At 36.0% G+C, this 72089-nt stretch overlaps 4 protein-coding genes, 1 long non-coding RNA gene and 2 pseudogenes across 7 annotated transcripts; 4 read left to right on the top strand and 3 right to left on the bottom strand.

Annotated features, from left to right (window-relative positions):
- Positions 1-13520: 13520 nt before the first annotated feature.
- LOC114301587 (uncharacterized) lies at positions 13521-22118 on the bottom strand. 2 transcript variants are annotated; one of them, XM_028246535.2, is made up of 9 exons: positions 21079-22118; positions 18422-18607; positions 17400-17492; positions 16439-16621; positions 16244-16346; positions 15967-16152; positions 14456-15468; positions 13959-14341; positions 13521-13834 (listed from the first exon to the last, which is right to left on the bottom strand). In XM_028246535.2, exons 1-9 carry the CDS (start codon positions 21334-21336, stop codon positions 13777-13779), a joined length of 2463 nt encoding a protein of 820 aa, XP_028102336.2. In that variant the 5' UTR covers positions 21337-22118; the 3' UTR covers positions 13521-13776. The 2 variants fall into 2 exon arrangements, with proteins under 2 accessions (XP_028102336.2, XP_028102337.2); XM_028246536.2 differs by lacking the exon at positions 18422-18607 and having other exon boundaries at positions 21079-21814.
- A 6671-nt stretch (positions 22119-28789) lies between these two features.
- On the bottom strand, positions 28790-35648 carry LOC114301588 (small ribosomal subunit protein eS26x). The gene is made up of 5 exons (XM_082906055.1): positions 35414-35648; positions 35223-35315; positions 34202-34286; positions 33664-33794; positions 28790-29062 (listed from the first exon to the last, which is right to left on the bottom strand). The coding sequence occupies exons 1-5, from the start codon at positions 35567-35569 to the stop codon at positions 28997-28999; spliced, it is 531 nt and encodes a 176-aa protein (XP_082762181.1). The 5' UTR covers positions 35570-35648; the 3' UTR covers positions 28790-28996.
- LOC145807581 (uncharacterized) lies at positions 29057-32771 on the top strand. Its single transcript, XR_014350803.1, has 2 exons — positions 29057-31490; positions 32384-32771. It is a non-coding gene; the product is annotated as an uncharacterized LOC145807581 (long non-coding RNA).
- Positions 35649-38418: 2770 nt separating the features above from the next.
- LOC145807005 (U-box domain-containing protein 9 pseudogene) lies at positions 38419-40292 on the top strand (annotated as a pseudogene).
- Positions 40293-46793: 6501 nt separating this feature from the next.
- On the top strand, positions 46794-47790 carry LOC145807004 (U-box domain-containing protein 9 pseudogene; annotated as a pseudogene).
- Positions 47791-48871: 1081 nt separating this feature from the next.
- LOC114306842 (U-box domain-containing protein 9-like) lies at positions 48872-51442 on the top strand. Its single transcript, XM_082906052.1, has 2 exons — positions 48872-49324; positions 50274-51442. The coding sequence occupies exons 1-2, from the start codon at positions 48995-48997 to the stop codon at positions 51381-51383; spliced, it is 1440 nt and encodes a 479-aa protein (XP_082762178.1). The 5' UTR covers positions 48872-48994; the 3' UTR covers positions 51384-51442.
- A 338-nt stretch (positions 51443-51780) lies between these two features.
- Positions 51781-58599, bottom strand: LOC114301585 (UDP-xylose transporter 3). Of its 2 annotated transcripts, none has more exons than XM_082906053.1 (9): positions 58297-58599; positions 58039-58089; positions 57750-57934; positions 54928-55112; positions 54084-54151; positions 53130-53262; positions 52760-52921; positions 52374-52646; positions 51781-52241 (listed from the first exon to the last, which is right to left on the bottom strand). In XM_082906053.1, exons 3-9 carry the CDS (start codon positions 57868-57870, stop codon positions 52125-52127), a joined length of 1059 nt encoding a protein of 352 aa, XP_082762179.1. In that variant the 5' UTR covers positions 57871-57934; positions 58039-58089; positions 58297-58599; the 3' UTR covers positions 51781-52124. The 2 variants fall into 2 exon arrangements, with proteins under 2 accessions (XP_082762179.1, XP_082762180.1); XM_082906054.1 differs by lacking the exon at positions 58297-58599 and adding an exon at positions 58177-58294.
- Positions 58600-72089: the final 13490 nt, after the last annotated feature.

Below are 72089 nucleotides of genomic sequence, written 5' to 3'. Positions count from 1 at the left end.
CATTCTTTTTTCACCAAATTCAACCGTTAGATTTTGGATTTTATACTCATCTTTTTCCCTTCATGTTTACCAAATTTTAGTTTAATCAGAAACTATAAGCTATTTCATCTTTATAACTCTCCAAATTAATATAAAAATATGCAAGTGAATGGTTAACTTCACTCTTCATCTCTAATTGATTTGAAAATTTGCAATTATGATAGGCATAAAAGGAATATAAATACAACAATGTATTTCAACAATAAATAAATAAATAAATGAAGAAGAAGATAAAAGTCACAAGTTGTAGATAGTATAAAAGTAAAATTACAAAAATTATTAAGGTTTATTAAGCAGACTTCTCTTGACGTATTCACCAATTACAATCCTATGATATTTTTGGAATTAACATTATCCTTTTCTATTTTATTTGGCAATATACATGAAACTTCCATTTGGTAAATTGTTATTAAAATGAATAACAATATTAATGCAAAAATATATCCACTACTGACTATCACTGAATAATTTTTTTGTTTTTTTCCACATTCAACTAATAGGTAATTATCCAAAAAAAAAAAAAAAAAACTATGTATTGGTTTTATTTTTAAATTATAGGAGAGTGACATTAAAAGAAGCAAACAACTTCAATAAGGATATGATCAAGAAAATGAAGCCCACAAGTATTTTTAGAAAAGGAAGTGATCAAAATGGTTACAAAATGGTTAGATGAAGTGTATGTACATTATGAATAGAGATCCCAATTGCTTCCAAAAGCGACTTTTGTTTTGTTTGGTTCCAAAAACAATCAAACGAGTGAGGGCCCACATGTATGTATGGGTGTGACAAATTCTGTGTCACCAAATCAATTAACACGTGTATGGTTCGTTGGATGGTGGTGGGGACCACCATATGTGTGGGATAACAAAATCAATTAATTATTTTATAATAATAATTTTGCAGACGAAGGAGTGTAGGCTCTTTTTGAAGAAGTGTAGGTTCTGATGATTACTAGTTGACTATCATAAAAATAATTTTATCAGAAATCATTAGGTGTGCTGATTTAAGTTTGAGACCATTCCATGATTGTTTAGTCAAATAGTTTACTCAATTATAAGGAGTTGTTATGAATATAAACCTTTGACATAAAATTCAATAAATTTTATTTTTAAGTCTTTTATTTTATTGTTTGAATGGATTTAACAATGAATGAGATGTAATTCTTAATTAGTCTTTCTAGGTAGAATTAGATTATTATATTACCCGTTCGTTTGGAAATTAACTTCAGTAATTTTTTAATATTGTATAAAAAAAAGTAAAAATAATAGGTTAATTTTCGACTACTTTAGCCTTGTTCCTAAACATAGCCAAAACACATTGCATTTAAATCTCGCATTATTTTAGAGTTTTAGAATACTGTTAATTATTTAGAAGTACAACAGGTAAATAAAAATCCATAATATTTAAATTTCAGCCTTTTGTCTTTTCTTTTACAAAGCCATATAAATAATCAAGGTTGATTCCAAAGCATAATAATGTTAATTATTCTTGATCTCATCAATCAGATAAATAATGAGGGAGAATATATCAAAGTTGATTTTAAAAGCTTGGATCCCATTGTCAATTACTAGAGATAGATAGACCAACTCTGAGGGTCCATAGTTCTACCAAAAGACTACCGGCCCAAGTATTTTCCTGAATAAGCCCACAACCCAATAGCCCAACCCAAATTATGATGTGACCCACTCCCATTGGGGGCCTACATTCCCCAATGACGCTTCATCCACCTAGTCTTGGGAGTAGTCCAGCCCACTGTGACTTTTTTTTTTGGGAAACTTACCAGTAAGTCTCATATACAAAGTTCAAAACCTATCTAATCCCAAAATAAATTATTTGCACCAATTAGTCCTACATATTTTTAATTGTTACCAAAAAATCCTATATTTTTTTCAAAAAATCCTATATTTTTTTAAAATAATTTACAGACACTGTTACATCCCACTACTGTCGGACTTCCGTCAGATGGTCACTGGAGACTTGTAGGAATGTTCAATATCACCAGAAAGTCATTGGAGTATTGTCGGGAAGTCGCCGGGAGTTCGCCGGAGTGTTATGAACGTCAATGGAAATTGCCAAAATGTCCAGAACGTTCGCTGGATGTTAAGAACATCATTAAAGACTCACCGGAATGTCCAGAATATTAACAGGAAAAGAAGAAAAAAAAAATAAGGCCTGGTTTGGCATACAGAAAAAAATACAAAAAGTCAAAAAGTTACTAAAAAAATAAAAAAGTTATCTCTATTCATCAAAATATATATATATATATATATATATATATATATATAAACCCCTTTACACAGGCCAAGTGCAAGCCATCCGATCAGTATTGAAGTGATGGTACACAGGCTAAGTCACGTGGGTGCATAAAAAAATTTGCACATAATGGTGTTGTTCGGCCCGTGGAGGCTAATCATGGGTCCCGTTTTAATAATCTTAACCGTTCGATGTGTAGAACTCGTCGAGTACTATATGCCTATAAAAAATCACGTTGATCAGATATCAATAATTATATAAGCAAATCAGTTTTGAAAAAAAAAAAAATAGACGGTGAAGAAATTAACGGTTGACAAAAAACTAATCTGATTAGATAACTATCGATATTTGATCAACATGATTTTTTACAGCATATATAATACTCGACGAATTCTACACATTGAACTGTTTCGATTATTAAAACGGGACCTGTGGTGGGCCTCCACGGGCCGAACGGCACTATCCAGTCCGATCTCGGACTGTAGGCAATCTGCTCCAATACTTGTTTCCTCCCACCGTCTTGCTTCCTGGACAATCCAAGTCAGTAAGCAATTCGTTATAGTAGGGGTAAAATGGTAATGTTGCTATTTTATACAATATGTTAATGTGGGGATGTATTTTCTGAATACACCAACACGTGGCAAGGTGACGCCGACGTGTCAGCCGAGGTGCCACGTGTCCAGGTTGTGACGCCGAGGTGATCTCGGTAAGGCCGAGATTGTCTCCGAAGATATCGGAATCTGAGATAAATGGATAAAAGATAAGGGACAAGAGTCCTAGAGTAAAGAGGAGACTTAGCTAAGATAAGGACAAAACTCTTAGAGAGTTTATCTTTACCTCTTGAGAAATCCAAAGTAAGCACTGAATGGGAGTCCATAGAAGTCAAGCTTCTAGTGGGACTAGGATTGAGTAAACTATAAAAGAGAGGCACCCCTGTGGGTCTAAGGTACGCAGTTTTATGCTTTGAGTAGTGAGTTTAGCACTTGATTATCTTTGAGAGATATACTGACCTGATCGTCGGAGTGCCCCCAGGTGGAAGGGCCACTGCCGGAGCCTTTTCTATCTGTTACAGGTTTGCTGAAACTATTTATTCTGCCGGTGCTCTCCAGTTGATTACTAGGCAGGCAGTGTGATCAGAAAATCACTCACACAATTTGACGTCGTCTGTAGGAACTTAGAAGAATAGATGGCCAGTAACGGACAGAGGGAAAACATTGGGGGCGACACTCCTGCTGGGAGTGGTAGACCAATTGACCTTGACATTGAAGGAGACAACCACAATACAAAAACTCATGACCAGGGCCACAGAGAGAAAGACGTCGGCCAGGAGGGCGACGCTTCGAAGAGGACAGACCAAAGCAAGTATTATAACGAAGATAACCTTCAGGTATGGAGGGATAGGTGCCTACGGAGGGATGAGGAAGTAAAAGACTTGGCAAACAAGTTGGCAGACCTACAGTCAGTGGTCAGCTTCATGATGCAAAACAATGTCATGCAGCCATCATACCCGCTGCAGGATACGCCGATGCCAGCAACTAACACCCAGAAGGGAGGAAGAAGAACAATCCCCGAAGTCCCTCAGCACACCAGGAGCGGAAGGCACTCTCACCGACCTTCCAAGGAAAGCGGACGAGAGGAGCCGAGACGAGAAGAGTCCCGAAGAACGTATCACACGAAGGACCCAGAACCCAAAGAACATCGGCATGTTCAAGGGCAGGCGCTTTGCTTTGACACAACACATGGAGAGAGATCAAAACGAGCCCACCACGAGGCCGAAAGTAGTGTGCCGAAGAGATTGAAGTCCAGAGATAACCGAGCTCCAGGAAGGAGTAAAGAAGACTTGAGAGATTACCTCAAGAGGAAGCAACAGAATGCTGAAGCCGAGGTAACTTCCCTGGTTAAGCCGAGGACACCATTCTCAGTGGAACTGGACAAATTTCAAGCACCAAAGCGATTCAGTATGCTGAGGTTCCAAATATATGATGGTAAGCCAGATCCCAACTTCCACGTCAGGCTATACCTGAATTCGATGGCATTATATAGTGGGAACGAGCCGTTGCTCTGCAAAGTGTTCCCCTCGTCCTTTGGGAAAATTGCATCAGATTGGTTCCATAAACTACCGAAGGGAAGCGTAAAGACTTGGGAAGACCTGGCCGAGATGTTTGTGGCCAGGTTTGTGATGAACAAACTGCAGCCATTGAGGGTGGACGCATTGATGGCTCTGAAGATCAGCAAAGATGAAGACCTTAGGGCCTATGCGAAAAGGTACTATGAGGTGTTCAATCGAATACCAGAATGTAATCAAGAAGTAGCGGTCGTGTCATTCAAGAACGGCCTGAAAGACAATTGTCCACTACGGAAGTCTTTGGCAAAAACTTTGCCAAAAAGCATGGAAGAGCTCATGGCAAGAATTGAGAAATATGCCAGAGCCGAGGAGGACACATCAGGGAATAATGAGGTAAAGCAGGAAAAAAGGAACGGCGAGCCGAAGCGAAGCCGAGGTGACAACGGATTTAACAAATCAGAGATAGAATTGAGGGGTAAACAGACAGTGACGACTGTGTTCTGAATCCCAGTATACAAAGTCTTGGATCAAATCCGAAATCAACCTTATTTCAGAGCAACAGCAAAGGCCCCAGGGGAATACATGGGAAGGAACATTGGTAGGCGTTGTGCTTACCACAATGAAAAAGGGCACCCAACTCAGGGCTGCAGAGCCCTAAAAGCATACTTAGAGGACTTAGTAAGGCAAGGCCATCTGAGGGACCTCGTCGACGAAGCCAGGACAAGAGAAGAGCAGGCAAGATTGCCTCAAGCACCAGCGGCCCCGCCTCCCCCAGCACAGCAACCACAGGGAGGGGGACCTAGGGTGGTTAATGTAATTCACTCAAAAGTGAACGAAAGCGACATTCGGGGAGAAACCCAAAGAGGAAAACACCTGCAGCACGTGAACCAGGTCGGACATAAAAGACCTCGGCCTGAAGAGTGCCGAGAACCGATGATAGCCTTCACTGAAGCTGACCTAGAGATGGTCCAGCATCCGCATAATGATACCTTGGTAGTATCCCTCCAGGTTGGGGAGTGCCAAGTGAAACGCATCCTAATAGATCAAGGCAGCTCTGGTGACATCATGTACATTAGATGTTACAAGGAGCTAGGCCTTCACCCAGACGACATGGAACAATCAAATGGCCCGATGGTCGGCTTCAATGGAACGCCGACGTGGCCACTGGGCACAACAAGCTTGGAAGTACAAGCTGGCACTAAGAAGATCAGGACAGAATTCATGGTGATTGACACACCTTCACCATATAACATTATCTTGGGAAGACCATGGTTGCATGCAATGGGGGCCGTTCCCTCAACATTGCATCAACTACTGCGGTTCCCAACAAAGCATGGTATTGAAAAAGTCAGAGGAGATCAACTGCAGGCAAAAAGTTGCTTCATGGCAGCAATGAAGTCTACTTGCAGCATTCGAGAGCCAAAAGAGACAGAAATTGAAGATGAGGACGTGGAAGTACTAGAAGACGTCAACAAAGAACCAGCCAAGAAGAGCGAAGAGGCGCTAAAGAAAATCCTCGTCCAGGATGGAGACGAAGAACGCTTCTTTCTTCTCGGCTCGAGCTTAGCCGAAGAAGAGGAAAAAGAGTTGGAGACTTTTTTAAGAGCCAACATTGAGGTGTTTGCCTGGACTCCTTACGAAATGCCTGGCATTGACCTCGAGGTCACTTGCTATAGACTAAATGTCGACAGGTCGGCAAAACCTGTGATTCAACGAGCCAGAAGACCGACGTTGATGCACGTCGAAGCAGTAGAAGAAAAAGTGGACAGACTTCTGGAGTCTAGGGCCATCCGAGAAGTTCATTACCCGACATGGCTATCCAACACAGTAGTGGTAAAGAAGAAGAACGGTAAATGGCGGGTCTGCGTAGATTTTACAAGCCTGAACAAAACTTGTCCCAAAGACTGCTTTCCTCTACCCAAGATTGACCAGTTGGTAGACGCCACATCTGGACATGGAAGGATGAGCTTCCTGGACGCTTACAGAGGATACCACCAGATAGCCATGTACCCTCCAGACGAAGAGAAGACAGCGTTTATCACCCCGAAAGGACTGCATTGTTACAAGGTAATGCCTTTTGGGTTGAAAAACGCAGGAGCAACTTACCAAAGGCTGGTAACCAAAATGTTTAAACACCTGATTGGCCAAACAGTAGAAGTCTACATCGATGACATGGTCGTGAAGACCAAGGAGCCTAAGAGTCATCTTGCCGACCTAAAAGAGGTATTCAAGATCCTCAAAACATAACGGCTCCAACTCAACGCATCAAAGTGCGCATTTGGAGTTGGATCTGATAAATTTCTGGGGTACCTGGTAACAAGGAAGGGCATAGAGGCCAGCCCAGATCAGATCAAGGCCATCCTAGACCTACAGAGCCCAACATCGGCAAAACAGGTACAAATGCTTACTGGAAGGGCCGCAGCCCTAAACAGGTTCATAAGCCGAAGCTCAGACAAATGTAAACCCTTCTTCAACCTGGTGAAGAAGACCACAGACTTCCTATGGACTGATGAATGTGAGGCCGTTTTGGCCGACCTAAAGAAATATCTGACCACGGCTCCGGTCCTCTCGACACCTGAACCTGGAGAAGAGCTGTTTTTGTACTTAGCTGTGTCAGAACACGCAGTAAGTGCAGTGCTAATCCGAGAAGAACAAGGAGAACAAAAGGCTGTTTATTATGTAAGTAAAACCTTGGCCGACGCAAAAATAAGGTATCTACCACTAGAGAAATTAATGCTGGCCTTAGTAATGGCCTCAAAAAAATTGAACCATTACTTTCAGGCGCACAAGATTGTGGTGCTCACAGAGCACCCACTGAAGTCCCTGTTGCAACAAGGAGACTTAACAGGAAGAATCGCAAAATGGGTAGCTGCCTTGGGCCAGTATGACCTGGAGTTCAGGCCCAGAACAGCAATAAATGGCCAAGTTTTGGCCGACTTCGTGGCAGAATTCACGCCTGAAACCATCAAACATCGGGCTCCGTTGAGCCAGGATAAGTATTGCCCCAACAAGCAAGGAGAATCCTAGCCTAAGGCAAAAGAGCAAAGGAAGGAAAAACTCAAACCCTGCAGCATCTACATCGGCAACTCATTCAGACTGTTTGTCGATGGAAGTTCGAACCGACAAGAAGCGGGGGCAGGAGTACTGCTGATATGTCCAGATGGAGAAATAATAGAACAGTCCATCCGTTTGGGGTTCAAGGCCTCAAACAATGAAGCGGAATACGAAGCATTAATTGCAGGGCTAAAACTGGCAGCAGCAGCAGAAGTAGATGAGGTAATCGTTTTTTGTAATTCACAGCTTATTGTTTACCAGTCAACAGGAGAATTTGTAGCCAGAGACGAAAGGATGTCGGCATATGCAAAAGAGGTCATCAGATTGGCAGCCCTATTTCAGAACTGCCGACTACTCCAAGTTAGCCGAGATGACAACACCCACGCTGACGCATTGGCTAACCTGGCAAGTTCAATGTAGACTGGAAAAACAAGAACAATTATGATCGACTATATGTCGGGCCCGAACATAGAACCACAGAGCACAGAGTAGGAAGCAATGTGTGTGGACATGGGGCCAAGCTGGATGGATGCAGTTGTTGCATTTCTGAAAGAAGGAAAGCTGCCAGAAGATTGTAAGGAGGCACACAAAGTCAGATTGAAATCGGCAAGATTCAGTCTAACAGCATATGGACACCTCTACAGAAGGTCCTTCACTAGACCCCTTTTAAAGTGCGTACACCCTTTGCAAGTTGAAGATTTCCTATATGAAATTCATGAAGGAATTTGTGGAAGCCATGCTGGGGGCAGATCATTAGCCCACAGGGCCATTACCTAGGGGTATTGGTGACCCTACATGCAAAAGGATGCTGAAGCCTACGTGAAGAAGTGTGAACAATGCCAAAGGTTTACACATTTGATACATCAGCTAGCTGCTGACCTAAACCTAGTATCCAGCCCTTGGCCGTTTGCCCAATAGGGCATGGATCTTGTTGGGCAACTTCCCCAGGAAACTGGACAGAGAAAATACTTGCTGGTAGCAACAGATTACTTTACGAAGTGGATATAGGCAGAACCTCTTGCCAAAATCCGAGAGGGACATCAAAGTTATGATTCTTCTACTTCAGGCACAATTTGAGACTGGACCTCGGCCGATTCTTGGAGAACTACCTCGGCTGATTCCTGGAGAGCTACTTTGGCAGTCTTTTCCGCCTCGATTTCGGCGTCAATCTGTGCAAGGGTTTCATCAAGACTTTTTTCGGCTGGAGGAACGTCAGATGAGGCCTGTTCAGGAGTAGTTTCCTTGGCAACTGTATCACCATCATCATCTTGAGTCAGGTCCAAGACCTGCTCATTCAGAGAAGGAGACTTAGGCCCAACAGCCTCCTTGGATTTCCTTACTAAAGCCTCATCCTCACCTTCTTCCTCATCTTCAAACTCAGATTCAGATTCTTCTTCAACTTGACTTGGAGGTGGAGGAGGGGGAGGGAATGGGAGAGGAATAGCTTCGGCCTTGCGCAGAAGTGAATCTTCAGGAATATTGAGCTTTTTGGCCGGCGACATCCAACCAAGGGAAAAGCCCCTGTTGCATGCCTGCCTAACTTGTAATTTGTATTCCTCTGTAACATCGGCCATTCCTTGGGCATAGGCTTTTTCGTCGACCGCTTTGATTTCAGCATCTTTAGTGGCCAAGGCCTCCTGAAGTTCCTTTTCGGCTTGGGCCTTTTTGTCCTCGGCTTCTCTCTTCTCGGCCTCGGCAACCTTCTTGATGGCCTCAGCAGATTCGGCCTTTTCTTCGGCTAGGGTTTGGGCTTTGGTGGCAGCCTCAGCCTGGTCTTCCAATTTTTTCATTTTTGATTGAAGAGTTTTGTTCTCCTTTTTAAGGGCAGAAACCTTCTTCTTCATGTCGGCCAACATTGCCCTGTTTTCAAAAGCTTGCATAGAGAGAGAGAGTGGGCATGTTGAATGGCCTGAAAGAGCACAGGGCAAAAATTATTACAAAATTTTACAAAATAAAAGAGAAGACAAGTTTCCATGTAAAGACACTTACTTGGACAAAACGTTGGAGCATAAAGGCATAGTTCTCGTACTCACTCATCTTAGCATTCCGCTCAAGATCACCTGGGAGAAATAGGCCGGTACTGAGTGCTACGCCGACATTAATGTCATCAGCACTATCGCTGGCAAGAACAGGCTTATCTTCTAAAATAATTTCAGGCGTCCAGGGGACTTTTGGTATTCTGGACCCTGAGGTCGTCGCAGACGATGACCTCGGCTTCTTTGATTGTGTGGACTCCGATGGCTGTGTCTCAGCAGACCTTTTTTTGGGAACGGAAGCCGTCTTCTCACTCCCTGCCAATTGTGAAATTGTCAGGGTATCCTCAGCCTCAACTTCAGTGGCTTTAGCCTTTGGCTGGGCGTTCTTGGTTCGTTTCGACTTTGGTGGGGGCATGGTTTGCATCGGCTGAGCATCAACGTCAACAGGGAGATCGACAAGAAGGTCTTGAGCAACGGGCTTTGGGCGACCCATCTCAGCAGTTTTGACAAGTCTTCGCCGACGTTTTCGTTCTTGTATTGGGACCAAGTATGGGGCCGAAGTAGATGGTTGATTGGTTGGGTCAGATGTTGACTCTTGATCTGTTCGTGATGTAGAGGCGGTTTGAGTTGTGGCAGTAGGAGGAGAAAGGCTTTTCTTCTTTCTTTTGGGGACGTCGGGCAAAATCAATTTGTATGTAGGAATAAAGTTGAGAAGAAGAGGTGCTTTTCTTTTGTGAACTGGCAAGTCCAGGAGTTTTTTCAGGTCCTTACTGGGAACATAAGATTGGCGGAAGTTTTTCGCTGGCTTGCGAACGTCTGCAAGAAGAAACAGACATTAGAAACAGATAAAATATTGAAGACTTGAACAAAAACAACTAAGTATTGATACTGGGCTCTTACCCTTACCCTCTTTAACTGATCGGGAAAGAGGGTAGAGATGGGCGTCCTCGTCTGCGCCAAACTCCCAATTTCCCGAAGCAATAACATAATCATCTCTAGCCCCTTTGTTGGAGTCTGGGAAGTCGGTTACGATTTTGAATTCTGTAGACCTCAGCTTAAGATAATAAATTAAGTCTTTTTCTTTCAAGTTAAGGGCACACATGGTGTAAAAATACTGTATGTCGGCTAAGGTGATCCTAACGTTTTCCTGTTTAGCTAAGGCGATAATACCAAAAATCACTCGATAAGAGTTGATTGCCAGTTGCATGGGGTTCAACTTATAATAATGAAGAATCTCGCGAAGAAGGATATTGAGTGGGAGCCGGAGTCCGCACTCAGTAAAAGCTACAATGGGAAGGGGCATGGCGTTTTCTGTAGGCATGATGGAGTCGTCATCCCCAGCCAGTCTCAAGTGGACATCGGCAGGGATGGAGAACTCTTGCCTAAAGTACTCAAGTTTGGTCGGGGTATCTACCCTATATCTCCACATACCCATAACATCGGCTCCTATTAGAAGGGTTGAAATTCAGAAAGATGTTTCTTATTGGTGAGACCTCGGCAAACAGTGAAAATAGGTGCAGGTTTTAGTTTTTTCCTAAGTTATGGGTTCTACAAACAAATCCCAAACCTAAAGCTATGAAGATGAAGATCAAAGGTACAGATCTGGAAAAGATACAAAAAAACAGAAAACAAATACGAAGTTTCAGAGTCAAGAACAGAGATGGACTATCAAGAACATGAAGAATACAAAGGGTTGAAGGCCAGGAAACAGTAGCAAGACGTGCAAGAAACACTAAGAACAGTACATGTATTCAGGGCATAAGCAAAAAATAAAATCAACGCATTCAGATGTATGATCTACAAATTGATTACTTAAGAAAAGCAGTAGTAAACAAGAAATTCCAGGAAAGATCAAGAACTGGAATAGAAAGAAACAGATGCTTACTAGAAAAATGGAGGTCGGAAAGGAATTTGTCGACGTCCTACGACGGTTGCAAGAGCAGAAGACCGGTGGAAATCTCGCCGGAAGGGGTGAACGGAGAAGGATGCAGAGCTTTGGAAGCTTGAGCAATGGCAGATTTGAAAGAAAGAGTTTTAGAGAAAGAAAAAAGCAAGAGAACTCAGATGCAAAAGTGAAGAGACGAAAGAAAGGGGGAAAGATTTTGTCAAAAAAATGAAAACGGCGGCAAAAGCAATCAATAGACGGCGCATGTGAAGAAGAGATGACTTATGGGTACGTCACAGGCACGAGCCAGTAAGAAAGAAACGCGTGTCTAAAACGGTTGAATTGAAGTGCATGACAGCTCATGCGCATAAAAGGTTCCTTAAAAATCTTGATTTTTTAGGGAAAGCATGTCGGCCAGAAATGGATGATCTCGGGTATCAAACTTTAAGCCGATTTACTGGAAGAAAATACAGATATAGGTCCCATCTCCTCAGAATACCGAGGTAATAGAACCTAGAGGGTAGTTGTGGGGATGTATTTTCTAAATACACCAACACGTGGCAAAGTGACGCCGACGTATCAGCCGAGGTGCCACGTGTCCAGGTTATGACACCGAGGTGATCTCGGCAAGGCCGAGATTGTCTCCGAAGATATTGGAATCCGAGATAAATGGATAAAAGATAAGGGACAAGAGTCCTAGAGTAAAGATGAGACTTAGCTAAGATAAGGATAAAGCTCTTAGGGAGTTTATCTTTATCTCTTGAGAAATCCAACGTAAGCACTGAATGGGAGTCCATAGAAGTCAAGCTTCTAGTGGGACTAGGATTGAGTAAACTATAAAAGAGAGGCACCCCCGTGAGTTTAAGGTACGCAGTTTTATGCTTTGAGTAGTGAGTTTAGCACTTGATTATCTTTGAGAGATATACTGACTTGATCGTCGGAGTGTCCCCGGGTGGAAGAGCCACCACCGGAGCCTTTTCTATCTGTTACAGGTTTGCTAAAGCCATCTATTCTGCCGGTGCTCTCCAGCTGATTACTAGGTGGGCAGTGTGGTCAGAAAATCACTCACACAGTTAATATACATTTTTTTCATAAAAAGTCAAAAAGTTATCCCAAACAACCATTTTTTTATTCTACTTTTTAGACTGAAAATTCAAAAAGTACATTTATTTAGGACATCCCAAACAACCCTTAAATGGAGAAATTAGAGCGAAAAAACATAACAAAATGTGATAAATATTGATAAACTAAAAGGAAAAAAAAATGTAACGACAAAAAACAGCAATGGAAAAAAACATATGTTATTTTTCAATTTTTGTAGGGTTTAAACAAATAATTTTCAATATTGATCAAACTGAAAAACAAGCTTTGAAACTGTGAAATGTTACAGCTTCAAAGCAAAAATTTATTAAGTATTTATCTTTATTAATCAAACTGAAAAGCATGTAATGAAATTGTAAAATTTTAAAGTTTTAAAGAATATTATGAAATTATAAAATTTTGCAGTTTTAAATCATGATTCATTCTAGCACCTAAAACTATTGAAACTGCAAAATTTTACAGTTTTCACCGCCTATAACTAAAACTCGAAAATAACTTGTTCAGAATTTGAAAATTTTCTCCAAACAGAAAAGAGAAGTGTATAGCAGAGAAAATGTAAAAAAATTAAGAGATCGAAGGAGAGAGACAGAGATAAAAAGAGGATTGTACTCCGGCAATTATTTTTTGTTTAGATCTGGTCGGATCTGATGTAAATCTATATCAGATCTAAATAGATCTATTCATCTTCTTTGTCAAAAACATTTTTTTCGCCGTCGGTGAGAGTAAAGTAAAGAGTTGGCGGTCAGTGGTTGTCAGTGAATCTCAATAGATGGTAGTCATCGGTCGTTAATGACTATATATTAGAAAGAGAAAGAGAAGAAATAAGATGTAGTTGTCCGTCAACGATCGCCAAAAATCACAAAAAGCAAAAGAGACAGAGAAGAAGAAGAAGAAAAACGTTATAAAACTTTTGAGTAAAACAAAAGATTATGAATAGGCTATATGTTTTTCTAAAAAGACTTCTTGATAACTTACTCTTTTTTTAAAAAAAAAAAATATTCCCTCGTACCCAAGGCCCAAATACAATACAACGAAAATTAGTTATTCAAACTGTGACTCAATGTAGGTATACATCCAAACACAATATCCACAATTCTACATGCACGCCTTTCACACCAGAACACTACCTATAGTATATAACCCAATATTCAACATAACTAATCTTTTCAAATTTTGTATAAACTAGTAATTTTTCAACACTAGAAGAATGTACAGAGCCAATTTTTGTACATCACATCAACAACCACCAAAATTTTTTTAAAAAAAAAAAGAGAAGAAAAAAAGAAAAAAGCAAAAAGAGCATATTCCCTCTCTAAATATTTGGACTGGTAAGTTTGTTAGAATCTACAGCTATTTGCCTGCTCTTTCTTATATATGTATCGAAAATCCTTGCAAAGGCATATTCAGATGGCCAAAGGAGGGAAATCTTCATCCTTGAGGTGGTATGACTGCTTTGCAACCCTGAAAATCCAAAACCATATATACCGAGCTTTAGACAAACCAGTACGTAAGAAAGAGAAACTTCAACATCGTAATTCGTTCTCTACTTCCGTAAACAGATTCCAATGCAACAAATTTCCTCTACCTTTCTTGATTATTATCCAATACTGTTTTTGCGCTCTGCACTTTCATTGTCACTGGGCTTGGAGTGGAGCCCCAGCCTCGACAAGTGTCTGAAGCTGTCGGACCGCTTTCTTCCGGCATTTCTCCAAACGATCCAAATTCAAGTTTCTGAGATAAGATGGAGAAACCAGAAGAATTAGAGTCATCGTCCAGCTCAGAATGAGTAGATTGCTGGGACCGAGAATGTGGAAGCTCATGGCTGCCTCCCTCAAATGACTTTTTCTTCTCCAGCAGTGTTGGAGCTGAGCCATTGTTACGAGTGTGTCTCCATGACTGGCGTTGATTCCCCGATGCCTGGTTCCTTCCCCTTCCTTGTGAGGACCTCCCTCTGCATGAACAACCACTCTGCAAAATTCATGCGTAATGATCACTGATAATATGCAGCTGTAAATTAAAACTGTATTCATCTCAATATTATTTCAACACACAATATATGCCAAAGAAATTTGAAGGCAATACCGAATTGGGAAAGTATGTGCCAGTTCCTCGTGCTTGATGTTTTTCTTCTGAACCCAAAGAATTGGATAGTGGGGGATTGTTCATGGGGTTTTGCGAAAATCCCAAGACCGCACCAGTTGTGTTCGTTTGAGAATTCACGCTCCGCTTAAGTGGCATGGATCGACGAACAGTTTCCCATGGCTTTTTATTTTGCACCTGAGAATGGAATGTGGGCGGATTGGGATTGGGCAGTACAGGTGCGGATAAAGCATACCCATGGCAACACTGACCATATAGCAAACTCCTTATGTGACTGTCATAGTCCCCGCTAAGGTCTGACAAGGGATTCAATGTTTCGGTGCTTCCAGCAATATCAGCCAAATCTCTTTCCCTAAGATCAAGGGCCAAACCTTCTGATAGAAGCGCATATGGACTCAAGATTCCAGAACCACAACAGCTCACACCCTCATGATTATTAGTGCATGAACAGACTCCATAACCAGCCCCCAAATGGTTCTCCCTGTGTTCAATCCATGAATCAAAACCCATCCTCTCATCAGCAATGTTTGCCACCTTTTCTTCATACAACATCTTATTATGAGGTGCATAGTAATATAAACCAGAAAGAGAATTGTTTAAGTCGCAATTTGATGGTGAACAATCAGACAAGTCACTGGCGATTCTCAAACTTGAGTCTCCAGCTAAGTGAGATCCTAAAACACCAATCCCATCTGTTGGACAAGCCGCCTGTAAAGAATCATCTTTCATGGAGTATCTGTCTAGTTCATTATCTTCCACCTCTGGTATATTACTATCCAAATCAAGATTCAACGAGTTCAGTTGAATCTTTTCCTCAGAGAATGTTCTGGAATGAGATGACAAGGACAAATTGCCAGATTTACGTCCATGCCTCTCCAGTGTGTTTGAAAAGAACCACTTGATCTCATCTGCAGTTCTCTCTATTGGTAATAGAAGAATTCGACCAAGCTTGCGGGCCCCATATTTGAAAGCACTACGTATTCGATAGAAATTACCTACATGAACCAACATGTGCCATATTATCATGATGTAAGGAAGTTATACACATCCCAAAAGATAAAGGCACCTACAGATTATTCTTTTCTGAAAGTACTTCACAAATCAAGAAAAACAATTCATTTGCTTATTTTATCCCTTTTGAAGAGCAGGAAGTAAGACCCATGTCAAATTATTGCACAAAAAGAGTCTCTGAGTCTTCAACAGTCATTTGCCTTGACTAGATTAAGTTCCAAAATTGCTAAAAGCGTAAGATTAAGAACCTCCAAAACTAAAAGCATTGACTAGATAAAAATTAGAATAAAAAAAATTATCACCCTATCCATGTACTTAAAACCTTTCAGAGAACGACATTCATTATCAGTGATAACAACCTCCACAACAACTGGCTACAACAGTAATCTCAGGCTATAAATCTCTGTATAGCTGGATCATAATTTAAATAGACTGCCAGAGGCCCAATTTCAATAAAGTATAAGCAAGCAAATTCTCCCTACCTCTGTGGACACTGCGCCCAAGGTTGTTATTTTCTTTCAGCGGATCAATTATATTTAGATGCTTTTGTGGAAATGCTCGCAAATTTGTTTCAAGCCCCCTTGATGGAACTGAGAACATGTCCATACAGTTTCTAAGAAATTCTTCACTAAGCATCAAATCATCCCCCACATTTGCTGGCATCTCAACTGCATCCCCAGAAACAAAGAACTAGAATCATATGCCAAAAAAAAAAAAAGAGAATTACCTACTTCCCAGGCAGAAAGGGGTCTTGCTTACCAACTATATCAGGCAGTGAAGCTTTGCTAACTGGTCCTTTCAAGCTAATACAGTAGTTTTCCCAATCAAATTTGCTAAAATAGTCCAAAAATCTGTAGAGAACCTAAAAACATAAAAAGAAATATAGTAAGTGGAACTCAGTCATGCATTGTGTCTACCAATACAATGTCAGTTTGCACAGACAAGAGTAATTACCGCCAAAGGCCCATCTAATGATGCGTGAAAGAGATGGAAAATATATAAGACCAATGTTTCCAAAGCATACGTAGAAATTAAACCATGAGGGGCACCAAGAATACGACTTTCATAATAGCACCAAGCCTTTATCAGAATAATGCTACGTTTGAAGAGATGATCTTTGCCAACAAGGCGATCAACCTGCATGAGAGACAGAGAGAGAGAGGTGTCAAAATCCATTAATAAAATTTATAAATATATATATATATATATATAGAGAGAGAGAGAGAGAGAGAAAATGGTCAGCTGTTAACTTTTTTTCAGGATGCCAAGACTTAAAAAAAATATCTAAATCAAATTTGTAGCTAGACTCTGAAGCATTTATCTAATTCAATAATGAACATTAACTACAACATGATTGTATCAAGATTTTACTGTAGAAACAAGAAGGGGATGTAAAGACTTAATATAGAAGGCATGAGGAAGTAAACAAACACAAACTGTGAGCAGTTATGCTTGTTATGCACAATGGGAAAATGCAAAGAGATGTAATGCTGCAAATAAAGAACCAAAGACTTACACTACAGCAATTATGGAGAAACAACTACAACGGAAGAAGGACGGGCAGGAAGTAGGGGGGAGGATGTCCAGTATACATATACCAACACAGAAATATCAATTGGTTAAGCATTTTGTTACCATGGGCCCTTAGAAGCTTACAAATATTGTACATCCTGCATGAAAGTGCGTGTAATGAAGTGTATAATATTTTAAAATTTTCTTAACATATGCCCAAAGGGCACATGTTAACAAGACCCTTTGTTTAAATACAATGAAAACAAAACTAATTTATTTCTTATGCTACATAAAATAAATAAGACTATTTCTGGTGGGACATAACTGGAGTTGAAGTATGCAAATAAAGCAAGAAGCAAGACAGCATATATTTCAAACCCTAACAGGAAGTCTTAAATCGTACCTGCTCAAGGAAACATAGTGTACAAAGTCCTCCTAACTGATTGAAGGAGATATCTATTACAATATTCTGCACTAGGCATTTCACAAGTTTAACCTGCCATCAATGACACAAATATTTATAAATACAGAACTTCAAAGCTTGAAACAACTCAAAATAAATATAAAAAACAAAGACCAATTGTCATGTTGGATAAAGTATATGACTAGAGAAAGGTGTGATGTCATCCGTGCAAGTAGCAACTTTCCAAAAAAAAAAGTAAAAGACAAAAATTGATAAACATGTCGATCCACAAGCACATGTTGAGGAAAAAGTCAATTCTACCAGAGAATTGGAGCTAAAAAGGATATTTCTACTAGCCATATATTCCACTATTTGGAATTCTGCCATTACAAGCTCTCTCTTTTTTTTTGAAGCTGTTTTTAAAGTCTTTATTTCTGTCTATAACTAATTTTCAAGAAAAAGATTGGAAATCAAAACAAAGCTCAACAGAATAGAAGAGAATCAACACAGCTGTGTTATAGGAGAAGTCTGCCAGAAGTTTAGGGCATGTATGGAGGTTTGTTTGCCAACATATCACACGCAAAGACCAAGTAACGAGCATGCACAACATTGGGAAGAACCTACTGAAAACCAACAAATCATATGTTTAACCCAAGAAGGATAATTCCTAAAATCTAGAACGAGGGGGAAGATGCTGACTGGAAACCTAAATGAGAACAAAGTCGGTATGACCCTCTTACAGAAAGTTTACTCAAAGTGAAAGACTTGAGTATCAACGTGATTACATCCTACTTGTGTCATGAAAAGGGGAGATATGTCATCTTGAAGATGATACAAGTAAGATATACCAATACACCCAGGATAAGACAACAAGAAATATAAAAACAATTCGGGGAAAAAGTTGAAGATGTTGTATTGAGAATTGGCAGACATAATGTAACTTAACCCTTTATGTACAAGGAAAACATATTAAGCTCAGACAAACTTTACAATAAAGCATCAGCGTGAAAAAAAACAAAAACCTCAGCATCAATGAATTGTGTATCCTTCACTTCATACTCAGCATTCCCATTCTGCTCTTCTCCTTGCAGAACAGCAAGTACATCACGGGCCAAAGTCTCCTCAACAGTAGGACTGCTAAGGGCAGTCAAATCAATATCTCCATCAGGAAGGTAGGTCTTCAGTGGCACAGAGCCATAGGGGAAGACCTACAAAATTTGCATAAAGAATCAGTAATGCTCAACTTAAAGTAACTTCAATAAAATGGTGTACCAGTCCTCCCCACATGGCTTGCTCCTATAAAGATAATATACAACCCAACTGTATCAAAAATTCATACAATTGGAGATATGAATCGCAATTTTAATTTGAAGTGTGGAAGGATCCTTTGGCATTAGCAAGTAACAACATATCTCAGCTCATAAAGTGGAGATCTTCATGGTTTTCCACTTTAAGAGAAAATGAGTGTATGTGCCACAATCTTCTAAGCATAGGAACATTAATAACTGACAAACTCAGACTGCTGTTCATAAAGAAGAAACTCTACATTTAGAACACAACCACTGACACGTTTCAGCAAATTGAATGCTCAAGAAAACAGATGTAGAATGAGAGGAAAACAGATGTCTTAAGTCTAGGAAATAGAGCATAGGAGATGAGAGGAAAACAGATGTAGAATGCTCAAGAAACTGCCCAAATTGAAGCAAGTGGAGCCTTAATGAAACAATTGAAAGGAGATTTAGGAGAGTAAAAGGTGGTGGAAGAACAGAGACGAAAAAGTCTGACAAACGCCCAAGAGAGAAAAAAAGAGAGTAACTAAATACAAGGACTCCAAGATTTTGAAAACTTAGCTGAAGCAGGGCAAAAAGTCAGGAAATAAAAAACTCAAGTAATTGCACAAATTGATTCACATGCATTTCTTAAGCCTAGTAGCTAAATTATTAAAAATAAAAAATAAACAAATAAGTGGTGGAAAGAGGGAGTAGGGGTATAAATCCTAATCGAAATGAGAAGGATCTAAAATAACTTTAACGTGACTAGTATCTTTTGTCAACACATTAAAGAAACCACTCAAAGCTGCCTTTTTCTTTTCTTTTTTTTATTTTTATTTTTTTATATTTTAATTATAGATATTAGCTCCCTCAAATAGGTTCAAAGTGAAGAAACAATTCAAAGATCCTTTTACATCATCATTTACACATCATTTGCACTCTTCCATGTTGATTGTCCATATTTTGTAAATGGACTGCACACCCTTGGTTACTCTTCTCTCCTACAATACAGTACCTATCAAAAAACAAGGTGGTTTGCCAATCACAAATCATGATCTGATGGGGGTTAGGCTGATATAACATATGGGCTGATTTGATATAACAATTTCCAACACAACAATTTAGGTTCATACAAAAAAACAGATTACTCCCCATTACATATTTTTTTAATAAAAAATAGTGAATTACAATTGCCCCCACCAAGGGTTTTGACAAACAGAAATTCCCCTGGCAGTAAATTTGAAGGGAACCAAGTTAACTAAGAAAGTAAAATGATAAAAAAAATCCCGTGTCTCTTACATGCATAAAATAATAAAATAAAATAAAATAAAATTCTCCGTCTCAAGAATGATTAGAAAAACTAATGTATGTCAAAGATAATATTCCACATAACATTATTTAGGGTAAATTACAATGACCTCCGTTGATATTTCTAACAGATACATTTAACTACCTGATATTCTAGAAAATGCACACTCACCCCCAAAAACTTGTAGTCACATAACTAACAGCCCCTCTCATTAAGTGGTTGTTAGGGTTTGTGATAGTGAATTTCTACGGCTTTTTTTTCTTCTTCCTTCTTCCTACAAAAATGAGTAAGAAAAGGAAGAACTAAGAACTAATGAAAAATTGCGTGCCAAATATAATGACTGCAATAGAGGTGTACCAGAATTAGATCATAGGGCAGTAGCAAATGGTAGAAACACTTCCCCATAGGTTGAACAAAACCTTTCTTAACTAACTTTTCAATGCAATGTTTCGCATATATTCAGGACCAAATAGGCTACACTACACGATCAAAAGATGTCCACAATCACTTAATCCCTCAGGTTGTATTAAATTATTAGATTATATGTGGGTGACTCAACAATGCCAGATGCAACAAGTGTTAGATAGCCATGCCAATGCTAGCTTAACTGCCTTCAAATCATCTAAACATAAGAACTAACATGCTTCCTATGTGATCATTCAGAATGAATTCCTGATTTCACTTGGAAGCTGTAAGACAAACAATAAAATTTCCCCAAAATTGCCAACCCCTATAAAATTCTACTAATACTGCATGGAAATGAGTCATCAAATATATCCATAACAACAACAACATACCAACACAGCTTAAAAAAACTAAGGCAAAGAACAAAAGAACTGTTCACAGGACACACAGAAAAGCAGAGTGAAGCCTCTTCACTGGAAAATAACCATCCCTCAGAAATTGAATTGCTCTCACATGCATTTGAACAATAATTTCAGAGGGTTCCTCTAACTATTATGTTGAAGATTGTAAAAAAATAAAAAAATAAAAAAATAAATTATCAAAAAAAACTATTTACCCACAAAACAGAACCAACAGAGGATGACCCAAGTAACAAATTAACCAGACAAAACAAAAAGTGAGGCATTGAATTCACCTCAAATCCAAGAGAACATCTGATGAGTCTCTGAACATATTCAATTACATCTTTCCTCTTCTCCTCAGAGTCCAAAGTGGGGTGAATACAACATATGACTTGTTGGGTGGTTTGTTCAGCTATCGCCCAACTTTCCTCCCCAATTGACGATGGATCAGGGTTAGAAGCAGGCAATGGCGGCGAGAAGGACACCGAAAAAGAACGATCTTCCGTCAGGACACCGTTTGGCTGCTGAGAAAAAACTTGAAGATCGCCCATATCACCAAAAATATCCAAAACTGACTAAACCCAGAAGAAGAGGCCTTCAACGAGGGTTTCAGAGGTCACAAAGGGGGTTACCATCGTACGTGAATTCTAGAGAGAAGGGTTTAGAAGGGTTTAGAGAGAGAGAAACCGCAAATGGGTCGACGGAAAAGGGACCTGGTGTGAAAAGGGTTCGATGGGGAAAAGGTTTGAAGAGGCGCACGAAGATATATATATATATATATATATAGACAGAGAGAGAGAGAGAGAGAGAGAGAGAGAATGTATGTATGTATGTATCGATCTATAACGACCTGCCCTTATATGTATTAAGAAGGAAAAAGGAACGTAAAATTCGGGGGATTGAGACAAAAGCTAGCTGAGCTGAGCCTGAGAGGGCCGATTCGAAAGAGAATTGTCTGTTGTTTCATCCAAGCCTTTTTGCAGCATAACCAAAGGGAGTCAAGATTCCCTTCTTACACTTCCTCTTTACATCTTTACAGGGTTATAATTTGAATTGTATATATTTTAAAATTTATTTAATATATTATATCTTTAAAAAATTAAATTGATTCGATATCAAAAAAAAATATGTGTTCAGAAAATTATTTATTAAATTTTTTTAAAAAGTAATTTTTAATTTGATTTTCCTAAACATATGTTTTTTTATATCTAATCAATTTAATTTTTTATAAATATAATATACTAAATAAATCTTAAAATATGAACATTTTATATCATCAAAATTAAGTTTAAAAGTAGGCTCAATGGCCCTCCAAGCAAGAAATGATGTAAGGAGGGATCCTTGCTCAACCAAAACACCCTCTTCCCTCTGTCTCTCTCTGTGTATAGCGTCTGCAGAAGAGAAGAGAAGTGACGCGACGCAAAGGAAGCGAAAGAAAGGGAAAAGACAAATTAATTCAGATGAGCACATGGGTTTTCAGCCTTTTAGGGGCAGGAGGAGATGGCCCTATACGACGACGTATGGGTCGCCGACGGCCACGACGAGGGTAGTAGGCTGTTTAGCCTGATTAATTGTGACTTAAATTTGATAATTAAAAAGTAAAAATTTTAAATATTATTTTTTAATTTTTATATAATTAATTTATTAATTTGAATGATCTAAATAAATATATATAAATTTGTAAAAAAAAAAATTAATATAATTTAAATAAGTACACTTATATTTATCATGTCAAATAATCCTAATGGGCAAGTTTGATACCATTTAAATTATTTTGTGTAATTTTTACTTATAGGTATGAAATATAAATAACTTAAATAATTAAAAAAATTAATTATTTAAAAGTTAAAAAAAAGAAATAATTTTAATTTTTAATTTTTAATTATTAATTATTAATTTTTCATTTTTAATAATCTACACCAAAAATGATCAGTTTAGCACAATATCTTAAATTAAAATAAATTATAAATAACTTATTTAATTTACGCCAAACAATCCCACGTGAGTGTTCATGTCGTCCTTTGGTTACGGGATTAAGATTGGCCGCCCTCGGCTACATATCTTTCTTTGATTCTTATGAAAAGTCAAAACATTTTGCGAAAGAGTAAATCCAAATGTACTGCACAATTGCGTTCTTTCCTGCTTAACTTTAATGTTGTATTTGGTTCAAAAATTTAAAAAAAAAATTAATAAAATAAAAAATATATATAAAATTATATAAAATGTGAGTATATTTTATTTATATTTTATTTATATTTTTTTTAAAAAAAAATTCTTCTTAAATCTCTCAATCAAATATAGCGTAAAAAAAAAAATTATTAGTTGGTTCTAAAATACTACATGACAATATCACTCATCAATCTCCATTTATCATGCTTTTTATGTTTCTTAATCACTCAACAAAAATTTATAAATTCTTCCATTTCTATCAATCACAATACTATTAAAACGGCACGTAATGATATTTTAAAAGTAACCAATAACTTCTCGCTTAAAAGATCACCTAGTTCTGACTTGTCAAAAAAACTTCTCTCCGTCCCTTGAGTTTAAAGCTTGCTTTATTGTTTAAAAATATATATGTTTTTATTAAAAAATTATTAGTTAGTTCTGGAACCCCACATGACAATATCATACACAAATCATAATTTATTATACTTTCATATTCTTTAATCACTCAATAAAAATTTATAAATCTCACAATTTCAATCAATTATAATACCATTAAAACCCTGCATAACAATATCACTCAATAACTTATCAATATCACTCAATAATACCATTAAAACACTACAATTTCTATCAATATTTTCAAGACCAACCTATAACTTATCCCGTCAAAGAACACCTAGTCATGACTTGTCGAAAAAACTTCTCTCACTCCCTTGAGTTTAAAGCTTGCTTTATGGTTTAAAAATATATGTTTTTAAAAAATTAAAAAATTCAAGTAGTGATAAAATTTATATACGAATGTAATTATAACTTTTTTTTTTTTTGCAATGCATAATCCTATACGTTCAATAGTAAAGGTTTTAAAGAGTAAGTCTAATTTTATAGTAAAAGTTTTGAAGATTAAGACCTATTTTGAGAATTTATTTTTTTTATTTTTTTTACAAAAAAAAAAACATAAACCAATATAGAGAGTGAATTAACTTTTTATAGTAACTTTTTGATTTTTTTTTTTTGGACTAAAATATCAACTTTTCAAAATAAATTTAAGTCTAAAGACACCATTAATCATTTTTAAATGATCGTATATTTGATATACAGGTAAATTGCACTTTCATTCCTTGAGATTTGAATCTAATACATATCACTCTTGACGTTTGAGAAAGTACACGGAATGAAAATATTGAACTCATACATTCTCTCTTTTTTTACTTTACTTTACTTTACTTCTTCTTTTTTTTTTTTTTCCCCTTTACTTTACTTTTTTTTTCAATATAATTTCCTCTAATTTTCTCCTTTTATATAAGTAAAAAGTTTGTGAAATGAGACTATTAACTAGAGGAGTAGAAATGTAATTTTTAGAACGTTATAAATAAAATATAATTAAATCAAATCTCAAGAGATGTCAGTGTAATTTACCCTTCATATAAAAACTTTGACTTTTTGGTGGACCTCATCCCCCAAGTTGTAAATGTTGTGTGATTCTCATATTATTAAGTCATAGTGTGGACATTTGGGGATTAATGAAAAAATTAATTTTTGATTAGAAAAGTCAATAAACTACTAAATTGTTTGTCATCATCTACAAAAGAAAAATAAAAAAATATAAAAAATAAAAATAAAATATTACATAAATTTAATCACTTATGAAAAAAATCATTTTTTTTGATGACTTTCTAAACGTAATAATTTTTCTAACTCTTAAGAAAGTAAAAATGTGTCGAAAAGAAAGAAAGAAAAAATTCTTTAAGAATTCTGAAAACACATTGCAAAAAAAAAAAAAAAAAGTTATACAAATATATAACGTAAAAATATTTATATAAATATTTTTAACTTTTTTTAACAAAATTTCAAGGAAAAATTACAATTCACTCTACTTTTTAAAAAATAATCAGACACATAAAAAAATATATATTTTTAATTATTAATATTTATAAAATTTATCATAAATTTATAATTAATATTTATAAAATTTATAATTATTATTTTTTCTTTCTGTTGTAAATATTACTTAACAGAAATGATATATTCATTTAATTTGGGAACTCTAAAAGAGCATTAATGATGTGAAAAATCCAAAAAAAATAAAAAAATCGCATCACATTAGACGCACATGCCAATTAAAACTTTAGAGCTCTTAATTTAGAACTCCTAATCTTTTTATTTATCAAAAAATGTTATAGATCTCAAATAAATTACTAAATATTCTATCAAACCTTTCACATGAGTGTGAGACCACACACATGTGATTTGTGTAGGTGTCATTTCATATAAGAGGTTTAATAAAATATTTAATAATTCATTTGAGATTTCTAACATAACCTTTTTCTATCACTTTTAATTGATATTTCCCCATCTTTCAAAGCCACGAGTTGAAAACAACATTTAGCCTCCGTTTAGGAAGTGGGTTGGCTTTTTGACTTTTTGACTTTTTTGGCTATTTTAGCCTGGGCTAAAAAGTTTGATTTGGGAATGACTTTTTGACTTTTTTTTGTGAGAGAAGAGTGTAATGGTTATGGATTGGATGTGATGTTTTGTTTTTTATGGCTAAAATAGCCTATTTTATCTTTTGTGGCTAAAATAACCAAAAAAATCTGGAATAGCTCTTCCCAAACGGACCCTAAGAATGTCATTGAATAAGATAGGCATGTGCTGTGCAATGTTAGTAGGATAATACTATATGCATTTATTGATATATTAAGATCTTGTTTGGAAAGTCGACTATTTTAATTTTTGGCTATTTTAATTTTTGTCTATTTTAGTAGGTTAAATTTTGTGTTTTTGGAAGATGGTTAAATTTTTTTATAGTTAGATGCAAAGTTTGTGAGAAAAAAAATAAAATAATTATCGTTTAATGTGACATTGTCTTATTGACTATTTTGACTTGTTTTGTCATTTTGTGAATTTTAGCTTAAAAAACCTAAAATTCACTTGCCAAACAAGGCCTAAGTCTTCGTTTGGGAAGTGTGTTAGTTTTTTGGCTTTTTGGCTTTTTAACTTTTTTGGTTATTTTAGCCTAGGCTAAAAAGCTTGGTTTGGAAAGGATTTTTTGACTTTTTGATTTTTTTTATTTTTTTTGTGAGAGAAGAGTGTAATGATTATAGGTTGAATGTGATTTTTATTTGTTGTGACTAAAATAGCCTATTTTGTCTTTTGTGACTAAAATAGGCAAAAAAACTCTTGCCAAACGGAGCCAAATATATGATATGATATAATTTTAAAAATTTATAATTTATACGATAAATAAAATTATAATATTAAATTATTTATATTAATAAGTACATATAATACAGATTTTAGTAGTAGCGCAGCATGACAATCATTGACTTTGTACAACCAGATCATCTTGGATTTCAAGTCCACCACATCCACATCATCATATCTTGACATTTTCTACTGCTTACCCACATCTTTCATTATCAATAGCTTGCATATGTATATATTTTCTAGCGGTAATCATAAATTTATATAAGAATTTTTTTAAAAAAAATTAGTAATTAATATTTTTTTTATATATACATATTTTTAATTTGTATTTAAATTTAAGATCTAAATAAAACTTTAATTTTTGCTTATTACACATAACATTCCCTCTATGCTTCATTGGAACTTTTAATTGCTTTCTGGCTACATTAAATTATTTTGAGAAGATAGTTAATTTTTTAATTTTTTTAAATTTTTAGAAAAAATTGTAAAAAATGTTAGAAATAGTGTGACCAAAAATAATTTAAAAACTAAGAATGGACTTTTAACTCATTTCACAAAGCCTCTATTTGGCAAGTTGGTTTTCAGGCTTTTTTGGTTATTTTAGCCATAAAAAACAAAATAGGCTATTTTAGCCATAACAAACAAAACATCACATCCAACCTATAATCATTACATTCTTCTCTCACAAAAAAAGTCAAAAAAGCCAAAAAATCCTTCCCAAACCAAGCTTTTTAGCCCAGGCTAAAATAGCCAAAAAGCCAAAAAGCCAACCTACTTCCCAAACCAAGCCAAAAGAACCCATTATCATCTAATTTTTTTTCCCAAGTCAGCTGTGGTTGAAGACAAAGCAAAAGAATGTCAGGTCAAAAAACTACTAGAATATATTTGGGAAATGGGTTGGCTTTTTGGCTTTTTTGGCTATTTTAGCCTGGGCTTAAAAGCTTGGTTTGGGAAGGGTTTTTTGGCTTTTTGGCTTTTTTGAGTTTTTTTGTGAGAGAAGAATGTAATGATTATGGGTTGGATGTGATGTTTTGTTTGTTATGGCTAAAATAGCCTATTTTGTTTTTTGTGGCTAAAATAGCCAAAAAAGCCTGCAAACCCACTTGCCAAACACAGGCTGAATTTGACTGGGAATTAAACAGATTGCCTTCGATATTATTTTAGTTTCAACAATCTATTTTTTTAAAATAAAAAGTCGAAAACAGCATAAAAGAAAATCATATTCCAACTGAGGTCCTGACTTTAGCAGGATTAATTGTTCAAATTTCAAGTGCACTGACCGAGGTTATTTGGGATGTCTGAAATAAGTGCAATTTTTATCTTTTTAGATAAAAAAATTTAAAAAAAAAAAATGGATGTTTGGATTAACTTTTTAATTTTTTACGAAAAAATATGTATTAAAAATTGTATAAATAAGTGTATAGGAAAAGTTTTAGTGAAGTAGACAATACGGCCCGTACAGTTTGAGCAGAGTAGTGGCTGAGTAGGAGATACGAAATGGTTATCTCCTTTTCGGGCTTGAATTGGACAGCGTTGTTTGGCCTATGGGGGCCACTACGGGTCCCGTTTTGCTAATCAGAACCGTCAATGTATAGAACTCGTCGATTACTATATGCTTGAGAAAAATCACGTTAATCGGATATCGATAGCTATCTGATCGTATTAGTTTTTTGTCAACCGTTAACTATAACACCATCTTTTTTTGTACAAAACTGATTTGATCATATAATTAGCGATATCCAATCAATATGATTTTTTACAGGCATATAGTACATATTGAACGGTTCAAATTATCAAAACAGGACCCATGATAAATCCCCATAGGCTAAACAGCACTGTGTTGTTTGTGCACCCCGCTTATGCAATTTTTCCAAAAAAGTCTGTGGGGGAGACAGGCACGAGTAGTAATAATTAAGTATAAAATTAATTTTTTTTTGATAAATAGTGATAACTTCTTAATTTTTTAAATAACTTTTTGACTTTTTAACCTTTTTCATGTATCCCAAACCAGGCCTTAACCTGAGCTATCATCTCATCATTGATGGGATTTTGTGCCAATGAACTACTAATCATGACCCTCAATTCTTTTTTTGTTAAAAAATACTACTAAACTAAGCATGAGTAATGCAACAGAAATCCGTTTAGTTTTTGTAGGACAAATCATTTGATAACCAAAACTCATGTATACATTCTTCTAGAAAATACGTGCAATAAAGAACGTATAACTTTTCAAACTTTCTTAAAATATATTAAAGCACACATTAACAATACCCAAAAATAAATACCCATAGAGGTGACTCAAACAATCAAACACTCTTGACACAACCCATTATAAAATGAATAATGCTAAACACTTTTACATATTTGACCCACAAATTCATCCACAATAATATGACAGGAAAAAAAAGCCCTCAATTATTAGGTATATAACAAATTAAAAATTCACATCTATCCGGCCATATTATTGTGAGTATAATTGTAAAAGGTTTTTTTTTGAATCTCAAACATTTTCCTTATAAAATTCAAGCTGGCACCATTATATGTCAGACCCTATAATGCTTAATTATTCCCCCATCTAGGATCAGAGTGACCACATCGCACATGATGCTTGCTTACCCAAAAATAAAAAAGTAAAATCACAATCAAATCAAAAGTTTCATTAAAAATGCAAAAACATTGCATCCCATTCAATTCAGTAGGGTAGCATGGAATTCAACAAGATAAAACTAAAACAAAATTAATCCATAAAGTCAAAACCTTCATAAATAAAAAGACATAATGAGTCTCTGCATCAAATAAATCCAAAGCCTAGCACTAGAGCAGAACAAGCATTGCTTTTCAAGGACGAGGAGGACCTGCTGCTCCAGCAGGGCGTGGTGCTTGACCTGGCTTGGGCATATCATCCTGACACCAACGAAATAGGGCAAAAAAAGAAAGAAAGGAAACTCACATTACAAATAGTATAGAAAGAAAACTAAACCATTTGAAGTAAACTAAAAGAAGCCTAGCAGGTTAGCTTATAAACCAGAAATGCAACACTAATTACAACAATTGATAAATGGGAGCATGACGATCTAGAAAGTATCTGGGAGCATTCATTTCAATCTACAACATATTTATAAACAGCTTCAAACTGGTCTGAGATAGTTTAATTCGCATCAGTTATGCATTTACTAAAATAATGCATGTTATATATCAGTGATGAACAAAATTTCATTAGTGTGAACAAGCACACAAATATGTGTGTATACATCATGTGTCAGTGTGTGTGTATGCGAGAGAGAGAGAGAGAGAGAGAGTTGCCCTGCATAAACTATAAGGTTTGGAACAAGGACTTATTTAAAAACCCTATCAACGGACATGCCTGAGTAAAAAATAACATGAACCACTTAATTCACTTTTAAAGCTTGTCCATGATGAAGTCATCTAACCCCCAAAAAAGAAACACAAGATTAACCTTGTAAATCAAATAATTGAAGTCGAAAAGTTACTAACAAATTAATTAGAAACATTTTCCATGTAAGCTTCTTGGGGTGGCATCACGTATAGTTGTATCGTTACAAGAAAATAAATCGGTAAAGATGCCAAACCAGTACTGCTCTTTCATAGACCATGGATGTTCAGAAGACAGAAGTAAGAAAGACACAGATGAAAAACAAAGTACCATAACAGCTAATTCTAGAAAAGCAAGACTCAACAACCAATGAAACTCTGTGCACACATACAAAATGAAGCTCAACAAAAAGTATCGACGTTGAATAGCAATAATAAGCTTCTTTGGTAACAACCATGCCTATGATATAAAACTCACTTCACAAACAAAATAAAAAGCTTGAGCAGTTAGGGGCATATTCATCCTGTTTTAATGTCCTACAACTAGGGCTGCAAACGAACCGAGCTGTTTGTGAACAAGCTCGAGCTCAGCCTGATTACTTAATAAACGAGCTCGAGCCAGAATTTTAAGCTCGTTTTCTTAACGAGCCGAGCCGAGCCGAGCTGAGCCCGAGCCTAGCAAGGCCCGGTTCGATTGGGCTCGCAAGCTTGGGTATATATGTTATGAAATTAGGGTTTCACTCCTAAAAGCTGCTGCTCCTTCCTAGAAGCTGCTGGGGTTTTCTCTTCACTCTAAAAAAAATGTTGCCTCTACTCAAGTTTTTCCTAATTCGAATAACAGAGAGAGATTGTTCTACAACCTTTGTCTGCTACTCCTTCCTTGTTTTCTTATTTTTCATCTCTATTTCAAGAGATTTGGTCTCATCTCATCTCTCTGTAGACAAATTTTGGGGCTAGGGTTATAACATCGAATCAAACGAAACACTGTGCTGAATATCAACGTTTCTTTGTTCTGGTAAAGATTTGGGACCAGAAGATAAAATCTTCTCTTCAATCCTTTGTGGTAAGTTTTCTATTCCTTACTTTTGTTCTTCAATCTTAGGGTTAGTTTCTTCTTCTTGATAAAATATTTTCTTTGTTCTTGTTTGTGAGACTGTCCTTCTTCATATGTTTCATTTATTTATTAAATTTCTATCTCTGATGTCCTTTCATATGTCTCTCTGTATTTAGATAATTTACTCTGAATGTATAGGAGTGAGAGAAAGAAAAAAATTGAATATTAAAAGAAAGAGGAAAAAATACACAGGAAGGCTGCTCTGTTTTTGTGCTTGTATATGCTCATACAAGCATATATGTATAATTTATATGTCATCTGAAAAATATGTTCCCCAGGAAGGCTATTCTGTTTTTTATTCTTGCACTGAGTTGCCAAACAATTAATACAATATTGCAAACCCAATAAGCCCCTTTTGTAATAATTGTTTTGTTGATCCTTGTTGGAACTTATTTGTATTTGAATCATTTTTCTAAACAACAGACAGAGAAGAGAAAGAAGGCTTGCGTTTGTGAAACTGAAAAGGGTATAATGAATTTAAATCCCAATTTTGTGAATGAAAAAGTCAAAATAAATTATTCATTTCGATCTTGTACTTTAGCATGTTGAAGTTGAATTGCATGACTCAAGATATCAAAGAGTAATTTGAATTGCATGTTGAAATTGAAGAAAACCATGAGTAATGTACAGGTTTGTTGTTTAAGAAAGAGAGAGGAGAGAGAATTTTTAGAAAGAATGTGTGGGTTTGCTATTTTAGAGAAAGAGAGAGGGGGGGGGGAGAGAGAGAGAGAGAGAGAGAGAGGGACTCGTTTGAGAAAGAGAGGACAGAATGCGTGGGTTTAATATTTTAAAAAATAAGGCATGTTATTTAAGTGTGGTTGGTTTGCTGTTATGTTTTTGCTTACTTTGATACAATGTTGTTGGATATGGCAAACAAATACAATGGTTAAAGTCTATGAAGCACGGACACGGACACGCATACGGACACGGCAATTTCTAAAAAATGGGGACACGGACACGGCAGGGGACACGGCAAATTTTTTAATTTTTTTATAAATATTTTTATTTTAATACATATTAATTATTTTATTTATTTATTATATTTTTAAATAATGTGTTGTAATTAATTATTTTATTTTACATACATGTATTTATTTTTTTATTTATTAATATGTATAAGTATATATTATCTTATAATATGTATTATCCATTATCTAATGAGTATATTTATGTTATATAATAACTATTATATAATATATAATAAAATAATAATAGTTATTAGTTATATATCTTATATATAGTTATTATATAATAAAATAATAATAGGTATTAGTTATATATATTATATATGAATATATAATAATTATAATAGTTATAATATCAAGACATGAAGACAGACGGGAGAGAACCGAGAGAGAGGGAGACAGAAGCAAGGAGACGATCGCGATCAGAAGCGAGAGAGAGGGAGACGATCGCGATCAGGATCAGAAGCGAGGGAGAGAGAGAAGGCGAGAGAGAGAGAGAGCTCTGCGAAGGCAAAGGCGAGACAGAGAGAGAGCTCTGCGAAAGCGAAGGGGCTGGATCGTCGAAGTAGAATGGGGCTCTGGATCGTCGATCGAAGTCAAAGGGCTCTGGATCGTCGCCGACCAGGTTTGTTCTCGTTTTCCCCCTTTCAGTTACTCTTCTCGCCGTGTCCATGGCGTGTCCAGATTCGGACACGCGTGTCCCCTACAAAAAAATAAATTAAATTAAGGGGACACGCCAGATGCCGTGTCCCGTACGTGTCCCCGTATCCGACACCGCCACGGCTTCCATTTTGCCGTGTCTATGCTTCATAGGTTAAAGTAGTGCTCTATTCTTAGAATTTTTGTCTGAAGAAGGCACCATATGTAAGTATAATCTTTTATCTTATATAATTAAAGTCCCTTCCAATAATCAATTTATGTGAAAAGTAGTAGAAAAAAATATCTGAAATCAAATTTTTTTTTTGCTTCTCTTAATAGGCTGGCGAGCCATCTTTTAAAGAGATTTTACTGTTTTAATGGTTTCTTGTAATTGGGACGTCTTAACAAGGTATGTTTAATGTTTTTAATTTTTTTCATTAAATGAAAGAGTTGCTCATGGTAATTATTTTACGGTTTTACACTAAGATTAATTTTTATCAAATGAAATAGATTTTTGAGAAGTGCAGTGCAATACAGATTACCCAACAAAGTCGAAGGAAACTTTTGGAGCTGTATCAAGTGAAGACATTATCAGAAAGTTTCATTGATCTTCTTGCTTACTAAGAGAGACTTAAAAGACTTTTGTTCTATTTTTTAAGTGATGTAATTTTATATTTTGGAGTTGGGATATGGGAGCTTTATGTTTCGATTAGATTAGTTTTAAAGTTGGTCTGTGTGCAGATTGCTAGAATAGTTATAGCAATTGATTTTCCTATGTTCTTGATAATTGGATTTTAGCTAAAGAGTTTGAACAGGTCCATTGGCAGGTTTTTATAATATGTTGATATTATTGTATTATTTATGTCATTAATTTATTGTTGCATTAGGATGTTTTATTTGATTTTCAAGATTGGCAGATTTTTTTTTGCTCTGTTCACAGCTTAATTTGTTTGTGTTTTCAAGCTCGTTCATTTGTAAATGAGCTAAGTCGAGCTGAGCTTGAGCTTTATAAATATATAGCGAGCCGAGCTTGAGCTCAACTTTTATAGCTTGACTCGAGCTCGAGCTGAGCCCGAACATGATCAAATTTTATCGAGCTCGAGCTCAGCAGAACTCAACTTGGCTCAGCTTGTTTGCAGCCCTACCTACAACAGCTCCTGTTAAACAGTTCTGGTGTTACGTATGTCCTGTCTAGTTATCTCTTAGGTTAGAAAAATAGAATTATTGATTATGCCTAATAAAACACAGTCGTGCATAAGAATCCAAGCCCTTTCTCACTGAAGCAGTTAACTCAGACAGCAAAATGTATTACGGAGAAAACAAATAAAATAGCAGACCAATGAAATAAAATAGCAGACCAATGAAACCATTGCTTATATAGAACACAATAAAAACCAAATAAAGTATAAGGTAGCATAACATTCAATGAAGTGCAAAAGGTGATGGGAGCATACCCTGCGCCTGAACCGCTGAGGAGGCTCACGGTTCCTCCTATCAGTGCGAGAGCGAACCCTAACAACCTTGGAGTGAATTGCACATGACACGCAGTATTGCATCTTCACGTACAGCTTAGGCAATGTGTAACCTTAACAATAACGGTAAAAGCAAAACCAGTAATTAGTCATCATCATGGTCATCAAATTAAATAATAAGAAGTGTCAATTATACCAAAATCCCCTAAACTATTAGTGAATATTACATTAACTCTATCTATGAATCCAAACATTTTGACCACCTCAATTATAAAAACTGAATAATTACCCCTCTTCTTAAGGGGGTGACAAAGATACATTTTTATAGTTGAAGGGTCAAAATGTATGCGTTCATATATGCGAGAAGGGTAAAGTGATATTCACTAATATAGTTGTTTGGGAGAGTCTTGGTGTAATTAACCCTAATAACAATGAGCAATATACTTACAAAAAATTAAATGAACAATAACTAAGAAATTAGGATGGAAAGGTAAACTAGCAAGGGAAAAAGAAATGTTACTGTCAAAAGCACACGCTTCTTGGACATCCCTAACAGCAGCTTGTTCGACTATGTTCCTCACAAGAAACCTCTTGATAGCTTTGTCCTAATAAATAAAAAGATCCAAAACTAAACAAATATCAACAACAATTTCAATCACTGACACAGCTAAAAAAATAATCATCCAACTGCTTCAATTATTTCTTGGAACAAACATGCAATTAAGGAACACCATTCAGGATAGTCTGAGCTTTTTAGCTACTTTTTGACTAATTAAGCGAAAATCTTTAAGCGTGTTTGTTTTTAGCTAAAAAGTTGCAATTGATAAAAAACTACTCCCTCCGTCCCAAATTGTTTGTCCATTTTTGGACTTCATGCCCTTTAATCAGGTCAACTAATAATTTATTTTCAGGAAAAAAAAAGTTCATTTCTTTTTTCCAAAAATTAAAAGATCTCAATCAGTTCATGTATAAAAGCCTTCTACATAGTCAAAAAAATAAAAACAATATTTTGGAATGTCAGAATAGTGTCCATTTTCACTATTCAGACATTCCAAAAAATTGTTTTTATTTTTTAACAATTTGGGCTGGAGGGGTTTTTCAGGACGACCCAGTACTTTCACAATAACCCAAAAAATAAATAAAGAAATAACAAAATAGCATTAAACAGTAGCATCAGCTAGCAACAAATTTATCCTAAAAAGTAAAAAAAAATAAAAAAATGCTACTAAAAAATAATTGACAAACCAAACCCTTCATATCAACCCCAATCAATTGATACAAAAATATCCAAACCATTTAGCCAATTACCCACAGTGATGCATTAGCAGAGTTACCAGCATAAAAATTCCCATTAATCCAAAACAAATGAACACAGATGAGATGATCTTAATAAAAAATTGAGCTTTCGAAGCAAATTCAGTATCAAAGGAACATCAACTACAGTTTCTATCACTGGCATAGCAATTCAAATCAATCATAAACATTCATGCACACACATGCATGTAAGTACAGAGACAGAGAGAGCGAGAGAGAGAGGAGACCTTGGGGCAACATTTGCCGCAGTTGGAGCAGCGGATGAACTTGACATGGCCACGGCCGTGCTTGTTGCGGCCGCCATTCCTTCGCTTGAAAGTCTGCACAAAAACAGAGATACATACATATATAGATTCAGAGTTTTGATTGATTGATCGATGCTGAGAAATCAGTATCTCCAATCAGCGATCTGTCTTACCATCTTAATCGGTAGCCTCTGGTTCACTGCCCAAACCCTTGCTTCAAGGTTCAGCCTCGACGGCTCTCTAGGGTTTTTTTTGTTTTGTTTTGTTTCTGAGGGTAGGAGGACAAATGAGGCTGCTATACATTTTATATAGGCCTGCTTGAAGCCCATTAGCACCTCTGGACCAGTTGAGCCGAGTTGGGCCAATAGCGGGTCATATTATCAGGTCCGCCCCTTTCCTTTCAACAATTTACTAGAAATAACCTATGTCGGAAGGCACAATCTACAATTTTTTTGGTATCACATCTCTTATGGAATTCAATTGTAATAAATTAACTCAAAATGATAATCACCTTGCTTGGTTTTCAGTTTTTTAAAACACTTTTCAGAAAATTCTACTTTTTTATTTTCCATATTTTTTTGTTTTTACTGAATTTTTTTAATATTTTAAGCAATTTTTTTTACTTTTTAGACACACCTAACATAAATACACCTAAAAAGTAAAAAAATTGTAAAAAAAATCTTTTAAAAATTCACTAAATACAAAAAAAATACAAGAATTCAGTATATTTTTTTATATTTTTATATATTTATTAATTTTTTAAAATATTTTTTCACAAATTTTTTTCTTTTTAGATACATCTAAGTGAGGTACATCTAAAAAAGTAAAAAAATGTTTAAAATTTAAAAAATATTCACTAAAAACAAAAAAAAATACAAAAACTAAAAAGTCAATTTTCAAAAAACTTAATTCAAAAAACTCAAACCAAACACAGTGAATATTATTTCAATTTATAACTACACAAATAAGAAGTTGAAATTATTTCTACACATTGAACTGATAAAAATATTCATAAACCTCAAATAGCAAACTTCAAAAATAAAGTCCAAATAATGAATTCTATATTTCAATGGAGCATAAGTAAAGAGTCTAAATAGATTTGCTAAAACTTAAGTCCAAATAGCAAATTTTATAATTTGAACCACATTAAAATAACACATGTATAACAAACCTTCAATAAAAGAATATTACTGAATTAATATCATAATTGGTAATCGTTTCACCTTCAATAAAAGATTTCAATATCTTTTTTTGGCTTATTGACTTATTATAAAAAAAAAACGTGTAAAAAAAAAAAAAAAAAAAAAAAAGATTATGAGATTCAAATAAGCCAATAAACTTTTTGGCTTTTTCTTACCTTCCTACGAGAGGCCTTAGAGGGCTTTTTAGAGCTAAAAAGTGTAGAATATTAGGTTAATAATGATTTTATAAAGGCATAGGAAAATGAAGTTTTTTCTAATATGAAACATCTATTCATTTTTTAATTATTTATATTTTCAACAAATATCATATATCACCATTTTATATCACCTCTTACATAGACATTTATGTTATTAAGTAATTTATAAAAGTAATATTGTCTTATTATGTAATCTGGCAATATATAAATAAAAAATTAAAAAAAAAGAAGAGATATATAATATAACAATTTGCTTGTATGCCTTGTATCCAAAGTGTAACCTACATTCGTAAATATATGGTTGAAATTCTCATGAATTCATTTCCTAAGCGCTGATGGTTGTTACGAATAAATTAATCACTCTACAGCTCCTCACCACTTTCGAATGATCAAATTACAAGTCAACAAGTAAGATATAATTTAGTTTCTAAAGGTAAGAGTACTGGTTAAAATGTAAAAATTTGAGACATAAATTATAAAGACTTAGTGGTGTGTTGGAAAGTTGATAAAAAGTTGACTTTTTGATTTTTTTTTTTATGATTTTTTGGTTTTTTTGTGTTTAAAAAATTAATTTTTTTGTGACTTTTTTTTTTTTATAAAAAAGTTAAAAAGCAACTAGCTTTTTTGTGTTGTTCCCAAAACACCCCTTATTAGCAAAAGGACTAACGGAACAACTAACATAAAAGGAAAAGTATAAAGTTATAAAGAATCGTTGACAAGTTTAAATGTGGGATTGTTTCACAAATCCATTCAACAATTGACCCAACCAAAAGAATGAGTAATTTTTTTTTCTCTCTCTTTAGTTTGTTGTTTGTAATTAGTTTTGATTCACCAACATTTTGTGATTATTTTTTACTCTTCCCATTTATTATTAATTCTCTCAATTAAACTAAATGTTTTATTTTAACAAACTCATTGTAGCATATCAATCAAATTATGTCACTGAAAAATATGAACATTTTCAATTCAAAACATGTGACTGCTTGCGTGGCAATAAATGATTGGTAACAGTGCTCACCCTACCCTACCCCACCTGTGACTCAACAGAGATTATGCGACAGAGACACAGGGGAGGTATATGCGTCAATCAAAATTTCCTTAAATCTCATTCAATTATCATTTATTTACCTCTCTTCTCAAGCACAAACATAATTCGAATTTGAGGGTTCGTTTGTCAAGAAGAGTTTGGGGTTTTTTTTGACTATTTTAGCCACAAAAGACAAAATATGCTATTTTAGCCACAAAAAACAAAATATCACATCCAACCCATAATCATTACACTCTTCTCTCACAAAAAAAATCAAAAAAGCCAAAAAGCCCTTTCCAAACTAAGCTTTTTAACCCAGGCTAAAATAGCCAAAAAAGCCAAAAAGCCAACCCACCTCCCAAACGGAGGCTGAGTAATGCTAGAGACCCCAAATATTCTACCAAAAGTTTTACCAAATGTCTCACATGGGTGTGGACCCACACAACCCATGTGAGACATTTGGTAAAACTTTTGGTAGAATTTTTGAGGCCCCTATCATTTTTGTTCGAATTTCTCTTTTCTTTCTTCTTCTTCTTCGATTATAGCTCTCTGTTTCAAGATTTGCTTTCATGGAAAACCCAGAAGACTCGGACACTGGTTCACCCAAGGCAGAAAATGCCACGGAGTTAAAGAAAGAATTGGAGAGACAGATAAAGCCCATTATTGATGAAGATGATTACGACACAAAACCAACTGATGAGGCTATAAGAATCCTATCTTCTTTGAAATAACTCAAAGTTAAGGAGATAGAGATGACTAATGAGGCCATAAGATTCGTATCTTCTTCGAAAGAATTGAAATGCAAGGTACCAGCTTCTTATATAGCTGTTCCTGAAAAATTCAAGTGTCCAATTTCCAGAGAGATTATGGGTGACCCTGTTGTCTTGGTTACTGGACAGGTCAGAGCTTCAATACAGTCCTATTTTCTTTATCAGCATTTGGGTTTTTCTTTTCTCTTTCTTGAAATTCATTCTAAGATTAATTCAACTCTATTTATGTTATTGTTTTGATTTGAGTGGTGAAATGCATGCAAGAATTTCACTCTATTGTTCTTTAGAGTGATCTTGAATTTTCTATTGTGTGGTGGCAATGCAATGGGTGTCAAGTATTCTACGAATGTGTTTTTTTGTTCTCTTTTGGAAAATACAAAAGAAAATTTGTTTGACAAATTGTTTCTGGAATTTTTTTTTTTTAAAACAACCCACTTACTTTAGTGTCCCAAAACACCACACACCTAAAAAAAAAAACAAAAAAACAAAATAAAATTTGTCTTTTTCATTTCTACTTGAATTTATTCTGAGTTGAATTCTATTCTGCTTGCATTACTATTTGGATTTGAGTGGTTTAATTGCAAGCTAGAATTTTACTCCTGTGTCAGTTTTGGTCGTTACTGTTACCTTGAATACTCTTGTCATATATGGTTGGCAATAGATTTTGAAGTAATCTACATGTGAATTTCAGTTCTGTTTCAAACTTTCTTATTTGTCTAGGATGTTGGGTTACGTTGGACCAGTGTCTAGGTTGCAATTTCAATTCCATGTCATAAAGAAAATAATTTGAGTTCTGTATAATCTTTAATTTCTTGTACTTATTTGGGTTGACGTGCGAGTGAAATTGTTGAGAATGCAGTTCTGGATTAAGATTTTAACATTCCAATAATCATTTTGGCTCACAGAGTTACTCATTTTCGTACTCTTATTTTATTTTAAAATCATTCTTCTTCTTTTTCTTCTTTATTTTTTTATTTTTTTTGAGGTATGGTGGTTAAATACAGACCTGTGATCGACGTTCCATTATGGAATTGTTAGACGAAGACCATTGGTCACGCCCTCTAAAGAAAGTCATCTCCTATACTATCCTCAGCCCCAATCACTTGGTGCGAGAAATGATAGCACAATGGTGCAAGGACCACAGTAGCATCAAAGTACCAGAGCCTCTTGAACCTATAATTAGTGAGACAGTGATAACTGAAGCAGACGAAGTTTGTTTAAATTTGATGCTCGAAAAGATTTCCTCTTCTTCAATCTCTAATCAGAAAAAAGCAGCAAGAGAGCTTCGGCATCTAACCACATATCAGCCCTCATTTCAAGCCCTTTTTGTAGAATGCAAGGACGATATTTCCAGATTGCTCGAACCACTTGTTTCACCAGCCAGTACTAGTAGTGCAGCTGATTTGCTGCTGGATCCTGAACTCCAAGAGGATTTGATCACACTGCTTCATAATGTCTCAGTTCACGAGAAAAACAAGAGACCCATTGCAGAGACTCCTATTGTCATCCCTTCGTTGATTGAAAGGTTGAAAACCGGATTGACCATTCAAACGAGAAGCAATGCACTTCCAGCACTCTTCACGTTAGCAGCAGTCAATGGCAACAAGGCTATTATTGTTAATTCGGGAGCTCTCAAACCTTTGATTGATCTTGTAGAAGAAGGGCATCCACTGGCAATGAAGGATGTTCTTAAAACAATATCCAGACTGTGTGAGTACCGAGAGGATCAAGTGAGAGCTGTCCAGGATGGGGCTGTGAGGGTGCTCGTGAAAAAGATTGTGGAGGAGAAGGGTACAGGCCCAGTTGTTGTTATGTTGTTGACAGTTCTAACTATTAGCTTGAGGAAATCAACCTGACTTGCATATACAATTTGCAGCAGATATATACACATACAGGATAACAAACATTTGTTTGAAATCCTAAAATGTAGAGCAGTTGAAACTGTTTCCTAACTCTAAGGTACAAGTATTTCAAATGAATTCAAAATGGAGAAACTAAAGGGCTGTTACAATCTGTTACAAGCTTGTGATACGCCCCCGCAAGATGGAGCGCGGGAGAGAAGTCCAATCTTGGATTTGAGATCCAGAAAACGAAGATGGTGAAGAGGTTTAGTGAGGGCATCGGCAAGTTGATCTGCTGAGGAGACATGAGTAACCCGAAGGACACCATTTTGTACTTGGTCTCTGATGAAGTGATAATCGATGGCAACATGTTTCATTCTGGAGTGGAACACAGGATTGAAGCAGAGTTGGGTAGCACCAACATTATCACAATATAAAACGGGACAGCAAGGGAGTTGAACACCAAGATCAGTGAGAAGATAGCAGAGCCAGTTGAGCTCAGCTGCTGCATTAGCGACTGACCGATATTCCGCTTCAGTGGAAGATCGTGCAACAGTTTTCTGTTTCTTAGAACTCCAGGAGACTGGATTACAACCAAGATAGATAACGTAAGCACTGGTTGATGAAAAATCATTCTTGTCACCTGCCCAATCGGCGTCTGCGTAGACGTGTAAATTCAATGGGGACCGGCGATGTAGCTGGAGGCCATCATTAATAGTTCCACATAGATACCGTAAGAGACGTTTAACAAAGTTCCAATGATCGGTTGTTGGAGTGTGCATGTACTGTGAGAGCTTGGTAACCGCAAATGTAAGATCTGGTCTGGTAATCAAGAGATATTGAAGGCTGCCAACAACGGTTCGGTACTCAGTAGGATCATGCAAAGCAGAGCCTGATTTTAACAAAGGTGGACTAGTGGGAATGGGAGTGAGCACAGGTTTGGCATCAGTCATATGAGTGCGAGCGAGAATATCCAAAATGTAACGCCGTTGAGATAATAAAATCCCGTGCTGATTTGGGACAACCTCCACACCCAAAAAATAAGAGAGCTGTCCAAGATCCTTAATTGAAAACCGATGAGCAAGAACATCAACAAATGAGGTGATCATCTGAGTGTTGTCTCCAGTGATGATTAAGTCATCCACATAGACAAGTATATACATGCTATGACCAGCAGTAGTGAGAACAAATAGTGAAGTATCGGCATGAGAATTTTTGAAACCTGAGGTAAGAAGGAAAGTTCGAAGTTCATGATACCAGGCTCGCGGTGCTTGTTTGAGGCCATAGATGGCCTTTTGAAGTTTGCAGACATAAGATGGATGATCTTGATCAACAAAACCTGTGGGTTGTTGCATGTAGACATTTTCGGAGAGGTGGCCTTGGAGAAAGGCATTGTTAACATCCAGTTGACGTAAGGGCCAACCCCGAGATATGGCAAGACTGAGGACAACACGGACTGTCGTGGGTTTTACAACAGGGCTGAAAGTGTCTAGATAATCGACGCCGGGTCTTTGATGAAATCCTTTTGCGACCAAACGGGCTTTGAACCTGTCAACAGAGCCATTAGAGTTACGTTTAATTCGAAAAATCCATTTGCACCCAACTATATTCATGGTAGAATCAGGTGGGACAAGTTCCCATGTGCCGTTTCGAACTAAAGCATCACACTCATCAGACATGGCTGTACGCCAGCGTGGATCTTTAAGGGCAATAGTCACAGTAGTTGGTTCAAGGTCATCGGATTTGGAGAGTTGGGTATGAAGGTTCATTTTAGTGATGGGTTTATGAATGTGGTTCTTTGCTCGGGTGGTCATTGGGTGAGTGGGAAGGGGATGAATTTCAGGTGGGTTAGGAGGAGGCGACTCTGGGATATGTAGTGATGGAACGGTGGATGGTGTGAATGAAGGTGAAGGTGAGTGTGAGTGGGTGGGCTGGTTTGTGGTAGTAGATGGAATCGGTACTGGAGTGTGTGTTGGAGCTGCACTTTGAGGGTGTTGAGAGACGATGACGTCAAACGGTGTATGGAGTGGCGGCTGGGAAGAGGGTGCAAGAGCTGGAATTGGGGCAGGAATCCAAGTGGCGATGAGGTTGGGGAGAGGACTAGTGGACGGTCTAGACAGTGAAGAGTATGGAAAGTGGGATTCAACAAATTTGACATGTCTTGAGACATAGATTTTTGAGGTGGAAGGGTCAAGACAGTAGTATGCACTTTGAGTGAGAGAGTAGCCAAGGAAAACACACGGCTTGGACTGTGATTCAAGCTTGTGTGAGGTGTAAGGTCTGAGCCAAGGGTAGCATAAGCAACCAAAGACCCTTAATTTGGAGTAGTTGGGGGCAGTCAGAAAGATTTTGTGGTATGGTGATGAGAGATTTAAAGTGGGAGTGGGCATTCTATTGATAAGGTAGACGGCGGTAGCAAAGGCATAAGTCCAGTAGGAGAGGGGTAAAGAAGCATGAGTGAGGAGAGCTAGACCGGTTTCGACGATATGAAGGTGTCGTCTTTCAGAGTAACCATTGTGTTCAGGTGTGTGAGGGGGAGTGGTGAGATGTGATATACCATTGGTGGAAAGAAAATTAGCTAGGGAAAGGTATTCACCACCGTTGTCTGAATAGAGTGTTTGGATGGTGGAAGTGAAGTGTTTTTCCACAATGGCTTTGAATCGTATGAAGACTTCTTTGACATCAGATTTGTGTTTGAGTGGGTAAAACCAAATATATTTACTGAAATGATCAATGAAGATTACATAATATTTAAAGCCATGAGGTGAGTAAATGGGAGAGGTCCAGACATCAGAGAATATGACTTCAAGAGGTTTAGTAGTGACAATAGTAGAATTGGAGAAAGACAATTTGTGGCTTTTATTGCAAAGACAAGCATTACAGGAAAAATTAGAAGATAAAGATGAAGATAAGCCTAAGGCATTGCGAGAAATAATGTGCTTGAGAATTGGAAAAGCTGGATGTCCTAAGCGATGGTGCCAGTCAATGGTTGTTGTCTTGATGGTGGAGAGGGCAAGTAAAGGGGAGGAGGTTGGCCACTTATATACGCCATCTTTAGTCTGTCCCTGCAGCAGTGTGGCCCCGGTGTGCAGTTCCTTCACAAGAAAAGTGGATGGTAAGAACTCAATGGAAACATTGTTAGAAGTGCAAAATTGTGAAATAGAGATTAGGTTCTTTTTCATAGATGGAACACACAGAACATTGTTTAATGTAAAGTTTTGGTGAGGAGTTTGGAGAGAGGTGGAACCAGTGTGGGTGATGGCAAGATTGGAGCCATCACCGATCATGATGTCATCAGTGCCAACGTAGGGAGCATGCAATGAGAGGTTGTTGAGATCAGATGTGACATGGTGTGATGCACCACTGTCCAAAAGCCAGGATGGCATGGTGGAAGGTTGGGTGGCAAGATGAGCTTGTGGTTGCCAAGGTGTGCCTTGTGGGGAAGAGCGGGATGTGGGGAAAGACTGAACTGGTACAAGACGAAATGAAGGACACCGTTTGGCAGTGTGACCCTGAAGCCTGCAAATTTGGCAGTGACCAAGGTATGGCCTGGGTGGAGGACGTGGGCCCTGTGAGGAATGAGGCCTGTAGTGGTTGCAGCAGATGGGTGGTTGGTGGAGTTAAGGGATGGGCGCCAATTTGTGGTGGTAGTGTTTTGTGGTGGGGAAGGACGCCAATTTCGGGTGTTGGGTTTGTAGGTGGGATTTGCAGTGGCTGGGAAGTGATGTGGCTCAGGTTGGATGCTGTGAAGAGAGGCTTCAAAGTTGAGGAGTTTTTCGTGAAGTTCTTCAAAAGTGATAGAGGTATCTCTAGCTTGGACAGCTCGGACTAATTCTTTGTATTCATCACCGAGGCCATCGAGGATTTTGTCTGTGATTTCTTCTTCATCCATTGGAGCGCCAAGAAGAGCAAGGTCATCGGTTCGAGTTTTGATGGTTTGCATAAACTCAGTGATGCTAAGGGAGCCTTTGGTGGTGTTTTTGATTTGGGTTTTGATTTGTTTGATGCGGCCTCGAGAGGGTTTAGCATAAGTGTTGGCTAGAATTGTCCAGGCTTGTTTAGAGGTTTGAGCTTGAGCTATGAAAGGAATAATGGTGGGTGAAATGGAGCCAATAATAGCGTTGAGGATCAGTTGGTCCTGTCGGTTCCATAGAGTGTAACGGGGATTAGGAATGATGGTATTGGCTTGGGTTATGGTGGGTGGCGGACATGGGTTGGAGCCATCAATGTAGCCAAGAAGGTCATAGCCAATGAAGAGGGTTTAGAACTGTAGTTTCCAGGAGAGGTAAGTGGTAGAGGTGAGTTTGAGAGGGGCTTGAGCAGCAGCGTTGATGCTGATGAGAGTTTGGTGTGCTTCATTGGTGTTGAGGATGGTTGCAGCGGCAGAATCGGTAGTCATGAGTGCTGAAGAACAGGGAAAAAAAAAAAAAAAAAAAGAGGATGGAACAATGGATCAGTTTAGGCTCTTGATACCATATTAGCTTGAGGAAATCAACCTGACTTGCATATACAATTTGCAGCAGATATATACACATACAGGATAACAAACATTTGTTTGAAATCCTAAAATGTAGAGCAGTTGAAACTGTTTCCTAACTCTAAGGTACAAGTATTTCAAATGAATTCAAAATGGAGAAACTAAAGGGCTGTTACAATTTGTTACAAGCTTGTGATACTGACATCGCTTTCAAGCCAACAGCAAGCTGTGGAGGAGTTGGGGGAGCTTGGCGCGGTGCCTTGGTTGCTGAAAATCATGAGGACGACCAATGATGAAACCAACATGGTGAATTGTGCTACAATTTTATTGGATATCTGTAAGCGCGATAACAGTAAAAGGAAAGAGATGTGGGAAGCAGAAACTGCCACCAGAACGATCTCTAGAGTTGCAGTGAGTAAGAATCCAAAGGCCTCAAGGAATGGCAATGCTATTCTTGATAAGCTGTGGAAAGGCTTCGTACAATAGATACACTCTCACTCACTGACCACTCACTCATTCACTTATTCATATATTCTATCTGATCGCTCAGTTACTTGTAAGTAAAATGATCACATTAAAAAAAAAAAAATTGTACAAATTTGATAGTCAACCATACTATTAGCTAGGAAAGTTTTGCAAAGGATATTGATATTTTTCCTCTTTTCATTCTGAATAAATAAATACTTGGGTATTTCTGGTGACTTCACTTGCTGTTTTTCTGCCCGGCTGCTCTAATTAGTTCTCCCATTCTTTGTGGGTCTGTGTGTGAGAGAGAGAGAGAGAGGCTGCAAGCTATCACCATAAACATGTACACAAATGTAATCTGAAGCAGAATCGATCTATTAGTCTTAGATAAAGCAATCTTAGCATAAATTGCAGTTGAAAGGGGAGACTATCATATGTATTTGGGAACAATAGCCCATCTGCAAATACCCATTCTATTGGCACACCTAACTCTTACAAAATAGGCTATTTTAGCCAAAAAGTCAAAAACAATGCACGTAGTCACATTACTGTCTCTACTTTTTTACACGTCTTTTTATAAAAAATAAAAATCCATTAAAATAGTCCCTTCACAAACAAGCCTAAAGATCATAATAAACAACAAGAAAAAAAATGCGGCATTGTTTCACTCATCCATTCAAGAAATGGCTCAACTAAAGGAATGAGTCCTTCGATCAATCCCTCCCTTACGATGGTGCTCCCGTGACTTGATCACATGACAACTTGGGTCTAATAAAACTTCACTTATATCTTTTATGACATTCGATATCGCGCCCAGTGAGCCTACTTTTAGAACAGTCACAGGGATGACATTGTGTAAACACCATTTACTATTAATTTTCTATTTTAACAAACTCATTGTAGAGTATTAATCAAATTTATGTCATAGAAAAATACTTTTTTTGAACATTTTCAAGTGTATTCAAACACCGCCAATTTCAAAACCTTGTGTGGCATTAAACGATTGGTTACAATGATCAGGAAAACCACTTTTCTACTGCGACAGAGACAAAGTAGCGGTATATATATATGTCCATCAACTCTTCTCAGTGAAAACTCGAAAGTGTCATTTAATTCTCATTTCTTTCCCACTCTTCTCAAGCACAAACCCAATTCGATTTTATTTTATTTTTTCCCTTCTTTCTTGGTCTTCCATTTTTGTTATCTCTTTCAAGATTTGCTCCCATGGCAAACCCAGAAGACTTTGATACTGGTCCACGAAAGGCAGAAAATGCCACGGAGTTAAAGAAAGAATTGCAGAGACAGATAAAGCCCATTCTTGATGAAGATGATTACGAGATTAAGATCATTCTTCGTACTCTTATTTTATTTTAAAATCATTCTTCTTCTTCTTCTTCTTTATTTTTTTTATTTTTTTATTTTATTTTATTTTTTTTTGTTTGAGGTATGGTGGTTAAATACAGACCTGTGATCGACGTTCCATTATGGAATTGTTAGACGAAGACCATTGGTCACGCCCTCTAAAGAAAGTCATCTCCTATACTATCCTCAGCCCCAATCACTTGGTGCGAGAAATGATAGCACAATGGTGCAAGGACCATAGTAGCATCAAAGTACCAGAGCCTCTTGAACCTATAATTAGTGAGACAGTGATAACTGAAGCAGACAAAGTTTGTTTAAATTTGCTGCTCGAAAAGATTTCCTCTTCTTCAATCTCTGATCAGAAAAAAGCAGCAAGAGAGCTTCGGCGTCTAACCACATATCAGCCCTCATTTCAAGCCCTTTTTGTAGAGTGCAAGGACGATATTTCCAGATTGCTCGAACCACTTGTTTCATCAGCCAGTACTAGTAGTGCAGCTGATTTGCTGCTGGATCCTGAACTCCAAGAGGATTTGATCACACTGCTTCATAATGTCTCGGTTCACGAGAAAAACAAGAGACCCATTGCAGAGACTCCTATTGTCATCCCTTCGTTGATTGAAAGGTTGAAAACCGGATTGACCATTCAAACGAGAAGCAATGCACTTCCAGCACTCTTCACGTTAGCAGCAGTCAATGGCAACAAGGCTATTATTGTTAATTCGGGAGCTCTCAAACCTTTGATTGATCTTGTAGAAGAAGGGCATCCACTGGCAATGAAGGATGTTCTTAAAACAATATCCAGACTGTGTGAGTACCGAGAGAATCAAGTGAGAGCTGTCCAGGATGGGGCTGTGAGGGTGCTCGTGAAAAGATTGTGGAGGAGGAGGGTACAGGACCAGTTGTTGTTATGTTGTTGACAGTTCTGACATCGCTTTCAAGCCAACAGCAAGCTGTGGAGGAGTTGGGGAGCTTGGCGCGGTGCCTTGGTTGCTGAAAATCATGAGGACAACCAATGATGAAACCAACATGGTGAATTGTGCTGCAATTTTATTGGATATCTGTAAGCGCGATAACAGTAAAAGGAAAGAGATGTGGGAAGCAGAAACTGCCACCGGTACGATCTCCAGAGTTGCAGTGAGTAAGAATCCAAAGGCCTCAAGGAATGGCAATGCTATTCTTGATAAGCTGTGGAAAAGCTTCGTACAATAGATACACTCACTCACTGACCACTCACTCATTCACTTATTCATATATTCTATCTGATCGCTCAGTTACCTGTAAGTAAAATGATCACATTAAAAAAAAAAAATTGTACAAATTTGACAGTCAACCATACTATTAGGTAGGAAAGTTTTGCAAAGGATATTGATATTTTTCCTCTTTTCATTCTGAATAAATAAATACTTGGGTATTTCTGGTGACTTCACTTGATGTTTATCTGCCCGGCTGCTCTAATTAGTTCTCCCATTCTTTGTGTGTCTGTGTGTGTGTGAGAGAGAGAGAGAGAGGCTGCAAGCTATCACCATAAACATGTACACAAATGTAATCTGAAGCAGAATCGATTTATTAGTCTTAGATAAAGCAATCTTAGCATAAATTGCAGTTGAAAGGGGAGACTGTCATATGTATTTGGGAACAATAGCCCATCTGCAAATACCCATTCTATTGGCACACCTAACTCTTACAAAATAGGCTATTTTAGCCAAAAACTCAAAAACAATGCAGTAGTCACGTTACTGTCTCTACTTTTTTACACGTCTTTTTATAAAAAATAAAAATCCATTAAAATAGTCCCTTCGCAAACAAGCCTAAAGATCATAATAAACAACAAGAAAAAAAATGCGGCATTGTTTCACTCATCCATTCAAGAAATGGCTCAACTAAAGGAATGAGTCCTTCGATCAATCCCTCCCTTACGATGATGCTCCCGTGACTTGATCACATGACAACTTGGGTCTAATAAAACTTCACTTACATCTTTTATGACATTCAATATCGCGCCCAGTGAGCCTACTTTTAGAACAGTCACAGGGATGACATTGTGTAAACACCATTTACTATTAATTTTCTATTTTAACAAACTCATTGTAGAGTATTAATCAAATTTATGTCATAGAAAAATACTTTTTTTTGAACATTTTCAAGTGTATTCAAACACCGCCAATTTCAAAACCTTGTGTGGCATTAAACGATTGGTTACAATGATCAGGAAAACCGCTTTTCTACTGCGACAAAGACAGAGTAGCGGTATATATATATGTCCATCAACTCTTCTCAGTGAAAACTCGAAAGTGTCATTTAATTCTCATTTCTTTCCCACTCTTCTCAAGCACAAACCCAATTCGATTTTATTTTATTTTTTCCCTTCTTTCTTGGTCTTCCATTTTTGTTATCTCTTTCAAGATTTGCTCCCATGGCAAACCCAGAAGACTTTGATACTGGTCCACGCAAGGCAGAAAATGCCACGGAGTTAAAGAAAGAATTGCAGAGACAGATAAAGCCCATTCTTGATGAAGATGATTACGAGATTAAGGCAACTGATGAGGCCATGAGAATCTTATCTTCATTGAAAGAACTAAAAGTTAAGGGGATTGAGATTACAAATGAGACCTTAAGATTCGTATCTTCTTTGAAAGAGTTGAAATGCAAGGAATCAGCTTCTTATATGGTTGTTCCTGAAGAGTTCAAGTGTCCCATTTCCGGAGAGATTATGCATGACCCTGTTGTCTTGGCAACTGGGCAGGTCAGAGCTTGAATTCATGCCTATTTTTCTTTATTGGCATTTGGGTTTTTCTTCTCTCTTCCTTTTCTTTCTTGAAATTCATTCTTAGATGAATTCAACCCTGTTTGTGTGTTACTGTTTTGACTTGAGTGGTAAAATGCTTGCAAGAATATCACTCTTGTGGTCTTTAGAGTGATCTTGAATTCTCTGTTGTGTGGTAGCAATGCAATGGGTTTCAAGTATCCTGAAAAATGTGAATTTTGGTTCCTTCCCTTTCTTTCTTAAGATTCATTCTGAGTTTAATTCAATTATGTTTGTGATATTGTTTGGATTTGAGTGGTTTAATGAATGCCAGAACTTCGATTCTATCAGTTGCAGTCTTTATTCAATCTGTTTGATTGGCAATTCGTTTTTTGTTCTATGTTTTGAATTTTTTTTTTTTAATAATAAAATAAAAAATGGCTAGTTAAATTGATCCTGAAAACTGTTTCTGGGAAAATTTCATAATTTTTAAGTCTCTTTGTTAATTTTCCCCCCTATTCTGCTTGCATTATGAGTGGTTTAATTGCATGCAAGAATTTCACTGCTTTGTCAGTTATGGTCTTTACTCTGTTAGGTTGAATACTCTGTCATATCCTATATGGTTGGCAATAATAGATTTTGAAGTATTCTACATGTGAATTTCAGTTCGGTTTCAAACTTTCTTATTTGTTTAGGATCTTGTTTGTTGGGTAACTTTGGATTGCAGTGCCTAGTTGCAATTTCAATTCCAAAAATTTGATGTCATTTAAAAATATATATTTGAGTTCTGTATAATCTTTAATTTCTTGTACTTATTTGGCTTGATGTGTAGGTGAAATTGTTGAGAATTCGGTTCTGAATTAAGATTTTAACATTCCAAATCATTTTCACCCAGAGTTACTCATTTTTGTACGCTTTTTGTTTGTTGTGGTATGGTGGTTAAATACAGACCTGTGATCGGTGTTCCATTATGGAGTGGTTAGACGACGACCATTGGTTGTGCCCTCAAACTGCGGAAGTCCTCTCCTATACTATCCTCAGCCCCAATCACTTGGTGCGAGAAATGATAACACAATGGTGCAAGGACCGTAGCATCAAATTAGCAGAGCCTCGTGAGCGTATTATGGATGAGAGTAAGATAACTGAAGCAGACAAGGTCTGCTTATTTTCACTGCTCAAAAAGATGTTTTCTTCTTCTATCTCTGATCAGAAAAGAGCTGCAAGAGAGCTTCGTCGACTGACCAGGTATCAGCCCTCATTTCGAGCCCTTTTTGTTGAGTCCAAGGATGCGATTTCCAGATCACTTGAACCACTTGTTTCACCAGCTGGAAATGGTAGTGCAGCTCATTTGCTGCTGGATCCTGAACTCCAAGAGGATTTGATCACATTGGTTCATAATATCTCAGTTCACGAGAAAAACAAGAGACCCATTGCACGGAATCCTATTGTTGTCCCTTTGCTGATTGAAACGTTGAAAACTGGATTGACCATTCAAACGAAAAGCAATGCTGCTGCATCACTATTCACGTTAGCAACCTTTGATTGCAACAAGGTCATTATTGGGAATTTAGGTGTTTTCAAACCTTTGATTGATCTTGTAGAAGAAGGGCATCCAGTGGCAATGAAGGATGTCCTTTTAGCAATATACAGACTGTGTGAGAACAGAGAGAATCGAGTAAAAGCTGTTCAGGATGGAGCTGTGAGGGTGCTTGTGAAAAAGATAATGGAGGAGGAGGGCACAGGACCAGTTGTTTCTATGTTGTTGACGGTTTTGACATTGCTTTCGAGCCAACAGCAAGCTGTGGAGGAAATGGGGGAGCTTGGCGCTGTGCCTTGGTTGCTCAGGATGGTGAGGACGACCAATAATGAAACCAACATGGTTAATTGTTCTGCAATTTTATTGAATATCTGTAGGCGTGACCGCAATAAAAGGAAAGAGATGTGGGAAGCAGAAATTGCCAACCGTACAATCTCCAGAGTTGCAGTGAGTAGGAATCCAAGTGCCTCACAGAATGGCAATGCCATTCTTGAAAAGCTGAGGAAACATATCATACAATAGATACACTCACTCACTGATTACTCACTCATTATATTCCATCCGTTAGCTCAGTTACCTGTATAATGACCACATACAAAAAATTGTTCAAATTTCACATAATCAACCATTCTATTAGCTAAGAAATTTCTGCAAGGATATTGATATTTTTCCTCTATTCATTCTGAATAAATAAATACATGGGTATTTCTGGTGACTATACTTTCTGTTTATCTGCCTGGCCGCTCTAATTAGTTCTTACATTCTTTTTGTGTGTGTGTGTGTGTGTGTGTGTGTATGAGAGAGAGAGAGAGAGAGGCCGCAAGCTATCACCATAAACATGTACACAAATGTAATCTAAGCAGAATCAATTTCAGATAAAAATGGATATAGCTTGATCTTCAAGATGGTATTGTCTTAATTTTCTTAACAGAAAAATCAATCTTGACATAAATTGCAGTTAAAAGGGGAGACTGTTACATGTATTCGGGAACAACAATAGCCATCTGCAAATACCCATTCTATTGGCACACCTAACTCTTACAAAGATAATAATAAACAAAACTGCTACAACAAAAAAACCAAAAACATTTCCTTTTAATTCTAGTAAACACTAGAACAGAATTTTTCATCTCCTCAAAAAGGCCAAGCCAGCCCTGTGTCATACAATACATGGAGATCCTAGCAGCGACATCTTCATCGCTGGAATAGTTGTCGATCAATTTTGAACTAGGGTAAAATTAATAAATAAAGATTGAAGAAGCTTCATGCACGCAGGTCCTTGTTTGAACTCCATGCAGGGCTTTTTGAAACAACGCTATCAGCTAAGACACTAGCTCCGTTTTCCACGCTCATTAGAGGTTCAGATTCACTCTCCTTTGCCTTGAATGATGCAAAAGGAAAGAGGATTAGTAGACTACTTGTCCAAAAACATAGCATGATGATTTAAGCACAAAATGAATTACGAAAAAAAAAAAAAAAACATGAGGGGAAAAAATGAAGAATGTGAAGTACCTGGGACAGCTGTACAGATGCTTCGTTGGCCTTTTGTTGGCTCTCAAGTGTACAGCAATAGGAATAGAGTATCATCCCAACCAAAGCGAAGAGAATTCCTAGAATGTTTCGCCAGCTAAAGGGGTCATGGAGCAGACCATAGCCGAACGCCAAAACTAGGCATGTTTTAAGATGTCCCAAGACCTGATAGGTGACTGGAGATGTCTTTCCTATTACAAGAAAGGTACTGAAGTTCACAGAGACCGATATGAGGCACGATAGAACAATGAAGGCCTGAAATGAAGACAATATGAGAGAAAATAGCATTTTAGACAATATTAAAAAAAAAAAGGGGGGGGGGGGGGGGGGGGGGCGCGGAGGGAGGGTATCAGTGTTGCAAATCTCACCAGCACTTGAGGAGTATACTTGAAAGCAAAGACATTCAGATTTGTCAAAAGCCCATCTACAAATGGGCCAGTGATGAATAAGGTGATTGCCTGATAGGGACAAGATTGATACAAGAGTTGTGTTGAAGAAACTTTAAACTTCTTCTGGATGGCATTGGTCATCTAGAAGTAACTCATTAAGGGCTTAAAACAACAGGATAAGTTTTAATAATGGGGGGAAAAACATTTGCATAGTTGGCCTCAAATCAAAATGAAATGCAGTCTTTCTTTTTTCATATTGATTATAATTATTTAATTTGCTTTAATATAAACCTTGGCATATATAAAAAAGGAAACAAACAAAAGTAATAATAAAGGCAGCTGAGGATACAATCTGAGCAACGCAGGTTGTAACAACTGCAAGCAGAGATAATACAGATCCCAGGACATTTAGCTGCAGATCAGTCACGGTTGCAATCCCAACACCCAAAAGAAGGATCAAAAGTGAAAGCTGGATATTTCGACTGCGCATCATTGTTAAATGTCATAACTCAAACTTGTAACTGAACGAATGTACATATATATATATAACCAAGAAAATGAAAGCCAGAAAAAAAAATCACAAAATTACAAATTAAAGTAGTTGCTTTGAATGAAATACAAGAAACTAATATTAAAGCACAAAAGGCACAAAACTGCTGGTGCACATAGAATGGATAGGTAAGTGAGAGAAATAAAATAGAACTGAGCAGCCACATAGTTAACAAAACAATCAAATTTTTTTCCTATTTATTTCCTCAAACATTTTCTTAAGAGAAAAAAAATCAAATATAATGAATAAAATCTAAAAAAAGTGGCCTTTTGGCTGGACAAAATGTAATATCGTTGTTAAAAATGTGTTTCTATATGATTAATTTGAAGAATAATAGACTATTTTGTTGGATCTCTAATTATTAATAAAAAATTGCTCACATTTAGAAATATTAAAATTAGATATTGTGATCTACACAAACCAACCCCACTATGATTCACACTACATTCTAGATATGTGGTGTACCATTTCCCTATTCCTATTTCTCGTACTGGAACAATCCACTTAAACATTGATCACTCCAAAAGGACTGGTGCTCATTAGCTGCCCAAGATGGTCACAACTTATTCAACAGAAGGGCTTCAGAGTTGCATACAATAATGTCACTTGGGATCAAAACATAAGAAACAGGTTCCCAACCCAAAGATACAAATAACTTCACTTGTACAAACAGTGAGTTCTTCTTTAGGAGCATAAGAAACGAATAAAACATCATCTTGCCACAATTAGTGGGAATGTGTAATTAAAACTTGCCTGAATTTCTTCCTGAAGAAAATAGTCTCCAAAAGAACTGTGCAGGGGATAATTGCCAGTTTTGTCATCTAAAATGAAAAGTCAAGAGAAAAAGGTTCAGAAACTAACACTTCAAATAAAAATTTTAAAAGATGAAAATCCAACTTTGAGTATATGGATTTGAATTTTGAACAAGATACAACCAGGATAGAAAAAGATCTCATGACAACGGCCATGCTTGGTTTATCTCTCAAAACATGGTTTTGGAGAAAAAAATTCCAAAATCACTTTTCTCTCTATTACACATTAATCAATCACTTTGTCACTCTCCTCTCTCCTTCTCAATCACTTTTTCTCTCATACCCATCCATTCAACTACAAAAAAATATCCAATCATCCCAAACTCCAAAACTATTTTCAAAATATACAACCAAACAAATTTTCAAATTTTCTAAACTCTCTCCAAAAAATTATTTTTGAAATAGTATCTCAAAACACAAACCAACAAGGCCAACATATTCACGACAACTTTCATGCGTGATGGAATGAAAGTTGCAAAATCACAACTAGATGTTCTGGAATTATAATTTGCAAAAACACAAACCAACAAGGCCATCAAAGACATTTCGCTATTAGCAATGACCATTCAAAGAAGAAAGAATGGATCATGTGATGCTCAAATAACCTATAGTACATGTGATGCCTCACAAAACTAATGCAAATATAGTCACCAATGCTCTGAAATGCATAAACATTTCTAAAACAGTAATTGCTCTCCAGAAACAAAAATAATTCAAGTTCAATACCCTCCAATCATTAACACTGTAAAATGTTTAAAACAAATAATTTCAAACCATAACTTTACCTGGTAGAAACCAACAGAGTTGAAACCCAAGCTAAGATTCAGAAGTCCAATGGAAGTCCCATTCAGGACACCAAAGCCCATCACAGCTCTAGGATCAAAAGGCTTGTGCTCGAACAATTTCATCCATAAAGCCACATGGAGGGAACAAAATGTGACCAGAAGATGCCAGCTTGTCAAAGTTGTAGCTGAAGCATCAAAGAATGAAGTTAGAATTCACAATAATGTCTACAAAGCAGTCATGAAACAGAAATTGGGTGCTGATGGAATGACATCTGCAATATAACAAGTTACATGATTTTTTTTTTAACAAAAAAAAAAAACAAAACAAAAAGAAGAAAAAAGGCTCAGCTAAATTTAGTTAATTTCTGAATTCAAAATTTAATATATCAGTGATTAAGGATAATCAAATGCACGATGAGGTTTTGTAATGCTATTGAAAAGAAATCATCCCTTAGAAAATGGAATCACTTCAGATGAAAATCCAGAAAATTGCTGATTCCATATCTTCAAGTTTTCCCTCAATAGAATGGCAAGTATGATTCAAAATGTAAAATATTTTAGTTTTAAATCTGTCCATCTAGTTAAGTGATTAACCATTTCAACTCACAGACAGAAATTTGGACTACTCATCAAATTTCCTTAAAAAAATAAAAATAAAAAAATTCATAGAAAGACATTTTAGACAGTTAGCCCATTTGGATGGAATGGTGTCAATTACTGGCCCTCTTTCCTTGCCCTATTGGATGGGTAGTTCAGGGTTTGCATACCAAGGAGGCCTTAACAAATCCTAGCAAGGCAAGTCAATTCAATTTGTTGAATCTTACCTTCGTCGCACAGCTTATACTAAAGCTATTAAGATTCATGACTTTGTTATTATATTATTTTCATTAGAAACCATCACAAGGCATATGTCGTATTCATACATGAGCTACATGAAAGAGATGTAGGGTCACTAAAAGTCCCATACAATTTGCCCACATTTTGTGCCTCAAGAAGAAATTGCTAGAAAGATCAATGTGCATGAGAATAATTGGGTATCAAATACAAGAGAGACATGGAGCTATTCATTGTTGAATCCTCAGCTTGCGTAAATCACAACGCATAATATATACAACTGAAATTATGTTGAGTCTGGGAGAGTGAACCAGCTATAGATTTAAGGAGAGCAGTGAATTAGTTAGGCTTTCACAATAGCACTGACGAAAATTTTAGATTGACATAAAATTCTACACATATACATCAAAATCCTTGATTAAGAATCATTCAGCATTTAACAATAACAATTATATAAAATAATCTAATCCATAATCTAAGTCTCATTAGCAACCAATGACACAATATTAAACCTACTAGAGGTTCAACTTTGCTTGATCACTTATAAGCCAGTCCACCTCTTTTCCATACATGGAACAGAAACAATAACTGTTCATTTTTTTTTCCAAGCAACTTTTGCATATAGTAATTTCATCGTAAATTTCGCTATTCATGGTTTTGGCTATTTGCTCTTAATTTCTTGTAGGGCAGCAAACAAAAGCTTAAACACTAATAGACATATATGCTTAATAATTGTAAATCACAGACACATTCCATGTCTACATTCTTGAAAGCTGCACTAACCACCTATCCTGTCCATCTTGAGACATGATTCTTGTGTCTAGATCAACAAATCATTACATTTAACATGTGAAACTGCATAACTATAGAGAAAGCCTCAACTGAGTAGTCTATCACCCTTACCCTCCTATATCTATGCTTGATACTACATGAAGGGATCATCCCCTTTACAATAATAGGAATCACCAGCAATATGTTGCCAATGACACCGTGCTACATCATGACATAGGCCGAGTCATCATGAGAAGAGAAATATTGAAAAAAGCAAAACTTGTTGGTTATTCCCCACCCTGCTCTTCTAGAGAAATGACTCTATCACCCCTACAGTGTGATATGCTATAGCTATAAGATATGCTTGAGGCCGTTTCAATGAGACCTCATATCTGGTGGAACTGGAAGCATTAAATGTATTTTGGCTTAACATTTCAAAACAAATGCATGGAGAAGCACAACCATTCAACTCAGCAGAGCAATAATTAGTATGATCGACGTTAGAATACAAACCCATAAATACCAGTAGATTTTCTACCACCAGCCACACGACTTTGGAGACGTTTTTAGTCATAAATTCTCTATTTTAACTACAACTGTCAATTCTCCCCACTTTATCAGAAATTTACTACAAAAAGTGAAAAAAATAAACTAAAGCCCCGTAGATTGAATGAATTTCTTTAATAGTCAATTAATCTCATATTCATCTCTATTTCATAGCATTCCCAGTGCATGGGACCACCGGTGCACTTAGTGGCTACCACCCGTCTTGCAGATGCCTGTGGGTTCTATGGGACAATGTGCCTTGGCAGTGAGGTTGGAATAGCCTATCTGCTTCAGCATTTTTCTTACCAAATAATAATAATAATAATAATAATAATCTCATATTGGCAAGGCAAAAATCTTTTGCAACATTTATTCCTTTTTCTCAACCGGGGTGAAGAAAAATAATGTTTGTTCTACTTTATTACAAAAACCATATATGTATTCATAAAACCATACTCAAATAAATTTGTTTTAACATGACATGCAAGTGCTACAAAAATAAATATGAACAATTTAATTGGACAACCGAACTTTCTGCACACTTCGTTTGTAGTATGCCCATTGTAAAGTGCGAAACAAAACAAAACCGAATCGGATCAATGTTAAATAACACAAAAAAAATAAAAAAGAATTTTTGCAGTTTTGTATGGCTGAAGAGATTGATCACTCACCAAAAGAGAAACCAAGTGTGGTAATAAGCGCCTTGTTGCAAATCACAATTGAAACAGATGAAACCACCGACAAACTCAGTGCCCCAATAGTCCCCAGTTGAAACCTCTGCCCCTCACTCATCTTCACCCTTCTATCTAATTCCCCTCTCTTCTCTTCTCTTCTTGTCGATCCCTTCCCTCACAATCTAATCATCACAAAACCACATCAACTATTAATTTCCATAATTCAACAGCAAAAAATGTGTAGAAACAAGTATAATTAAACATAGAAAACCGTAAAAATCCGAACCTCATTCCGATATATATCTAAATTTAGCGTAAACTACAAAAACCAGCTCAACTGCAAAACAAAGCAGCGTTGAAATTAATAACCAGAGATAAAGAACACAACGAAGAACAATATTTGAGCAAATTCAGCATTATGAACCCTAGATCTGCTACTTCTGATACAGCATCGGCATAAACACACGCATCTATGCATACATACATACACACACACACACATATAGGTATTTACATATGATTGTAGAAAGAGAAAGAGAGATACCTTGAGGAAGAAGATCACGTGAATCGATAGAGCGTATATATTTGAGATCGATGGGATTGGATTTTATTGCAATGGTTGGTGTGTGTGTATGAATAAGCGAGGGAGATTAATGTATTTTACATTTATGGGTAATTTAAAAAGGGTGTAAATTAAAATAAAACGCAAAGAGAGAAGACAATTAATGCAACAATTTGACTTTTTTGTGTTCCCGGCCCATTTCTCGCCGGCGGATTTGGTTATATATGCAAATATCTTTAAATGGGAGGGCTCTTTTTAGTTTACAAAAATTTGACAATTGTTTTTGAGAAAATTCTATTTTCACATTCTTATTTACATCTGTGCACACGGTTAATTATTTATTTTTTTATTAAAATTTTATCCTAAAAAAATTTATTAAAACATCCTTATCTTCTTCACTAAAATCCTAATTTCTTAATCCTAATCTTAGCTACCTCCCACTACTATTGTCGCCGCTGTTATAGTTTTGGAAATTTGAGTTCATTGTAATCTCTTGATCTCAACACTAACCAATTAAGTGGAAATTTTTCTATGATTCAATGGTGTATTTGTTTTGTTTTCTGAAAAGCATTATTTCATCGTAACTACTTTGTTTATGATGATTGTGTCTGTTTTGTTAGCACAATCATTTTCTTGCTTATATGCTATTAAAGCGCCTGATGAGGCGTCACCCCATCGCCTTATGACATATGCTTATTATGGTCAATATTGCAGCTTATGTATGTAGAGGCTTTAAGTTGTATTTTCCTGTATTCTGTATTGCATATAATGGAACTTGATATAGAGAATGGGTGTTGGTTTAGGGTTTCAATGTTAAAGAAATTGATATTTTTGGCAAAAAGGGTTGTGCATTGAGTAAAATTGCAACATTCAAAATTTGTTGGTGTGTGTATTGAGAGATGATGTAGAGTGAGATATTTTGGTGTATGAAAATATAATTACCCTTGTTTTTGGGTGATTCTATTTACACTGATTGTCTAGTATACACTACTTATTTAATTTACATCTCACAAAATATAAATATTTTGATTTTATATCAACACACGCCACTAATTTTTAAATAATACTAAATTGGCCTAATTTTCTCTTTTTAAATGGATACACTTATCTTCGCTACCAAACCCTAACTCTAACTACCTCCATTGCAATAGCTGGCCACCTCCTTACCCAGCCCTTCCTCCTCCGATCGTCCATTACCGACGACTGCCACCTTTCCTATCGCCGCCCCCTTCTTCAACCTCTTTTTTTTCATTTTTCTTTTTCTTTTTTTCGGTGACCCTTACCGCCCCTCGCTTGCCCATTAATTAATACAAAACCCTTAACTTCCCCAATCACAAACACTAGCCGCTGCTGTTGTCACCACTACTGCAACCATTATCCTCATCATCTATTACCATTTTTTCTCTTTTTCTCTCTCGCGCACGCGAACATGATCATAATCATCGATTTCTGTCTCTCTCAATTACAACTTTGTTGGCGACGGCACTGCAAAGGGATGAGGATGGGTTGTCGTTGTTGGGTTGTGGTGGCGCTTCCCTATGATCTCTTTTCTCTCTCTTTCTGACTCGTCCTGCGGTGGGTTGAGAGCTATAAAGGGAATGAGAATGATGGTTAAAGGAGGCGACGATGATAAGTTGAGATTGGTAGATGGTGTCACCGACATCAGTGCAAGTGATGGCTAGAGTTTGAAGTGACAAAAACTAACCCTCGGCACGGGAGGGGTTGACTAGTGTATTCAAGTTCTCTTTGGTAATTTTGTTAAGTGACAAAATGGTAATTAAAAAAAATTTAAAAAATGGTGGGTACTGAGAAAAGGAATAATGTACAAATATAATTAGGCCTTGTTTGTCAACTATATATTTTAGTCTAAAAGTCACAATAAGTTGTCACAGCATTCTCTCTACTTTTTTGCACATTATTTCATAAAAAATCAAAAAATTACTAAAAATAGCAAGTTCACAAACAAGGCCTTACTTATTGATTTTTAACAACTTAAACTTTTTAGTTAGGCCGGGTAGTTAGCCCGATGGTCAAATTTTGGCAATTATTTTTTAACAACCTAAGCTTATTAGTTGAATTAGACAGTTGGCCCAATAGTCTATATAGTTTTTTCTTAGGGCAATGAGAATGTTTATAATCTAATTTATTAATTCTCTAACAATCTATTATATAGAGAGAGAGGGGAAAAAAAAACTAGATTTATTAGTTGTTTGGGAAGTTAGAAATAAATCACCCTTTTTATTTTTAGTATTTTTTTTAATGTTAATTTTTTTACTTTTCAAAATGAATTTAAAAAGTAAAAAAATACAAAATTCCAATTTTTTTTTAAAAAAACTGAAGTAAAAAAAAGTCTACTGTTTTTTTTTTAAAATTTATTTTTGTCTTTTTGAAATTTTTTTTAAAATTTAATTTTTCGATTTGCCTCATTGGGTAGAATATAGTATCCTAATTTAAAAAAAAAAAAAAAACAAAAAACGAAAATAATGAGTCAAGAAAAAATTGTCAAAAAAACAAATCCCAAATATCTGACCAAAAAAGTAAATAAATAAATAAATTTTGAATAAAGTCTATTAAGAAAAACATTTTTTTAAATAACTTTTGTTTTAGATTTTCTTTTTAAAAATTTTTAGATTATGTAAACAAACTTGAAAAACAAAAAAAAATTGACACAAATTTAAAAAACTCACTAAAGATAAGTTTTTTGAAAAATAGGTGTGATTGTTACAAATTCACCAATATAAAGGGGTCGTTTTTTAAAAAAATTATTTGATTTTGGAAGAATATTCGTATAATGGAGCTCATATGTAAGTAAGATATTTACTAAATTTAATTAATTATAAAAAAAAAATAGTGATAATTGAATGGACTTATTCCCAAGTGAGATTGATACAAAAGTCATTGGTTGTGTGTAATATATACATATAGATACAACCCGTACTTTGGTATCACCAGCCGATGTCGGTGAGAGATACAGTTGAGGAATACAAATAAATACAAATATATTTCACTCTATTCATTGAAAAATCAGTGTTAGGCCTTCATACTTCTTAATTAATTATTATTTAATATACTTTTTATGTTTTTTAATTATTTAATATAATATTTCATTTATCTACTTTTTTTCACCGTCATAATTCTATAAAATATCACATATATATATTATGAAATTACTGAATAATTACCCTCTTATTCATCATAATACACCTCATCGTCTATCCTCCAAAGTCAATTATTGTTTTGTCAAATTTTTTTTTTTGAATTTAAAATAACAGGTAAATTCTTGTTACAGTCTCAACTTAGAAAATTTATCGGGCATCTTTTTTTTCAATAAATCATCAATTGTCAAATTTTAGAGTCTTTTTTTTTTTTTTTTGATAAATCCTCTTTTTAATAATTTTATTCTATTTAACCTATATTTTTTTGACTATTTTATTAGATCGTATTTGAGGTAAAAAAATCAAATCACTCTCAATCTCTCCTGACCCCTATTAATATTGGAGTATTTAATGTTGATTGTTATTATATTTTGGTAGTTCCAATGCATTAGGACGTTAACTGTCATTATATTCATATTAATTTAAAATAAATTTTTGTTATTGTGTTGTCAATTACATGACTACATTAGATGATAGAAAATGCTCACATGTTGTGAACGTTCACATCACTACATGTTATGAATAAAAATGTATTGTCAATTAAAAATATAGTGAAAATAATGTATTGTCAATTAAAAATAAAAAAGTTCACATGTTGTGAACGTTCACATCATTACATTAGATGAGAGAATTTTTTGGAAATGTTCTGTAAATGTTCACATTATTTTTAATGTTGTTGTGAACGTTCACATCACTACATTCGATAAGAGAGAATTTTTCGGAAAAATATTGTGAATGTTCACATTAAATGAAACAGAATGTTTACATTATTTTTAATGTGTTGTCAATTTAAAATATATTCACATTATATAATAATATAGAATAATAATATCAATGTTTTTTAATTTGTGTATGAAAATTCTTATGTCTTGGTCCTTTCCCTTCTCTCTCCTCCCCCAACATTATTAATATTAAATATAAGGGTATAAGAATTTAAGAAAATAATGTAAATCAATAAAAAGACTTTATGGAATAAAAATATAAATACATGGGATTAAGTGAGTTAAATAATTACTTCATGAATTTCTTGGGTTAGAACACTTCTAAATAAAATTTATCAATAAAAATTCCCAAATTTTATTGATGTTGTTTTATATTTTAATATAAAATTATAGGATAAATTACAAATACATCCCTTGAAGTTTGTTTAAAGTACAGATTGTCCATTGTAATTTAAAAAATTACAAATACTTCATCGTTAAAATTTTTTATTTAACAGAATTAACTAAAAAAAGAAATTCATAATTACTCTCCTATACAATAATAAAATTATTTAAATTATTAATTGAAACATATTTATAACATTATTAAAAATTGTTAATTGACTTTATAATTTATTAATAAGAGAGGTGATTTGTTATAAAATTAGAAATCTCAGAGGGTAAAATATAATTTTTAAAACTACAAGAGATTATTTATATTTTAATCAAAATTTAAAAAATATATTTATAATTTATCCAAAATTATAAGTCTCACAATCATTGTCAATCACAACATTTTTAAATACAATTTGACTACACCTCAAAAAGATAAGCTTTTGTATAGAGAAGACATTTTGATAATATTTAAGTGTTATTTTAATTTGAAATCGTAATTCAACTCATAGCTGTGTGCGCGTGATTTAAAATAGCATATGATGTTGTCCTACATGTCATATTTATTTTTTTACATAACTAGTTGGACCTCACGCGCGCGTGAGGATTGCATTGCTATTATGGGGTGTTTGGGAACTTAGTTTTTGGATTTTTTTATTTTTATTTTTTTCACTACAAGATAATTATTTTACAAAATCAAAAAAAAAAAATCCAAACAAAATATCACATTAAACCCATAATCATTTCACTTTTTCTCTCACAAACATCGCATTCAACCACAAAAAAATCAACTATCTTCTCAAACACAAATTTTTTTCTCCAATAATATCCTACAACTAAAAAAATCTATAAAAAAACCCACTTCCCAAACACCCACTATAGCTCCATATGTGAAAATACATGGGGTGTTTTGTGTGGATTATTGTAAATTAAAAGTTAATAATCAGAAAGTTATAAGCAGAAGAATCCCTTTCTTAATTTCTAAATAATCAATTTTTCTCAGCTTATTTAAACTATTTCTGTCTAAAAAGCTGTAAACAGAAGCTGCACCAGACAATCTGGTACAGATTCTCAAATTAAAATAAGTTATAATCATCCCTTATAATCCACACCAAACACCCTCACAGTTGCATTCCCAGTTATACAGTTGTTGATATTATTTTGCATATCAAAGTGCTTAAAGTATTGAATATGTCAATTAATCAAATTTATATATATAGCAACTATTAAAGGTATTGTTCTTAAAAAATAATCTAATCTTTTCATATGATACATTATGTCAATTGTAATATTCTTATTTCATCTATTTATGTCTTCTTTTAAAATTTTAATTTCTAAAAATATAGCTAAACAATATTGAGAAGATGGTTAATAGTTGATTTTTTGATTTTTTTACTTTTTTTGAAAAAACGTGTAAAAAATGTAAAAGTTGATGTGACTCAACATATGTTAAAAATTGACTTTTAACTTTTAATTGTCTTCGCAAAAAAAGGCCATCATATGACCAAAAATGTCATATTGGGACAATTTTTTTAAAAAATATCATCTAATAATTTAAAATTTCAAAATTAAATTAGAGAATATCCTAATATATTCAAAAGTAATAATAATAATCATTTGTACTTTGAAAGATCATAGTATATGGATCATTTTTATTTTCACCCGATAGAAGTCTAACAAAATAACACAAGTGACATGTTTTTACTTTTTTACTTTGGAAGACCATTTTTTTTTTTATTTTTTATTATGGATCTTTGTGGAATAGGAGATTATATACAATATTAAAGTTTCTAAAAATTAAATATTGAAGTTCATAAAAACGTTAGAACCATATAAATTGTGCCCATGCATATTTAGCTTGGATTTTACAAAATATTTCAATTAAAAAGCAAGTATAAATTTTTTTTAAAAAAAATCATATAGCTTTTATCAAATATGAAATATGTAATCAAATATTGAATAACGTTATCAGTAATGGCACCCAAATCAGGCATGTCCAAGATGAAATTGAGATGGTTTTACTTAGGGAAGAAATGTTCCAACACCAGAGATCGCGTATCAACTGGCTCAGTTATGGGGATCGTAATTCTGCTTTCATTCATGCCTCTGTTGTTCAGCGCAGGCAGCGAAACCAGTTGGTCAAACTCAAAATGGATAATGGTGCCTGGTTAGAGACTGACAATGCTATTAATGATCATCTTTCTTCCTACTTAACTCAACTTTTTCAGGCAAAAGGCCCTAGATATTTTGAAGATGCTCTGGTAGTGGTGAAGCTATTGGTTACCCAACCAATGAATGAGGCCCTTCTTAGACCAGCGGCAGATGATAAAGTTAAGCTTGCTTCTTTTCAATTGGGTCCTTTAAAAGCCCCAGGGCTTGATGGCTTTCCGGGCCTATTTTATCAAAAAGCATTGGCATGTGGTCAGGGCTGCAGTTTGCAAGGCGATTCGCAGTTTTTTTCATATTGGCCGTGTGAAAACCTGTATTTAATTATAAAATAAATAAATTAATAAAAATATATATATAATAAAATAAATAAAATAATAAATTAATTAATTAACATTATCTGGAATTCGTCTGAAATATATTAGTGTATAAGTTCGTTTTAAAATTAATTAAACCACTAACAAAGACATTATTAAAAATAATTTTGTGGATGTTCAATATTTATTATTTATAAATTATTTTAATTGAGATTTAACATCACAATTTTCTTATTAAATACCTTAGTAAAAAAAAAAAAAAAAAGAGAAAAATCTTTGAATCAGATTCTCGGTGGCAGAGTGATGCCACCTGCTAGCTTGCATGTAACCAGGCCTGGCCCTGGCCATAGGCCCACAAAGCCATGGCTTAGGGCCCCTCAAAATAGGCCCAAAATGGGGGCCCCTCCTATTATAAGTTAGTATAATATGGGAAAATGCATGAGACCCCCAGTGGGGGTACTGGGGGTCTCTCCTGATTGGTCCAAAATAATTTTTTTTTTTTTTTTTTTTGATTTTCCTTCCATTGCCAGCCCCCCACGTGGAGGTGGGGGTGCTGGGGGTCCTTCCCTGCTGGGGGTCTCCAGCAGGGCTCGTATAATATGTTAGGTGTATTTTGAGTCCAAAATAAAAAATAAAAAAAGGCCCAAACCAACTTAATTTTTTTGACCCATTAAAAGGCCAACAGTTTAAGGCCCAGCTCAACAGGCTAAAAGGCCCATTTTTGTTTTTTCTAATTCCTAACCCTATCATCTCTTAGTCCAACCTTCCCTTTGATAGTACACACCACACCAGCAAGGAGAAGATCTGTGCAGCCCAGACGAAACAGCGACCAGCAGCAAAGGTAATTTTTTTTTTCTATTCAATTAATTAAATATTTATCTTGTTTTTCGCACAATTAATTACTATTATAATATTGGTGTTTACGTCATCAAGAAAAATTTATTTAAGTTTAATAGCTCACATCACATAATTTACAAATTTTGTATTTTGTTAAGTGGTGGTGCTCTTGTTTTAAATTTTGATTTAAAAAAATATTTTGATCTCAGCACAGCAAGCATAGGTAAATATTTTTTTTCCCTATTCAATTAATTAAATATTTATCTTGTCTTTTGGACAATGTAATGCTAAGTATTTTTTGTGATTTTAATGCAAATCTTTTGTCCTTTACCTTAATTTTTTTTTTTCATTCAATAAAAAAATTGTGAAGGGCCCCAGAAATTTAGTAATTGATTATTGGCTTTAGGCCCCAAAAATCTCAGGACCGGGCCTGCATGTAACCATAGGAACCTTCACCTCATCATAGTTCTTGGGTGGAGGAGATTCGAAGTGGCAGAGTATGATGAGAAAGAAAGAGAGGGGGAGTGAGAGGGGGAGACTCAGCATGCTTTTATATATACTCAAGGAAGGCTGAGCATAATCTGATAGATATACAAAAAAGGAAGGCTGAGCATAATCTGATAGATATACAAAAAAGGAAGGCTTAGCTTAGTATACACATGCATGTCTGCTTCTTTGGACGGGTGAGGAGAAAATAAGGAAGAAGAATTCAGCAGAAGGAGAAGAAGAGAGGAAGGTTTAGGAAGTAAAATTTTTCTATCATTTCATCACCCATTTCAATCCTACTATTAGGTAAGAAAACCCTCTTAACCCTCTCATTTCTTTTTATTAATGAAGTTTTCAAATTATGTTCATGTGATTAAAATGACTACTCATAGACAGAAATTTTATACATATGTGTAGGAATTTTGTGATGTGTATATCAAATGTTTGAAGATATTGATAGTCTTAAAATCATCTTATTATTGTAAAAATAAGCTTGCATGTGTAGTTTACACATTTAAAGAGAAGATTGAAAATAATCTGTTTGTCCTTGAATCTGCCAGAATGTTTGCACGAATTTTTAGACAATTTTATACTCAAAATTTCCAGATGGTTTTTTTTACAAAGTTGTTGAGAATGATGTCTAGTTCATCTAGGAATTTTGGCAACAATTTTTGTGCTTTGTACGAATTTATACAAATTTTAAACTAAATCTGAAACTGTGAGACAGATTTTACTATGTATTTGAAAATTTATTTAAAATTCTATACTAAGCCAAATCTGGTAATTTCTAACTAAAAGATGAAATTTGAGAAGTGTAGTTTCATAACAAATTTTTAGATTATGGATTTGATCTATAAATTTAAGCATGGAATTAATGTAAGGAAATGTGACAAATCTGTGTCATAAAAATTGCTGGAAATTTTATAGGATTATTTACATCTTCTTTTTTTGAAATTCTTTCTGAAAAATGACCTAAACATCCCTATTGAGTATTCTGTTCAATTGCACGAATTTTAGGATTGTGTAAATAATTTATTTATAATTTTTAATACCTAAGTTACAATCTAGAATTTTCTGGACAGGATAAAATCATCACTTCAATATTGTGCTGGTCTAATCCATCAACTATTATAAATTAGTAATCCATGTATGGGTGTATTGTGATTTATTTAATATTGTGCTAGTCTAATTTTGTAAATCAAAAATTTGTGCATGTATGTGATTATGGTTTATTTGTTGTATCTAAGTTATTATGTTCATACCATGGTTTAAATTAATTGTCTATTAAATTTTGTACATTGAATTATTATTGCGTGACATGTATAATGTTTTATGTTGGGAGTTTTTTTTGAGTTGGTATTACATTATTGGTGATTGAGATTTGAATAATTTGTGTTAACCGAAATGATTAATGGTATATAAAGTTACTAATAGAGGGTTAATACCGGGTATTCAGGGTGAGCCCTGGTTTTTAATAATTTTTAAGTAAATTGTGTCGCGAAACCCTAAGATGGCATGGGGCTTATTTGAACCCTTATCGGTATTTGGTTTTGGAATAAGGGTGGATGTGCGGGTGGCACGCAGGGAAGTTACGTACCCCTGGCAGACCGTTCCCTTGGGGCTGACCACGGATGTCATGGCTTGGGTATATAACTGTAACGCCCTCGAAATAATAACATTAAACCATCAATTAAGACATTCATTTACATACAAAATATCCACATTCTTCTATTCATCAGAGTTTCATTACAAAAGTATTACATGTTAACAACAAAAGCAAAATGCCCTATGGGCTTACAGCTTTCCAAGTTAACACTTTGTTACAACAAAAGAGTGCTAACTCATCTACACATTAAGCCCTCGGCTTGAATATACATGTAACACATCAAAAAGGAACTTAAACAACAAAAATCTGCCCGCCTCTAGCCTCCCAAGCTATGACCTTGGAGGTGGCATGCTACCTGTACCTGAAAATGATATTCCCATATAGGGTGAGCCACAGCCCAGTAGAAATACACTAAACCAACCATGAACAATGACTAAAAGATTAGCAATTGATAGATGGCCAACACTGATACATCCACATAAATCACATTTTATGTCATACGACTTATGAGTCCAAATTACTTTTCATTTTCCCTTTTTCAACAGATAAGCATATTAGCTCTATCATCATCTCAACAGATATGTATAAAAACTATATCCCACATTCACAGATAAGCATATGAGCTACATCCACATTTCACAAAGACAAGCATATTAGCCCTATCTTCACTTCTCTAGACAAGCATATGAGCTGTATCTACACTTCTCAAAGATAAGCATATGAGCTCTATCTTCATTTCTCTAGACAAGCATATGAGCTGTATCTACGGAGTTCATACCCTATCTCCTCCCAACACTATCCGGTTTAGAGGTACATCCCCCATCTTCCCCTAAACCGCGGAGTACATCCCCCATCTCCTCCTCTACACATAACGTATACAAACACATTGGTTCTATATACAATTACTCAATACATACAGTTAATGTATTCTATCAACCGTCGAATTCCATGACACATTCCATTGATTAGTTTTCGTTCGCCTAATCATCATGCATTGTCTACAACAATCACGACTATCCTCTACCGATAGCCCAAAGCAGTTATTTCTAAACAGAAAATAAATGCACAAATGGATATTCAATCAACATTTCATTTCGGTGAGTGATAAATAATTCAACTACACCCTTTAACCCCATACATTCCCACTCTCAACAATTCCATTTCATTTCCTCATTTCTCACAATTAATTATCCCAATTAATCAAACAATGTAATTAGGTCATTTTCCATAATTAACATTACAACCCTTAGGTCCCATTTTCATCAATGATTCAACATTTATTCCATTTCTCTATGCCAAACATGCATCTAGGTTTATTATAAATAAAACCCCAACTTTTGTAAAATAACACAAAAGCCCCAAACTTTTACAAAATTACCAAACCAACCCCAACATCTCAAAATACTAAAATTTGAAGACAAAATCCATAGAGAGGAGTAGGATATCCTTACCTCAAATCCGGAGCCCCAAGGGAGAAGATGACAAAACCCAACGTGCTCCAAAACCCGAAATTTTCAGATTAAAATGTAGCCCTCGACGATCAACAACTTTTTTGTAAAGACCAAAGGTGAGCAAATCACTCCTACTAGATCAAAACCTAGAGAGAAGGTAGAGTTCTAGAGTGAGAGGCTCAACAATGGTGTTTTTGGAAAAGTAGGAGAGAGAAGAGAAAGTGAAAAAGTGATTTGAAAAGTCAAAACTCGGAACTTAAACCCAGTCGCCCCGCTCGAGCGTCAAACACCCCGCTCGAGCATCACTCATAGACTCCCGCTCGAGCGTCAACCATCCCGCTCGAGCGGCGGATGCACACTCCCAGAACTTTTACAGAACTAGGTCTCCGCTCGAGCGTCAACTCTCCCGCTCGAGCGTCACACACAGAACCCCGCTTGAGCGGCCAATCCCATGCTCGAGCTTCCAACACTGCACAGGAAATACTGGATGGGTGCAATTCCAGCTCGAGCGCCAAAACCCCCGCTCGAGCGGACAGGTCAAAATCTGGGCAACTAGTTTTGGTTTCTAAACTCAACCAACCTGTAACAAACCTGCCCAACACATCCTATAACTCAAATACATAGTAAAAAAGGATGTACACCAGGTAATAATCAACTACTATCATCCACGGACACATGTCCGGATCACTGTACAACAAGGGTAAACCCGGGATCGCTATAACCTCCCCCCCTTAAAGAATTTCGTCCCCGAAATTAAACACAAGTTTTCAAAAACAGGCTTTCTCCATTTTAAACAATGTTACATTTTAACATTCAACAATTCGACCCATTACCGGTCATTCCATCCCTTTAACAAGAGGCATTTCACAATATGTAAACAACATATGTACTTTCAACATGCATCAACATTACGCATTTCCTTTCCAATTTCAACAATATATTCAACATATATAATGTTACATTCAACTTCCATATAAGGCAAGTTACAAAACATACTTCCAATAAACCAAAACATTTTCAATGTTTCACAACTTAAGACATATATAAAAGCCCTTAAGTTTAACAATAGTTCAAAATCTAAACACAAGATCACATATCAACAAACAAGTCCGGATATTTCTCACGGACTTCCAACTCACGTTCCCAAGTGGCTTCCTCCACTCCGTGATGTTTCCACAAGACTTTCACCAAAGGAATGGTCTTGCCACGCAGGACCTGATCCCGCCTATCCAAGACCCGAACTGGTCTCTCCTCATACGAGGCATCCTCATCTACCCCTAAATCAGTCCAATCCAATACATGTGATGGATCTGGCTCATACTTCCGAAGCATACTCACATAAACACGTCATGCACTCCGGACAACTGCGGCGGTAAAGCTAATCGATAAGCAACCTCGCCAATCCTCTCAAGGACCTCAAAAGGACCAATAAATCGAGGGGATAACTTCCCACTCTTCCCAAACCTCATCAAGCCTCGCCTAGGTGATATCTTTAGAAAGATATGATCACATACCTCAAACGCCAAAGGCCTCCTCCTACGGTCAGCATACGATTTCTGACGACTCCGGGCTGTAACAAGCCTCCTACGGATAAGCTCAACTTTCTCCGTCGTCTCCCTAACCAATTCCGGACCCAACAAAGGTGCATCACCCACCTCGGCCCAACACACTGGAGACCTACACGGTCGGCCATACAAGGCCTCAAACGGTGCCATACCGATACTAGACTGAAAACTGTTGTTGTAGGCAAACTCTACCAAGGGTAAGTGCCTCTCCCACGTCCCACTGAAGTCCAGGACATAACCCCGAAGCATATCCTCGAGGATCTGAATAGTACGCTTGGACTGCCCGTCAGTCTGAGGATGATAGGCTGTACTAAAGGTCAACTTAGTGCCCAAGGCACTCTGCAAACTCTGCCACAACCTGGCGGTAAAACGAGGATCTCTATCTGAGACGATCGTCACTGGGACCCCGTGCAACCTCACTATGTCCCGAATATACAAATCAGCAAGATGATCTACCGAATCTCTCACGCGCATAGGAATGAAGTGCGCCGACGTAGTCAACCGGTCTACAACCAACCAAATAGCATCACTACCCCGCTGAGTCCTCGGAAGACCTACAACGAAGTCCATAGTGACATGCTCCCACTTCCACTCGCCAATAGGCAAGGGTTGCAACAAACCCGCTGGCCTCTGATGCTCGGCCTTCACTTGCTGGCAAGTAAGGCACTTCGATACGAAAACAGCCACATCTCTCTTCATACCCCGCCACCAAAACTGGCGACCCAAATCCTGATACATCTTAGTACCTCCCGGATGCACCGCAAGGCGCGAATGGTGAAACTCTCGGAGTACTTCCTCTCGGCAAGACTCCGGCATAAACAAACGGTCTCGGTATCTCACACTCAGGTCGGGATACACCGTCAAACCCTTCTCCACTTTCCCACTAGAGATCTTCTCTCGGAGGGATTCTACCTCAAGGTCACCTCTCTGTGCCTCTAACACTCGTGTCACAAGTGTAGGCTGCGCAACAACAGAAAACAAGGCCGCAGCCTCAACGGATTCGCTCAGTAGCAAATCAAACTCGCCAAGTGCTCCGAACATCTCCCATTCTCGGATGGCTATACTAGCTACATCACTAATGGATTTCCTACTAAGGGC

Source organism: Camellia sinensis, chromosome 14, assembly GCF_055761805.1.
Source record: "Camellia sinensis isolate YWXY chromosome 14, ASM5576180v1, whole genome shotgun sequence".
In the NCBI taxonomy this organism is placed as follows: Eukaryota; Viridiplantae; Streptophyta; class Magnoliopsida; order Ericales; family Theaceae; genus Camellia; species Camellia sinensis.
This window is presented reverse-complemented; position numbering and strand designations above follow the sequence as displayed.

Coding starts and splice junctions, on each gene's coding strand:
- LOC114301588 (XM_082906055.1), bottom strand. CDS start 35,569: ATGGGCTTCAAGCAGGCCTATATAAAATGTATAGCAGCCTCATTTGTC. Junction 34,287..35,222: donor GCGGCAAATGTTGCCCCAAG/GTCTCCTCTCTC, acceptor TTTATTTATTAG/GACAAAGCTATCAAGAGGTT. Junction 29,063..33,663: donor CTCAGCGGTTCAGGCGCAGG/GTATGCTCCCAT, acceptor CGTTGGTGTCAG/GATGATATGCCCAAGCCAGG.
- LOC114301585 (XM_082906053.1), bottom strand. CDS start 57,870: ATGAGTGAGGGGCAGAGGTTTCAACTGGGGACTATTGGGGCACTGAGT. Junction 55,113..57,749: donor CACACTTGGTTTCTCTTTTG/GTGAGTGATCAA, acceptor TTGATGCTTCAG/CTACAACTTTGACAAGCTGG. Junction 54,152..54,927: donor ACTCTGTTGGTTTCTACCAG/GTAAAGTTATGG, acceptor TTTTCATTTTAG/ATGACAAAACTGGCAATTAT.
- LOC114301587 (XM_028246535.2), bottom strand. CDS start 21,336: ATGGGCGATCTTCAAGTTTTTTCTCAGCAGCCAAACGGTGTCCTGACG. Junction 18,608..21,078: donor GATGTTCTCTTGGATTTGAG/GTGAATTCAATG, acceptor CAAATTTTGTAG/GTCTTCCCCTATGGCTCTGT. Junction 16,347..16,438: donor CATTAGATGGGCCTTTGGCG/GTAATTACTCTT, acceptor TTATGTTTTTAG/GTTCTCTACAGATTTTTGGA.
- LOC114306842 (XM_082906052.1), top strand. CDS start 48,995: ATGGCAAACCCAGAAGACTTTGATACTGGTCCACGCAAGGCAGAAAAT. Junction 49,325..50,273: donor TTGTCTTGGCAACTGGGCAG/GTCAGAGCTTGA, acceptor GGTTAAATACAG/ACCTGTGATCGGTGTTCCAT.